General features: G+C 35.7%; 2 protein-coding genes across 3 annotated transcripts in view; one reads left to right on the top strand and one right to left on the bottom strand.

The window, feature by feature from the left end:
• Nucleotides 1-19,327, top strand: part of LOC145664426 (metabotropic glutamate receptor 1-like) — a 469,806-nt gene extending 450,479 nt beyond the window's left edge. The window contains exons 8-10 of the mRNA XM_081731111.1: nucleotides 5,159-6,074; nucleotides 15,668-15,795; nucleotides 18,809-19,327. Of these exons, the coding sequence (XP_081587237.1) occupies nucleotides 5,159-6,074; nucleotides 15,668-15,795; nucleotides 18,809-19,263 (1,499 nt within the window). The 3' untranslated portion in view covers nucleotides 19,264-19,327. The remainder of the gene's footprint in view (nucleotides 1-5,158; nucleotides 6,075-15,667; nucleotides 15,796-18,808) is intronic.
• A 16,109-nt stretch (nucleotides 19,328-35,436) lies between these two features.
• On the bottom strand, nucleotides 35,437-71,635 carry LOC145664413 (malonyl-CoA decarboxylase, mitochondrial-like; the record flags this gene model as incomplete). Of its 2 annotated transcripts, XR_014127434.1 has the most annotated exon segments (8): nucleotides 35,437-38,536; nucleotides 47,521-47,742; nucleotides 51,274-51,379; nucleotides 57,337-57,555; nucleotides 61,508-61,640; nucleotides 63,876-63,973; nucleotides 69,351-69,543; nucleotides 71,480-71,635. XR_014127434.1 is itself a non-coding variant. In XM_081731097.1 (7 exon segments), coding segments are annotated over 7 exon segments (1,038 nt in total), but the record flags the coding sequence as incomplete, so codon positions are not given.
• Nucleotides 71,636-72,089: the final 454 nt, after the last annotated feature.

Raw genomic sequence — 72,089 nt, 5'->3', positions numbered from 1 at the left:
CAGAAAGTCTCAGCATATTCTGCCGGTACTTAATGAAAACAATATCGTAACCATGTCCGCAGACGATACCTCCGATACTGCTGTTTACTATACAAAATAAATTCACATAAAGCACCACCTTACTTGCATCATAAATTAACATGTAGACCAGAAATTCACCGTTACAATACCCGAGGAAGTAATAAACTGAATATGCCCCGGCATTCTTTAAAAATAACAGAGAAGGCATTTTCAATTTCGGCAGTAAGAATCTGGAACTCCCTACCAAAGTCAATCACTGACAAACCGTATAATTCATTTAAATTATTTAAATTATTATTTAGAGATCAGAGACAAAGCATTGGCACACATGAAAGGTTTACTACAGTTTGAAATTGGACTGAAATTGGTATGAAATTGGACTAGCAGTATGAGTATATTTTTTTTTATTTACATTTACTGAGTATTTTGTTTATCTTTAGTATTATTGAATGTATCATGTTATGTTGTTATTTATATCTTGTATCTTATTTGTGTCTTTATTTTTTTCCTTTCTTTTCTTTGTAATGATGACAAGGGTTAGGTGGAAGAGCAGCCTCCGGCTGAACCTCGCCTGCTGTAATAAAGAGAAATTCAATTCAATTCAATTCAGTTGGGCTACGTTGACATCCATACATTCCTGGAACCTCCAGCGAAATCCGTGAATGCTATTCAGTTTGCCATCGTCAGAAATGTCATGGATCACTTCACTAATCTCAGCTTTCAGGTTCTGCAAGTCCTTTGGTTTTTCCGCATAAAACCTGTGTCTTAACATGACCCCATAACCAAAAATCACAATATGTAAAATCGTGGGACCTGGGAACCAATGGTATGGCCTCTGCGCCCAATCCACCTGCCAGGTAGCTCACGGTCAAGGTAGTTCCTGACGACTTGTGCAAAATGTAGGGGGGATGGGGGCTCCGTGTTGCTGGTAGTGGATGCGATCCTTGATTCCCAACCTAACCAATTTGGGCATCAGGAAATTTATAAACATTAAAGATCCCCTGTTACAATGATTTAGTCGAAGAAAAAGGATCCTATGAGATGGTTCACTTTCGGGTTGTCTCTTTCGTGCGTTTCACATTCACGAGGGTTTTCAGTTTCCAAACAAGGCGGTTGTGTTTGTTTACCCTCCCTGAAACATGGAACGTTGGCTCATCTGAGAACATGAGTAACTTCAGAAGTTCCCTACCATCATCATTTCAGCATGAGTTCACACAACTCCAATCTCGTGTCTTAACGTTGTTGTGTCAGTTCATACACTAATTTAATCTTGTACGGTTTGGCTTTGAAATGTTTACGCATTATCTTGTGTTGTCTGAGGGATTCCCAACTCTAGCGACCACCACAGAATCGATTTTCTTGGACTTCTCTCCAGGCTGTTGGTAACCCTTCGTACCGTGTTTGGGCTCACTGTCGCCGAACCACTTCTTTGCATATCACAAAAACTCCCAGCAGCTAGAAACGTGCTATGCCAACTCCTTATACTGCTGACATTAGGACCATGGGCGCCCGAAGGGTAGGGCAGGTGGGGCCCGGGCCCCCCTCGCTCACGAAAATATATACGTAATATAGCAAACCATGTACATTAAATACCATAAATGCCAGACATAGTATAGCAACCATGAAGATGGGCCCCTCCCTAGAAACTTTTCTTCCGGCGCCCCTGATTAGAAGGTACGTTTTGTACACTTGTCAGAGGTTTTGCTGCACCAACACGCCTGATTTCAGTTCTGCATCTCCAACACACACAGCACTGTGCTTTCTCTTGTACCGTCGTCATTTTCATGACTTTTGTTGTCATCAGTGTTGTCAATCTCATTATTGTGATAGTGTTGTCAACTAAAAATTTACAGATCATCTCACAATATAAAATGTATTTCACTGCAATATCATTAATTTTAAAAGAAAAGCAGTAAGCATTTGTTTTATAGCAAGGGCTTCATAACAGCCCTGTATAACAAACAACAATAATAGCGAGCAGTCATAGTTTGTTTTGGTAACAACCATATTCATTGTGTTACAGCATATCACTGTAATTTATCAATGTTAGGTTGGCAATATGTTCGTTAGTATTTCGTTCTAGTTTAACTGTAGAATGTTATAGTGAAGTCAAATGAAACTTACCCTTACATAGATTCAGTTCAAATGTAGAACAACTTATGTTCTCAATCTTTACTTAATTTAAGCGTAACTTCAATTTACAGTGTAGTCCAAAATAGTGGAATCACCAGAAAAAAGTTGAATGATGAACAAAGCTAATACTGATGGAAGAAAATGTTATAGGACATATGATGATGAAGGTCACCATCTTGAAAACTTTTAAATGAGAACCATAGTTTAAGTCAGCGTTTCCCAACCTTTTTCAACTTGCGGCATACTACAGGTGTAACTTGAATTCTTGTGGCACACTCATATAGATATTATTATTATTATTATTATTATTTGTAAATATAAAATACAGTGTTATTTTTTCTCTGTGATTACTGATCTCACAGAGAAGCAAGCTCGATCACTGGTTTTCCCCAGTGGTAAATCATTATGCTTATTTTCCATTCTAATTTAAAAGTTGACAACAATTGCAATGAAATGTATGACTCAGGTTTCTAAAAATACAATTCCTTTTTCGAAAACTGTATCCAACCTTTCACAAAAAAGGAAGATCACTAAATAATGAACGAACAAACAAATCTCTTTTACTTTTAAAACACAAATGTAGGTGATTTGTATGTATGTTTGCTTTGTCGAAAGGATTGAGTGATATTTTAAAACGTTAAGTTACGAAATTGTCTGCAACAATAAAGAAGCAATAATGGTCATAACAATGATAACAAATACTTTTTTTCAACATTAAAAGTGTACAGAAAAGTAACTCAGTATGAAACTTAAAATTGTAGATTAATAGTAGAGGTTCATAGTAATGTGAATTACAAATATACATTTTTCCGTATGTCTTGCAATTTGATTGCTATAGAATTAATAATTTTGTTTCAATTTCCTCGCGGCACACCAGCGGCCCACTCGCGGCACACCAGTTGGGAAACGCTGGTTTAAGTCATCTCATCCTCATAAACACAGCATTCAGCTCGGGAAAAAAATTCTGTTAGAATCAGTAGCGCCAATTCAGATTTTGCTTGGGGGCGGAGGGAGGAAGATTGCCCGCCGACATAGGAGTTTCGCTTTTTTTTTTTCATTAGTAGGGCTATGTATGTACACAATCTATTAACCAATATGTGTTTCTCAAATTCAGGGGCCAATTAACCCACTCTGCCCTTCCCAAATGACAGCACCGATTAGAATGTGATCTCACAAGCTATAATTTCCCTATAAATTTTTGAATATGGATTCAAGATCATTTGCATATATTCGATAGCTATTTTCCCCAATTCTATTATAAACCTACGGTGTTCGTTTGGCTACATTTTACATCATTCTGATATTTCAACACTGTTGGACAATCTTGTAATCTGTTAAGGATTATTATTTTCGTGGAATGAGACTATGAAAGTCAATTTTGCCTGGTAATATTAAAAAGTTGATAGTAGGGAACAATGCTCTGTATTAATATTTAAGATGACTACTCTAAGATTGTCAATGCAATATTATTTCATTATTTTATTATATCTTTATTTTATAATAATTTCACGATTACATTTTTCTATTACTTCCATTTTGCTATTTCTATCTTGCTGAATCGATGATTAAATATATATATAGGATTTTTTTAAAGTTTAACGTCCCACGGTTATGCATTGAGGTTAAGGGAGCCAGGAATGATGAGATGGGTGATAGTACTTGGGAGAAAACGGGATAACCCTGAGGAAACCCATGCAGACGGTATTTGTCCACCACAAAGTCCACGGGAGCTGGGATGAAACCAGAGACCGGTGAGCGCTCTACCACCGAATTATCGCGGCCTCATAGGAGAAAAAGAAAAAAAAACATGTGATGTGACAAATATTCAGCTCCGTATAGATTCTCTTCAGATATAAAAAGAATCATCAGATTAGAGTTCTGTACGTGCGAGTAGCAATAAGGTGAAATGGCTACTGTAATACAAAATCCCGCCAAATGTGAAGTGAAATCTGTCATATAATTTCTGAACGCCAAAGAACAGAATGCAGCTGGCATCCATCGGGAATTGTGTGTCATTTACGAACTGGCAGTAATGAGTGAGGGGAAGGGCAAGCAATGGTGTAGAGAGTTTTGGGAATGGTGTTCAAATGTTCATGACGATCAGTGTAGTGGAAGGTCTAGTGTTCATACAGACGATCTGGTGGGTGAAGCGCGTTAAAAAGACAGTGCTATCCAGTTGTCAGTTCACAACAACTGAACTCGCAAAAACAGTGCATGGAATTGTGACTGACAAGCTTGGTTATCAGAAACTGAGTGCGGGGTGGGTGCCAGAAATGCACACAGACGCTTACAAAAAGGAAAGAATGACAGCTGCACGGTATTTACTTAGCCCATTGGAGGGAGGATGAGGATAACCTCTTTTCTCATATAGTGGCGGTGAATGAAATCTGGATATCGAATGCCAATGGGGAGTCGAAGCAGCAGTCAATGCAATGGCAGCAGTCTGGTTCTCCTAAAGCCAAGAATTTCAAACAAATACCAGTTCACAAAATCATAGTAACCGTGTTTCAGGAGTAAAAAGGTATGATTCTTGTGGAATTCTTGGAACCAAGACGAACAATTACAGCAAATAACACGGAATAATCTGTGATGTCCCACCCAAAATCGGCAGAGTAATGCTACGCTCGGAATTCTTCTGATCCATGACAACGCCCACAGCTGCTTCTACTGTTGAGATAATTCAAAGATGTCGATGGGAATGTATGGAGTTTGATGGTAACTACATCGAAAAACAGCTAAGGTATATACTGGTATATCAATCATAAATTCTTCTCCTATCATTCTTTTTCTTTTTTTTTCAAGTATCGGTCTTTTTTTTTTTTTTTTTTTTTTTTTTTTTACATGTTCCACGTATTATTCCATATTATCTCAAGGTTATGTACCTTTATAACGCTTGTATAATTGATAAGATGCATGTGTTCGTTTTGGTCCTCTTACAGATATACTGTATTTGTTATGCTTAGGTGTACTGGATATAACTAAAATATGTGTTTATCTCTTACAGCATGCTATCCCATACCAGTGGAATACGTTCAATGGAGTGATACACAAGCCATCGTTGCTATGTTCTTTGCGTGTTTAGGCCTTGCTGCAACCGTAGCAACAGCAGCGGTGTTCATAAAGTACAATGATACGCCAGTCGTGAAGTCTTCCACACGAGAACTGAGCTACCTAATCCTTGCTGGAATGTGCATGAGCCACACATCAACGCTTCCGATACTAGCTCGACCTTCCAAAGTGACGTGCATGTTAACGCGTGTGCTTCCAGGACTAAGTTTCGCCATGATCTACGCAGCACTCGTTACCAAGACTAATCGTATTGCGAGAATTTTGGCGGGTTCCAAAAAACGATTTCCAACTCGCAAACCACTTTTCATGTCTGCAACTGCCCAGGTTCTCATAACGTGTTCATTGATTACAGTTGAAGTTGGTGTTATTACAGGAATGCTTATCGCTGAGCCCCCGGACTCTAAATTCGAATACCCGACGTTGAGAAGAGTTATGCTCATATGCAACACAACACCACAAGGAGTAGTGGCGCCACTGGCGTTTGACTTTCTTCTTATAGCTTTATGCACCCTCTATGCTTTAAAGACTCGGAACGTTCCAGAGAATTTTAACGAGGCAAAATTCATTGGATTTGCAATGTACACAACCTGTGTTATATGGATTGCATTTGTGCCGATCTATTTCGGTAGTGATTCCAAAATCATCACAATGTGTATGTGTGTGACGTTAAGTGCCATGGTGACTCTAGTCTTCCTCTTTTTTCCTAAACTTTACATCATTCTCCTTCGACCGGAGAGGAACAATCGATCATTTTTTACCACTTCGAAAACAATACGATGCCACATCGGAAGGAGAGTGGCCAGTAAGAGCTCAAATTCAACCAGTGACTACAGTGCTGCCGAATCGCCATGGTAAGTTTTACTTTTAGTTTACAAAATTCATTCAACGGTTATACAGGGTGCCCGATAATGAACGTAACTTTTGGAATGCCTGCCATTTTTGTTTTAGTAAGTTGGCAGCACTGAACGATACACGATTTTCATCTGTTGTCTTTGTGGTTAGTAGTGACGGAGTGTCGAATGGCGCATGCTCGTCATCTGTTTTCTGTACAGGTAGAAATGGAGCGCTTTATGACGTAACAGCATGTTGTCATAGTGAAAACTTATTACAAATGTTCAGTGCTACCAACTTACTAGAAGAGAAATGACGAGCATTCCAAAAGTTCCATTCTTTATGCGATACCTTATATTATACCTAATCAATTATGATATAATGAAACAAATACAAATGAAAATTATAAACTATTAGGTGAAAAGCAGCCAGACGTAACGTATCATGTGTCTTCTCAGCTACTTTCATGTTGTATTAAGAACGTTTGAATGAAATCTCTAAAACTGTCTGAAAATAAAACTTAAGATTATTCACATATATTATCAAAAACACAGGACCCCAATGAGATCCTTGTGGAACTCCTGAACTGACTGAATGAATTTTGCAACATTGAAAGCTACCCTTTCCCGTATGCAATCTAAAATATTTTTATCAGGTATTCTATTTTTTGGGAAGAGTTCCTTATGTCATTTTAAACATCCATACTGTGGTATGCATAATACTGGAAGTATAATAGAATCTGTCAGTCTGTTCTTCTGCTTGTCGACAGATATTAGACTAAGAAATAGCCATAGGTTGTTTCTTGGAATCGATCGAGATCCCTAAGAATAGGTTCCCACTCTCCATTAACCTTCTATTTATACCGGAAGTGTTAGAAATCCACCATTTCGGATTTTAACGTTGATTATCATAGAGCAAAGACTGTAACAAATGGCGAGAAACTTTCTTGGAATCTATCCAGCGTGCCAAGAATATATTCCTTATATACCCTTATCTCATTACTAAAAGCGGAAGTAGTATATAGCCACTTACATTTCCAGTTTCAATAATGATCTCTTTAAAGCAAGAACAGTAAGAGATAATAAGAATTGTTTTTTGTTGTGGATGAAGCATCACAAAAATAAGCTTCATCTCGATTTTTGCTTTATTCAAACCGGAAGTAGTAGAAATCTAAAATTTCGAGTGTCAACATTGATTATCATAGTGAAAAACTGCAAGGAATCAGTGCCGAAAGAATTCGTTCCATTTAAGACTTTGTTTTTCTATTGCAACAAGAACTAGTATAAACCTACTACCACTTCTTTTGTTCGAATAATGATTCCCATAGAGCGAAGGAGATCCTTCGTGGCTGAGCGATTAGCGTACGCGTCTTTGGCGTGGGAGTCCCGGGTTCAATTCCCGGCGGAAGCTCATGATTCGGATTCCACGTTAATCAGTAGGTCCCGTCTCATATAGCCTCGCTACTGAAACGGACGTTAAACTCAAAATCAACTCAACCCATAGAGCGAAAGTGGCAATTGGAGATGGCAAAATATTTTTAAGATGATGGATTCAGTATTATAAGATTTTATTTCAGTTCTTATTCTTCTTCTGAAACCGGAAGTAGTAGAAACTAGTACAACTTCCGGTTTCATTGATTTCTATTTTGTAATAATTGTAATAAGAGATAGAGGAAAAATTGATTTTGGTACGAATTCAGGATTCGAAGAACATACTTAATTTCATATCATTCTCTATGTTGCAACCAGAAGTAATAGATATGCTACTTCCTGCTTCGCTATTGAATTTATATAGATTGGAAGTTTACAGTAATTTGAGACTTTGAAACGCAACTTCTTAGGATCACACAGTGCCACTTAGAAGATTGTACTGTTAATTCGTTCGTCCGTACGTTAGTCCAAACGAAAGCGAATTTTTGTCTCATGTTTTTTGGCTCATGCTCGAGCAATTATTCCGTTCAAGTTCGTTAATAGAGTCAATCCGTTAACATCTTCATAGGTAACGGTCACTATCCAAATTCCGTTAAAAAATCCATAACGTCCCCTGGCTAGTAGGCATCCTGCACAGTACTTAAGAAATGTTGGTTGCTTGTAATATAAGAATAAGAATAGTTTCTTATTGTATTTATCTCGGACGAGTTCGTTAATAGAGTCAATCCGTTAACATCTTCATAGGTAACGGGAACTATCCACATCCCGTTGAAAATCCATAACGTCCCTGGCTACTAGGCAACCTGCACAGTACTTAAGAAATGTTTGCTGCTTGTAATATAAGAATAAGAATAGTTTCTTATTGTATTTATCTCGGACGAGTTCGTTAATAGAGTTAATCCGTTAACATCTACATAGGTAACGGGAACTATCCACATTCCGTTAAAAATCCATAACCTTCCCTGGCTACTAGGCAACCTGCACAGTACTTAAGAAATGTTTGCTGCTTGTAATATAAGAATAAGAATAGTTTCTTATTGTATTTATCTCAGACGAATTCGTTAATGGAGTCAATTCGTTCACATCTTCACGGGTAACGGTTGTCATCTATATACAGGGTGTTTCAAAACAACACCGACAATTTTGGGAGGTGATTCCTGACACCAAGATAAGACAAAAATTATAAACTAATCTGGGTGCACAAATGCTTCCTTCCAGAGTTATAGACTACCGAAAATATGAAAAAATGAACTTTAAATATCCATAGCTGCAAAACTACGGGACCTACCGTAGTCGGGTCAAGATTTCACTTAGAAACTAATATATGTCCTATCCAAAAATACATGTTTAAATAACCTGTGGTATTCACGCAACCATTTTTATAAAGAGAGTTTGGCTACGGGTATATAATTTGAAGTACTCACTTAGTACCTCTATAAAAATTGTTGCAGAAGTACCACAGGATTCTAAAACATGAATATTTGGATAGAGCACATACTAGTTCCTAAGTAAAGTCTTGACCCGACTACGGTAGGTCCCATAGCTTTCGAGCTATGAACCTTTAAAGTTAATTTTTTCATACTTTCGGCGGCCTATAACTCCGAAAAGAAGCATTTGTGCACTCAGATTGGGCTATACTTTTTGTCTTATCTTGGTGTCAGGAATCACTTCCCAAACGTTGTCGGTGTTGTTTTGAAACACCCTGTATATTCCGTTAAAAATCTATAACGTTTCCTAGCTGCTATGCAACCTGTAGAGTAGCAAAGAAATGTTTGTTGCGTATAATACCACGATTAGTATATTTTCTTATTGCATTTATCTTGTCCGAATTCGTTAACCCGCTGTAGCACGCTCCACGGAGTCATACTCCGCAGATAGAGAAATTTTAGTTTTCTTAGACCTGTTAATTTAGTTTGTGCTGTAAAATATACGTGGTCAATTGTCAAAAACATTGCAAAGAAAATATGAAACAAATTTAGATAATATCGCTTCAAAAAGAAATACACATTAAAATAAGATAAATAAATATTGTGAAGTGAAACTCCGCGCGCGTGCCTTGATGTTACAATTGACCACGCGGGCTATGGAGGGTTAATCTAGTCAATCCGTTAGCATCTTCACGGTTAACGGTGGTTATTCATATTCCATTTAAAATCTACATTTCCCCTAGATTCTATGCAACCTACACAGCAGCAAATAAATATTGGTTGCCTATAATAACAGGATATGTAGGAAGTGGCTATTCATATAACATGTCTCATATATAGGATTGCGTGATCCTCTGTACTGTCTTTGATGGAGTTTATTTTACCTTGATCTCTGATTTTATTTGGAATCCTTTTTATGGACATATAAATTAAATTACATCACAGAATGCATACAGGTGTCCGAAAATGTTGTGATCAATATATTATTATTATTATTATTATTATTATTATTAATAATAATAATAATAATAATAATAATAATAATAATAATAATAATAATAATAATAATAATCACTGTTTGTAATTATATCTTTCTTCGTTTTTGATGAGGATGAGTGTCAGCAGGTCTTTTTCAACGCAATATCTTCGCACACACTTTGAATATGAGATGGTCAATTGTGGGAGTAATTCCTAAAATAAATAGTCTTATCATTCGAGGTATTAATTTACTCAATTTATTGTGTAAACCGTCAAAAACAAATAATAATAATAATAATAATAATAATAATAATAATAATAATAATAATAATAAAATGCCTTATAGGAAATAAGACAAAGCTTGATTCCATATTTACTTTACATGGTATTTGTTCAAACAGAGTAGATAATGGTACGGAAATTGAACAGAGGGCAAACACAGGCTTCAATGAGAATTTTCTCTAAGGCTACCTGCGAAGACATGAAGTAGAAGCTCATTTTCTAATAGCCAAAAGGTCTAGCAAATAACCAATTTTCTTGCGAGTAAGACAGACTTTATCCTTCTCCTAAAGCCATTCACAGGAATAATGACCACTGCAGCCCTTGGGGGACTTCTTTCGCGAAGGTCACATTATCTCCTAAAGACAAGAATTCGGAAACTGCCAAGACTTCTTGTCTTGTCTCTGCTTCCTCACAGAAGATGGACTCTTCCCTAATTAGTTCCGAGGTCTTCGATTGAGTTTTCGCCCTCAGCTGTAGCCAAGTTTTCCCCTTTTGTTGGCAGAAACTATCTCTCTCTCGCTCTCTGGCATTCTCTGTTTCTGCTCTTTGCAGTGATGTTCTTCATCTAATAGGCCTATTCAGAAACATTAAATTTAGTTTCAGAAGTCTCTACTTAATATATTGTATATCTGATCGCTACTGAATGATATCTATAACTGCTAATTTACTTCGTTTAACCCAATGGTTCTAAACCTAATTCCTGTCACGACTACCATTTTATCACATCCACTTGCCAGCGACCTCCTTATAATTTCTGGTTTGTAATAAGCTTGTGTGGTAATTTTTAATATACCTATTGCGGATCCATCTATTTGTATAATAGTAGAATCCATTTCTTGTATTTAGTGGATAGAGTAACTTTCCTAAAAGAGAATGGATTAAAGCCAAAGTTGGTCTGTTCATTCATATTACAAATATCGAATCCGATCCGTAATACTGTTTCAAAATTGAGGCCGTTTAAAAATTTTAAAACTTCATAACTCTCTTAATTTTTGGTCATATGATAAAAAAATAACGTGATTTCTAATCTTGATTTTAAAAACTTGGACAGTTGTTAAAAGAAGTTATTGAGTATTTTAAATGACTTGATAATGTGCGTCACGAAGATTGAACCGGGCATTGCCGCACCAGTGAAATCACACAATGCTTAGGTATCTCATTACCCCATGCCTTAAACGTCGCCAACGCCTAGTGGCCCACTTGCCGGTAAATGTCGATCGTTGCTATAGTGACGCACTGAAGGACTGCCGCTAGTTCCCACTGGCGGCAGGGTTTCGTCGAGTCGAAAGAGATATCTCGAGTCGGGGTATTGAAGTTACCACCGTGTAGCAGCGAAGACTTCATTTTGGTCCGCGCTCCTTCGATTCGTCGCAGAGAATCGCGAAGGGACCAACACGAACTATCGCCAGTCATGTGCAGGCGGTTATTATTATATATTATTTTTCCTGACAAATTGTTCCTAAAGTGAGCTACGGGGGTCAAGAGTAACCCCTGCCTCTACATCATGAAGTGAAAAAAAATGTGATGAGTGCGTATAATTGTAGGAATTTAGATGACAACCGTAGCCGATCATTTGAAAATGAATATGGGAGAAACATGAAATAAAGTAAAGAAACGCGCGTCAATTTGTTATAAAATTATATGGCGAACGGATTTTATCTAATCACAAACGGTTATCGTCAAATATACACGGTTATAGGAGCACTCTGATTAGCTCAATTAAAATTACCTCAATGATGTATGCCTGTACAAGCGACCTTCTCTTCATTGCCTTCGTGGCCAAGTCGGAAGAGCACGCGCTTAGTAATCCAAAGGTTGGTGGGTCGCGCCCACCCCGGAGCACGTTTTTTTTTATTACTTCTTTAAGTGTTTTTTTTAGACTCTCCTTAATGTCACAAATTACGCAAGAAGAAGATTTAACATATTTTAGAAGAGTAATTTTGTTGTTCATTGGCGTTTTGTCGTGTCTCTACTGTTGGTGGGCCGTTGGTGGTATAATTTTCGTGGATCCACCGCGGATTGTCGCTGCGGGGCCGCCAATTTTTGGCGAGATATCTCTAGTTGCCCATCGGTGGACCACCGACGCTTTCGGCATGGGGTAGCTTTCAATTTTAATTGTATTTCAATATGCAGGTTTTGTTGCATTTGTATTTTTCTGGTATTTCAATATGCAGTTCTCATTAGTTTCATATCGTACCTCTTTCATTTACATTGATTTTTAAACAACTCTGCACCTGTTGAAAACGTTTAGTAGACCTATTTTTTGTTGTTCTTAACAGTATGTATAAAAATAAAAGTATATCTATCAGAACAAAATTCAAAATAATATTTAAAAATATTTTCCGGTATTAGATTCTAATTGTCTCTTACGCTTATCTTCGCGACCCCCAGGTTGAGAAACCTTGGTTTACCCTAAGAATATTTTAAATTCTTTCCAGACTCCTATCTGCTCTTCACCAAAAACAGTACTTCTTCTTCTATTACTACTAGTAGAAGTAGTAATAATAATAGTAGTAGTAGTAGTAGTAATTCCGGGTCACGAGGACTCAACGGTAGAGCGCTCACCTCTTATGGGAGAGGTGCATGATTGGATTCCCTGCTACACGAGTTTGTGGTAGACAGCATCGTGTCATGGGTTTTTCGAAATTCTCCTATTTTCTCCCACATTTTCTACCACCAATTATTTCCTACTCATTCACTTTCGTAAGTCCATCCGTCTCCTTTAGCCTAATGAGCATAGAAGTGGGACGTAAAACTACTAATTTCATTTCATTTCAATAATATGAGCTCCCTCGTGGCTAAGCGGTTAGCATGTGTGTCTTTGGCGTGCGAGACCCGGGTTCAATTCCCTTCCGCAGCTCACGTGCTTTGGGTCCTACGTTATTTTAAAACATCCATACTGGGTACCATTTACAATTTGGAGAACATATTTTAAAACGTCCATACTAGGTACAGAATTCAAAATTTTAATGTATTTGTTTATCATTTGTGTCACTATATACAGTGGCGTGTGAAAGGGAGGGTTTCCCGGGCTTTGAATAAGATGTTAAAAAGAAAAAAGAAATTCACCATATGAACATGGGTATACAAGAATTGCACATGCCCTAAAACAATAAGAACTTAGATGCTTGAACCTCCTTCTACCCTTGCCAAATTTGGAATACGCTACTGGCTCTACCAGTAGGGTTATATGACATTCGTGACTACATCTATGCTGTTCAATGCGCATTAAATTGAACTTGCAGGGACACTTAAATAAAGACATGTAAGTACAAGAATTTTAAATGTTGTCTATAGTGACGACACCTGAGCGGGGCTAGGGAGACGTGTGTCCTGATGGCTACGTCTGTACTTTCTCCCCCAGTTTGTTATCTTCTAGTGTAGATCAAGCAACATAAAACAAGTTTTTTCGGTATTAAAAAAACCCTAGCCCTCAAATATTTAGTTGCCCCTCCCTCCCCAAGAAATTAAAGCTGGAATTGTTACTGGTACTCTTAGTAAACCGACACTTTCGTTATCCGGTACCCCTCTGTGCAAGAAATGGCCGTATTAATGAACAAGAGTGTAATGTGGTACTCGCTGAAAAAAGTGGCTAACCATCTTTACAATGGAGGAGCTTATTTTCAAAAAGGATTATTTCAACAACTACTAATTTTACAGTAGAATTAGAAAACGAGGTGGATACGTTCCCTTTTGGTTAAAACAACTAACTTTACATTGGGATTTCTACTAAGGATGGCCAAGGTATCCGGATAACGGATATATCCAGGTAACTAATTATCCGTTTTGAACAAACGGATAATCCGGATAATATCCGGGTAACGGATAACATACCCATGACGGATCAAAGATAATGTCCGGATGACAGATAATATTAGAACGACGGATATGTGAATAACGGATAATTTCCGAATGATAGATAACAGATAGTATCCAGACAGATAATATTCGGATGACGGATAACATCCGGATAATGGGTAATATCCGATAACGGAAAACATCTAGATAACGGATAATATCCGGACAAAGGATAATGATCCGGTGATGGATATACAGATAACGGATTACATTGGGATGACGGGTCTATTCGCATACGGATAATATACGGGTGACAGATAACGAATTATATCCGGATGACGAATGGTATAGATAACGTATAACATGCGCGTGACGAACAAGAAACAAGATGTAGAAGATCCGTTCCCGTTTGCATATTCCGACAGAGCTCATCCGAAAGATTCAGAAACCATTGAAAAGTTCATATAAAAAAGAGATAGTTACGACGTCTTTTAGAAACAAACTCCTCAATCGCTTTTCTTAATAGTTTTGAAGTAAAGGGGTCATTTCGAGTACCGGTACATTATTCTGTATTGTCGGGCTGTAATTATAAAATCTCCAGATCTCTTTGAAGTTACAGAAATAAGTGCTGAAAGAATTGGTCTCAGTTGTTGACATAACAAACTCTATAGATGATTATCCATCTTACAGCGCTAAGAGCTATGATTGATCCTGACTTTTGGGTAAAGCTATCCTTTACTAAAATTATTATCAACTAGAAAGTTAACTATGATTAAAACTCAATATTATATTCAGGGTGGCCAGAAAATCCCTTTATACTAGAACTAAATGCGTGTAACAATGTAAGATGTTAAGAAGATTTGAACCTCCCGCTCTGATCATGGATATGGGTACAGTGCACCTAATGTGAATTTGCACGTGATTGCCGTGTAACTGTCCGCGGAGTGAGGAGAATAAAGTCTATGCGTTGATTAGTTCATTGTCTCGCCCATCCTTGTGTGGTGAACAACAATGGCAGACACCATGACTCTACTTTGAAGGAGCGCTTAGTGGCAAGTGTGTGGGTCCATGAACGAAAGCACAACGAAAGTAAGCCGTAAGTGATGGATAGATTTCGTGAACGGTTCGAAATCTAAGGAACCAGCAAAGTCATCAGACTTTGATCACGTGAGAGAAGAAAGCTTTTCGCCTGGGAAGTATTTTGGATGACTCTCGTTCTGATCGTTCATCACCCAGAAAGAAAATTGTGTGCAGAAGGTAATTCGTCCGTGATACGTTCACCCCACAAGTCGACCAGAAAGCGTTCTGCAAAACTTGAAATTGCAAGGAACACAATGCAGCATGAAAAGGGATTTAGGCTAGTGTACATTCCGGCCAATGGCCATCAATAAACTAACGAACGATTAGCACGAGGACATGGAGGCATATCAAGCTGTGCATGGATAATGGAGATGCACATACGAACATTTTGGACACATAATTGTAAGTATTATTAATGCAGAGACGAAATAAGTGCAGGTATAAAGGGACTTTCTGACCACCCTGTACAAATTCATAACCTTCATAAACTACTGATAATTAACGTAGTATATTTATATTTCTAGTTATATAGATAGTTTTACTACTTGTTTGTGTAATATTACTAATATTTTGATTACAATTCTTGATACAGCATATTTTCTTTACAACTTCTTACAGCGGAATGGCTTTCCGAAATTCTACTCCAATGGGACCTCGAAAAATACTGGAGAAAAATTACTCGGAAGACAAAAGTAGATATATACAGCATAGTGGCAACTGGAAAATCAATGATACAGATCTCACAGGTAATATTGTAATATTACCTCATTATGTAATTGTAATTGCTATTTTCTTATTATGTAAGAACTCAGAGTTAAATGGTACCCAATTCGCAAATGGTACCCCGAACTGCTTTTCAGCACAAAAGTTATTTGTTTCTTCTAGATCTTTTTAATGATGTGTCAGATTATAAAATGTTTGCCTACCACTTAAAATATTCGAACAAGTCCCCAGAGCATTATAAAAGCCCTGTAGACAGGCAGAATGCTTCATTCGATGCATCTCTGACATTTCCTTATCTCATTTTGACTTTCATACTTTTCTCTTTAGCCGTTTTTAATGTCCGTGGTTTTCGCTCTTCCGTATTCCTCCATCTTAAGTATCGCTTCAGTTGCTAACGGTTTCCTTGGTACTCTTTCCACCATAGTGAAAACAAATATTTGCCGAATTTTGCGCCCCCAACCCGGCGCCCCTTTTTCCCCGCTTTAGTTACGTCACTGCTTCCACCTTGCCAATGTTGTTATTTAGTGTATCCAGCAGAATCCGCTTAACTTTTTACCACTTTTCTTCTACGCTATCTACTATATCATCTATTGCACAAAAGTTTTCTATCTTTTCTGTCAGTGCTATGCTAAATTTTACTACATTCTATTGATGTAGCTATGGTTAGGACGTTCGACAATAGAAACGCTTTTCAAAATTAATTGAGACTTTTTAAATAAAAAGTACTTAAGAACCTCCTGCTTGTACGGTTATTAGCGTAGATTTCTGGTTCGTACATTATTGTTTTCAAAATTACGCAGGTTTTGAATGATGCCACGCACATGTATAACAATCTATAAATTCGGTTTTTTCCCGAAATTTGCCTTTTAAAAGTTTTTCTTTTATTTGGGCACTCCTATTGATCACTTGCACGAAAAATTCTAGACATCATAGGTTATATATTTGTTAAGTTTAGAATCGAATTATGATTACTTGTTATGAAGATATAGGTGTTCGAACCGTGGACAATAATTTTAAAAGCAAATATGGCTTTTGAGAGAGAGGGAAAAACGATAGGAACAGAGAAAGAAAGAGTATGCTTCCATATCTAGGTATATAAATTGTAGCTCGTTCACTGTAAACAATTACGGTCACATTTACTGACCGATTACCCTTAATTCAAGCTGTCAACCGATTACCCTAAAATTTACAGTATTACTGGTAAAGTAATGGTAATAGAGCATAAATACGGCCTTTTTATGGCCTATAACCATACATTTTATACTAATACCGTAAATTTTAGAGTAATCAGTTGGCAGCCAGAATCGAGGGTAATCGGTCAGTAAATGTAATCGTAATTGTTTACAATGTAGAATCATGTGTGTGATTGATTCCACAATACTTACAATGTAATTAAGGGCACCCAAACACCAGGGTGACGACACTTTATTGCAACCACATGTTGGTCAGATGATTTTAAAAGGATTAAACCACGGGAACAAGAAATTGTTGCCCCACTCCTGTTCTAACTCCTGGCTCCATCTAGCTAAGTTATAGGATTCATACACGATCCACGGTTTGTGCAAACAAGGCTGTTTGTGCAAACAGTTTGACCGTGTACGGTGCTGTATGAACCGTTTGCGCAAACGTTTGTGCAAACATTTTTTTTACATCAAACTCATTCGAAAATTATTTACACGAACATGATGTTTGTTCAATCACGTGGACCGTGTATGGGCAAGTGGTGGGCACAAAAACCGTTTTTTTTCGGTTTACGGTTTTTCACCGAAACCGGTTTCGGTTTTCTTCAAAACCGGTTCGGTTTTCTCCGAAACCGGTTATTTGTTTTCTCCAAAACCGGTTCGGTTTTTCACCTGATCCGGTTTCGGTTTTCTTCAAAACCGATTCCGTTTTTTTTCAAAATTTGTTCTATTTCTGACCAGAATGGTGTTTCGTTGTTCTCCGGAAACCGAATCCATTTCCACAAAGATAGTCTTATGTGTTTTCGAAAAGTTTTCACGGAAACCAGTTTCGGTGAAAACCGAACCGGTTTCGGTGAAAAACCTAACCGGTTTTGGAGAAAACCGAAATGTCGGTTTTTCGGGTTTCGGTTTTTATAGAAACCGGTTTTCGGTTTTTATAAAAACCGGTTTTGCCCATCCCGAGTATGGGCATGTTTGTGGAAACACGAGGTTTATTTCCGAGTAGAAGACCTATCGTACAAACGCTTGCTTCTTGTGCTGTGACGTCAATGAATAGGATTCAAGAATTCTGGCGAGAATTTATTGAACTTTATCGAAATTAACCTGAACTGTGGAAGGTAAAGAGTGAAGATTATAGAAACAGGAATCTGAAGAAATCGGCCTCATATGTTTTTATAATATTTTGTCCAAACATCTGGGGCGCAATGGCTGTTTCATATTTTAAGTCCTCGTACGTGTTTCCGCACACAAAATAACGCAAAGTAGCAACAACCTCTGATCGGGAGATATCGCATACCTCATATTTGTGCCCTGTTTTCGAATAAGACATGTAACCATTTCCAGTATTTCACCAAATGTAGTTGAATCCATTCGTAAATAAGTCCACAGTCGAAGTTATCTCAAGCTTGGCTCTTAAATTTTGATGACTAAACTAGACCGTTTCTTGAACCACTCTTTCATCCACACCTTCTTTTTCCTTTTTGGTTTCGTGGGTCTTTCCGCTTCCAAAGCACAAGCAATTACTATCGCTAAACTATCTGCTTCAGTGGACATGTTTACGCAATCAAACTCAAATTTGAACTGAAGTTTGTGCAAACAGTTGAACCGTGTATGGCCGAATGTTTGCACAAACAAATGTGTTTGCACAAACATGATGTTTGCCCAAACCGTGGATCGTCTATGGGTCCCTTTAGGGTAAATGGGATAGCACTTGCCTTTCGGTAGAACACTGAGACAAAGGCAGTGTTTTTAATGGCAAATATTGACTCTTGGTTTTTAAATTGTACTGTCTTTCCTAACTTTAGTTACAATTGCTTCTTTCAATCTGAGTTACTGTTTCTTTGTATTCTTTCAGGACCTCGGAGTCAAAAGCATGTGGAACAAAGGACATTGTCATGCCAAACAGGCGATGAACTCTTACAATATTTGCTTCCGAAACTCGAAAGACTTACGCAGAACAATCCAACTCGATGGCTGGAGCTTAGTCCTCGAGCGCTATTGCAACAAGCTGCACATATCATAGAGGAGAGTGCGAGTGACCAAAGCGATGAAGATAGTTGTCAATTTAAACAAATCACGATTAGCCTCGGTAGTTTAGACCCATTACACATAACGCAGAATCATAACATTTTGCCTCTTGCGGCGAATAATAATACGTCATTTGTGTCTCCCGCACAACAACCTTCAAGGGGACAGGACACTGGAGGAGGTTCATCGACATGTGAATCGCCTTGGTCCGACTTGAACACGAAAACACCACCACCAGATGATAGCGACATCAGCTGTTCATTGTCTGCTAGCCCCATTTGACCAAAAGTTTTTAACTTGTTCTTCATTCTTTTGTAAAAAATATTTTATGTGCTTTAACTTTTTTAAAAATATAGTAAGATATTTATTATAGTATTTACTCTGATTTCAAAGCTCGTTAAATTTAGGATGTCATTCAACAATATTTAAATTGTCGTTAAAAGAATTGACTGTTTCAGCAATGTATGTTACTGCCCACCTTGTGAACATTTATACAAAGTGAAATTAGTGTTGTTTCACATTTTGTCAAAACACATTGAAATTTAAAAAAAAAATGTTAAGAGTACAAAAAACACTATGAAACACAATTGGGGGGAGGAATCTACGTATTTTTCAGCTGCAAAATATGTAGTCATCATGATATGGTGCCATATTTAATTGCTGAAAGTAATCCGATCAAAATTTGTACCAATCTATTTCAGGGTACCTCCTATTTTTTATGCTGTTTTGTTCTCCTGGTCTTAATATTGCTGATACACTGCGCGGCAGCCAAGTTGACGTGTGACATAAACCAATGAACGCGCGGCGCGGTATTGCTAAACAGCCTGTGAAACGCACCTCAGAAGTTCATCTGGTATGTTCTTCCCGAAAAGCACTTACCCAATGATTCTGACCTTCAGTAGTTCATCACGGTAAAAAAAAAAAAAAAAAAAAAAAAAAAAAGTTGTTAATTCAACATGACGGCTCTGTGCTACCCTAGTTGTGTTAAATTTTAACACATGCCTGGTGCTACTTCAACTCCATCAGATTTTGGAGTCAATTGTTAAAATGGTAGATTCTTTCTATTTCAACTGTGCCTCCGCTGGCGCTGCTGTCAATGTATGTTTTCCCCGTACCTCTCTCGAAAGAGGAAGAACAAGTTTCTCTGGCCGAGAGCCTTCAATAATAGGATGCAGACATGGTTGCCACATTAAATTATTCCATAAGCTTCGCTGTGCACTCTCTTGTTAGGCATTCTAAATAGCCTACGATCTTCACTCACCAAGACCAAACGACTGAATGACAAATTGGCAACACAGCCGACGTCATTCACTTCTTTCCCCAAAGCACAGGAAAGGTTTCCTCCGTAAGAAGGCGGCGGGGATGGGGCCAAAGTATGTTTCACATATTTTCCGAGGGCACACTTGAAATAGAAAGGCTCTAGCGGTTAAATCAAAATTCATGTACCCACATTCTATTTATGAAAGATTACAGAAAATATAATACGTTGTTCATTACTTGGTATAAATGTCAACTATACCCAGAATCGGATTTAGGTTTAGTGGGGCCCTAAGCTGTTGGAGGTAATGGAGTCCTTTATGTGTCCAGATAAACATAGGTACCCTATATACAGAAATGAAGAAACTGGTGATAATTTAAGGGCCAGAGTAGCAGAAGGGCCTCATTACTTACATCAAAGAAGCCTACACAACAGGAAGCACTGTTACTACGTATATGTAAATTTTATTTTATTTATTGATTTTCTTATACTTTGGAAATTGATATATCCAGCTTTTTCTTTAGATTTTGGGGCCCCCAAGAGAGTGGGGCCCTAAGCTATAGCTTGTTTAGCTTATACGTAAATCTGGTATTGACTATACCACGTAAAGTTTTCCTCACACCTAAAAATAAAAAGTAATATAACTTTTTAGTGTCAGTTACTTAAATATTTGTGATATCCTTATAAGACAACGTGTACTCTAAAAATTACAGCATAGCTATCTGGAACAAAGGATTTTGAGACGGCTGTAGTATCTATGTTAAATCATTGTTCTTAGGAAATGAAAAGTTTTGTTGATCGTTAATGAATAATACCTTTAATACCTTAGTAGTTTGCGTTCAGAATGCGAACTGGGGTGTTACTAACTACAAAGGTAGTACAAGAAGAGCGTGATACTGCTCCTATTTCCGCGTTCTTCCGTTCAATCACCTAATTCTTTAACACTGTCGCAGTTATTTTCACATAGGCAACCATACATTCTTTAGCGTGATGGTGGTTGCATGACAGCATAGGCGTTGTATTACAAAGTTTCGGAATACTTTCATAGTACACTGTATTGTTCTTGTTGTTTGTAACATTTTAAACACGTGAGTTACGTGTATGACGCTGGTAAAGATTTTTAAAAAGTTTTAAAAGATTTAGAAAAGTTTTATATTTATACTAATTAACTTTCATAACGAAACAACAGTTATATAATAACAAATCTCGTCACAGCTGTAAACGTCGATCAAGTAAATTTAAAATTATAGTTTTTTCCACCAATACATCCACTAAAGAAATATTTTCTACAATACTCAGTCATTGTATCAGACAAGAAGTTTGTCATGTGTACAAAATTTTCGATCGAAGCTAACTTTTACATTGTTGTTGCAAAAGGTTAGATATTAGAGTAGCGCTCAGTCATACGTCAATTTGGATCCCACGCATTATAGTTATTTTGGAGAATATAAAATAACGGAAACTTTATTTCGAGTAAACTTTAAACAGGCTTTAAAAATGTAATGTTGTTAACTAAACAATTCATAAAAAATACTTTTGATATTCCATCTCTGCTTATTTTGTTTCACTGATGCTTCAAACGTACTGGCTGCGTTTATCTTCAGAATTGTACTAATTCGTGAACTTGTACAATTATTGTGATCAATATAATTTTAATTTTTATATTGTTAATTGTTCTTTTATTGTTATTGTTTAGATTTTTTGTAATTCTATTTTTATTATTTGATTAGAATTCAAGAGATTACAGAATTGTTTATACTAGGAAAAGGAACTCAACACAAGTATTTAGACAAATTTAACAATGCAAGACAATTTAACAATATATGTGTAGAAACATAGACTATGAGAACAATATTATTGGAAACATTTTACAATTTTTTTTCAAAATTTACAATTTTACTAACATCAAGAACGCTTAAACTCTTCTTATATTATTGTAATTTTATATTTCAATATTTAACAATGAAATAGTGTTACAAGATACAGTTTGATTAAAATTTATATTAATCGTTTTCTTAATATTATTACTTCCGTTTTTCATGGTTATTAAGTTATTCCAAATTTCACTTAATTTCAAACCTTTTTGTATTTAATATGCTATCATGTAATTTTATTTCTATTGATTCTCTTAATAACCTTTTTATATTCATAAGTCCAATGCATTTTCATACAAAATTTTATGATTTTCATCTATTGCATGTTGTGTTAATGCTGACTTCTTTAATTAATTTAATCGTATATATATATATCTTATATGCTCCTTACAACTGGTCTTAATTGTACATCCCTTTCGTCCAATGTACGTTAGTCCATACTCATATGAAATTGAGTAAATACCTGGGGGGGTATCTAATCTTCCTTGATCTTTTACGGAGCACAGCATTTGACTGATCTTTAAAAATGGTATGTTAATTGTTTTTATTACATTTTTAAAAGTAAAAGACTTACTTCATTCGAGGTATTGTCAGCAAAGAGTATGATTGCGAACTTTTGCTTCTCTTCTGAAATTCTGTATCATTTCTGCTCCTTGTGACAGTTTAGACGTTTTGTTATTGAGAGTCTCCGTGAAAATTATGTGGAGTATATAATAGTTAAATATATTGTTATTTTTAAAAAATATCGGTAAAAAAGGTAATCAATTATGTATGATGCCAATTGAGTATTGACAACTTTCCATGAGCCAATGAGTAAAAACATTTAGATATTTACTGAAACACTATTCCGCGTTTATTTATTTCTATATAAATACTTTTTAATGATTTATTCCCTACGTATTTACTACTTAGAAGTAGTATATGCTTATAGCATTTGTTATCATTGTGTAGAAATATCTCGTTGAGCAGCAATGTTATGGACAGATTTGGGACCTGTAGCCCTTGCACTCTATAGGTTAAAATCATGCTTAATTTTGCATTCTATGTTAAAATCATGCTTTATTTTGCACTCTATAGGTTAAAATCATGTTTAAATTCTATAGGTTAAGATTATGCTTAATTTTGCACTCTACAAGTTAAAATTATGCTTAATTTTGCACTCTATAGGTTAAAATCATGTTTAAATTCTATAGATTAAAATTATGCTTAATTTTGCACTCTACAAGTTAAAATTATGCTTAATTTTGCACTCTATAGGTTACAATCATGTTTAAATTCTATAGGTTAAAATTATGCTTAATTTTGCACTCTACAAGTTAAAATTATGCTTAATTTTGCACTCTATAGGTTAAAATCATGCTTAATTAAAAGCTCCAATTGTTTGTATTTTACTTTTTTTAGTTTGATCACCAACCAATATGTGGTTACACAAATATTAATGTTCAAATCTAAATATGGTTACGGTCTTTGTCTTAATAATAAACAGGGGGCGCGGTGGCTCAGTGGTAGAGCGTTCACCTCTGGTGCTTGGGGTCCCGGGTTCGATCCCAGCCCCCGCCAAGTGAACTTTGTGGTGGACAAACACCGTGCTCGTGGGTTTTCTCGGGGTTGTCCCGTTTCCTCCCACTTTCTTCATTCCACCATTTCACTCATCTCTCATCATCACCGTCTCCTTTAGCCTAACCGGCATAACCGTGGGACGTAAAACTTAAAGATTTCATTTTTTAATAATAAACAGCAGAGCACGTTCATCTTCAACATCATCACTACCCATGTAAATTAAAACAACATACAGGGTGTTTCAATATCAGGGCTGTAAGGCTTTGTTGTATTTATTACATTTAATACAATGATAAATAATACATCAAACGAAAGACCAACTCAAACAGTTTTTGCTACATGTGTTCAATGTGAGCATCATTTGTCACGTGACATAAATCGAGTCGGTGGGCGAGAAAGACCCATACACTTTCCGCCAGGATATGACACAAAATAAACTCGATTTAGGGGAGTCTCGTTGCAATTGTACCATCTCATGGGGATTTCCTGACCTCCAGATGCGAACGTTATGAGTGTTCACATCGTCACTTAGGTGAAATGTCGATTCATCACTGAAGACGACATCCCGAAAAATCTTCATCGTCATGCAGCAGCATTTCATTTGCAAAGTTGGCATGTAAATCGGCTTTAGAGCTTGTAGCAATTGCAAACGATAAGGACGTAGTTGTAGGCGTCGCCTTAAAATTATCCATACAGACGGTTGCATTGTAATTACAGATTCAGCCTTTGCAAAATGTAAAACACAAAAGGCTTTCTGCTTACTAGTCACCATCTTTGCTACTAGCGGTTTTTAACGGCAGACAGAGGAAACAGCGCATGCGTGTGTACAAAACTGTTTGAGTTGCTCTTTCTTTTGATGTATTATTTATAATTGTAAGTTAATTATAATAAATGTTACAAAGCCTTAAATTCTCGATATTCATTTTGAAACACCCTGTAGTGTAAGATTCAATTAAATCGTTAACGACCGGAGTTCGATTCTCGGTGGCTCATGTCGTTCGGATTCTACGATAAGCTGTAGGTCCACATTTCAAATAGAATGAAGTTCTCATGGTTTTCAGAATAAAGTTAGTTCCTTAAGGCAAATACGTCTTATCTTAATTTCTTCGTAAGTTTTATAATTCTCGGGAATGACATGTGTAATTCGTGAACATTTTAAAACCTAATGACAATCTTAAGAGTCACTAATATCTTCTGGAATAAATTAAAACAGACAAAGGAAATTTTAAGACAGAGATGAATAATTTTATTTTTATTTATAGCTTTGAGAATTTTGTTCAAAATGTAACATTACAAAAAGTTCATATTCAACATATTTTAAGATGACCAAATTAGTTCATCATTTTGCATTGTTCAAACTTTACAAGATTTTTTCCCCAAATATTGAAGTAAACAACCCACATTTATAATAGAGTGATTTTGTCATAATCTGATGGATATCTCTTTGCTTTATTTATTATTTTGTTTTGTTTTTAGTTATAAAGGTTAGTGTCGCAGTAGTTGAAGCCAAGTCAACTACATCACTGAGATTGTTATAATAAAATTGTTTGAAATAGAAAGTAGTTTTAATAGTTATAGCATACACTGTAACGAAAATGTATATGGACATGTGTCTGGGGCTGAGAAGTAAAGTAGTATAAGTCATAAAATATTAATTTCAGTGTTTGCAAGACAATATTTTATTGAATTGCGTCGATTGTTTATTGACGGAAAAAATGTTCACTTCCTGCATTCCAGTTGTCCACATCTCAAAACGTTCCTAGTGTCTCTCATACTAATGTAAGAAGAATATGATAACTCAATTTCGGTCAAAAAGTGACTTGGCATAGTTTACATCTCAACCCCAGATATGTTTTTTTTTTTTAGTTGAAATGTTTAAATTATTGAATTGTTACAGATAAGCGTTGTTAATTGCGCTGCATATGTTTAAGTTGAACTATGTAATATAAAAAACACAACAAAATACCAATTGTTCAAAGTAAAAATTGTTTTAAAGTACAGGAAGATTATGAGTGATTTATCGAGTTTGAAAGGGCTGTATTAAACAATGTATCACACACACAATAATACATCGCCTTCGGTGCGAGCGGTCCCGGGTTCGACTCCCGGTGGGGGCACTCAGTCGAAAAAGTGTACAAAGCTTTTTCTGGCCAGCCATCCCGAATGAGGTTTCCCTCATTCACACCAGGCAAATGCCGGGGCGGTACCTAACTTATAGGTCTCGGGCCGCTTCCTTCTTTCCCCAATCCTTTCTTAATTCCCTTTCCCCGGATAGTGTACTCGCTGAGGGACGTCATCTCTTAAACATGACGGGCTAACATAGCCATAAATGCCGAAAGCCGAGAGATCTAAATCCTAATCCTAAGAATGATACATGAAAATATACATAAACTGTCCACGTTTCATACATACTGTTACTAATGTTCGATGCGGCCTCCTTTCGTTACAAGACAAATATCTATGCGGTAGTCTAGTTCCCACACACGTGCTCTAGCATATCCTTACTAATAGTCGTAAATGCAGCTGTAATGCGATCCTAGAGCTCTAGAAGTCCATAGGAAAACTGATAAGTCATCTTGAGCACATCACCCAATCAAAAGGCAGGAAGCTCTTTGTCTCGTGTCTTTACCTTTTCAAAAATAGTCAGTACCGGTACCATTTCAGAATATTTTGATGACCTGATGGTGCAGTCGTAAACTGTCTACGGAATGTATACTGTACGGTAACAACGAGAAAACACTTCTCATATTCCTAAACACAGAACGCTGTCTGCTGCATATACGTCATTTTGAAAACTAGGCTTGTGCTGCCATCTACCGCATGAGCCAAGTTTACAAATATGTCAAACTTTCAAATGTATTCTTTCGTTTTGCTATTAGTTGAAACGTATTGCATTAATAGTTCTCGACATACTTCACTTTAAAACCCGGTGAATAATTCATAATCACCCTGTATAAAATCGAATTAAATGCAAATTTAAAATTGTGCTACTTATCCGACAGCCATCTTGTGAAGAACCCATATCTGATAGGAATATTAAGCATGTATTACTTTATTGTAACCAAGTGTAGATAATATTCTTTATATTATTGTTACCAACAAAAAATAATTCAGCTTCATATTTGAAAACGAACCTTTTCTGCAATTTTTCTATAAAGCACTGCGGGATCTTAATACCAAGAACGAAAATCTAAATCACACCTACGAGGGTAATTTTTAAGTGAGGTCAGTTTGTTTGTATTTTCGAGTGCCCTTGAGAATGAGTGCACCAGCAGGCTCCCAGCATCCCTTGCATACAATAGTGACACCATTTGCATTCACGGCGTCGATCTGCACGCTTCGTAATGTAGGGTTAACATGTTTAAGAAAAATGAGTGGCCCGCCGACTGTGAAATATGGTCGGTCATCCAGCTCCTAACAGCAAGAAAACATAACAAATGCAGTTATTGGTTACTAGATATGTTAGGTGTACGGTCACAGCAAAATGTGAAAATTGGTCAAATTATTCAAGGAAGGTCGGGAAAACATCCATGATGTGAAACTCAAGATCTTTTAGCAGGAAGAATTTCATCATTTGCCATACAGTCCAGATCTTGTGCCCAGCAATTACCCCCTGTTTTGTCATCTGAAGACCATCCTAGGTGGCAAGCGAGCTTTAGACACTGATAAAGAATGAAAAAGATCGTGAATAATTGGCTACCATTACAGGCGACAAAGTTCTGCAAAGAGACTATCCAAAAACTCGTTGTTCATTGCAATAATTGATTAAACTGGCAAGGAAATTCCGGGAAAAAAGTAGAGAATTTCAGTAAATTCAAAACTGTTTTTTAATGTTTTACTTGTTTCCTTTTTATTGCAAAACGATCTTAACTTTAAAAATAACCCTCGTATATTGTTTTGTATATTATAGTCAAACATTACTACGAGCTCCCTCGTGGCTAAGCGGTTAGCGTACGCGCCTTTGGCGTGGGAGACCCGGGTTCGATTCCCGGCGGGAGCTCATGTGGTTCGGATTCCACGTTAATCAGTAGGTCCACGTCTCATATAGCCTCGCTGCTGAACGGGACGTTAAACTCAAAATCAACTCAACTCAAACATTACTACGAATAAGCATAGGAATTTATGGTGGGCGTAATATTTTTTTTCTGAAATTCGTTGTATTTTCTGATAAGAAGAAGTTTACATTACCAATGCACAAATATCTAATGGAAGCAAGTTAATATTGAAAACAGACTGAATATTCTTTTAACTCGAAAAATGTATTACCTTCTGTGTGTGCTTTTTCCTGGCCTTTTGGCATTCTGTTAAAGAGCTTCATATATATTTACTGTATATTTATAATTAAAAAGAAATCGATAATATTCTATATACATATGTAGATCTCAGGTTATTAGCCTGAGATTTTCTGGAGTTTATATATAATGTATATAGTTGAAATAGAAACTATAAAAAATATTTCATAAGATCACCAAACGAACAAACATCAAATTTAATTTATAAAATGTTTCATCATGTTCTTCCTGATCCCCTTTTAAATGTAGATATACTCGACTGCCGTAAACCCAAATAGATATATAAAAAACTAGTCATGTATTTTTCTTAAGAAAAAAAGATTTAATTGTATTATATGCTATTAAAGACTGTAAAATATTATTAAATAAACTTATATTATGATTTATTCAAATGTACATCCTATAAATAAATACAATAAAAATAAGTTACACAGACTTCCTATTTACAAGGGTACATCATAAATCTTGCAAAATTTCCGCAACCCAAATAGCAGACGCCTGTGATCGACCGTAGGTACAGTCATAGTGGACCAAGGAGTAGTGGCAAGCGGACTGTTTAAGACGGAGACCGCCAATCCGTAAATTTCTTCAGTCAGTTTTTAGTGGCAGTAACAATGAGTGCTCAACAACGTTATATGTAAACTTTTAACTGTATATGTTCGAACTCAGGCATAATGCTGCGGCAGAAACCAAAAACATTTATCATGCGAAAGTGGAAGATACAGTGAACCACAACACATTAACTCGTTGGTTCCAGAAACTTCGTGCAGGTTGTAATAATGTCGATCAGCCAATGTCCGCTCGTCCGAGGATAACAGGTTCTGCGATCATACGACACACCATTAAGGTCACCAGCAAACCAACTTGGCATGCCCCATTCTAGTGCGTCACCTTCACGAGCTCAGAAAAACCATCAGAACTTGCTTCATTGTGCCACATGAGTTGACCCAGGTCAGGTCCAGAGGAGATTGGATGTGTGCCGACAACCGCTGCAAAATCCGCATGATGTGCGTTTCTTGGGACAGATTGTTACATGCGACGAAAAGTGAGTGTTTTCCGAAATTCCGATATGCACAAACTGGTTGAGCGAGAATCAACTTCCAGAACCGGTCGTCAAACAAGGCCGTTTTAAGCATAAATTCATGCTCTGTGTGTGGTGGAACTACGAGTGGCAATTTCCTTCGAGTTCGTTCCTAACCTTCGTACCATCAATACTCACCTGTATTCCGAACAGTTGGAGCGGCTATATGTTGCACTATGCCAAAAATATCCTGCATTGGTGAATCGAAAGCGCGTTCTCCTGCAACAGGATAACGGAAAACCACACCCGGCTTGAAGAACGCAATAAAAATTTCATGAACTGGCATAGGACTGATGTCACACGTGGAATATAGTCCTGATTTTGCCCCTTCAGGTTATCCCCTGTTTCGTTCCATGGCGCTCTTTTTGACATCACGATTCTTCACCAACCACCAAAAGGTGAAAACAGCAGTGACTGACATCTTTGCCTGTTAGGACAAGTCATGGTGTGTCGTTTCCTTACCTTTCTTACCCTCGATTCATTTGCTCCTTAAATCACTTTATTTCCTTGTAAATACGTTTCCTTACCTTTCTTACCCTTGATTCATTTGCCCCCTAACTCACTTTATTTCCTTGAAAAATAAGTTTCCCTACCTTTCTTACCTTTGATTCATTTGCCCCTTAACTCACTTTATTTCCTTGAAAAATAAGTTTCCTTACCTTTCTTACCTTTGAGTCATTTGTTCCTTGAATCACTTTATTTCCTTGTAAATACGTTTCCTTACCTTTCTTACCCTTGATTCATTTGCCCCCTAACTCACTTTATTTCCTTGAAAAATAAGTTTCCCTACCTTTCTTACCTTTGATTCATTTGCCCCTTAACTCACTTTATTTCCTTGAAAAATAAGTTTCCTTACCTTTCTTACCTTTGAGTCATTTGTTCCTTGAATCACTTTATTTCCTTGTAAATACGTTTCCTTACCTTTCTTACCCTTGATTCATTTGCCTTTTAAATGACTATTTCCTTGAAAAATAAGTTTCTTTACCTTTCTTATCTTTGAGTCATTTGTTCCTTGAATCACTTTATTTCCTTGTAAATACGTTTCCTTACCTTTCTTACCCTTAATTCATTTGCCTTTAAAATCACTTTATTTCCTTGTAAAAATATTTCCTTACCTTTCTTACCCTTAATTCATTTGCCTCTTAACTCACTTTATTTCCTTGAATCACTTTCTTTCCTTGTAAAGACGTTTCCTTACCTTTCTTACCCTTGATTCATTTGCCTTTTAAATCACTTTATTTCCTTAAAAAGTAATTTTCCTTACATTCCTTACCTTTGAGTCATTTGTTCCTTAAATCACTTTATTTCCTTGTAAATACGTTTCCTTACCTTTCTTACCCTTAATTCATTTGCCTTTTAAATCAATTTATTTCCTTGAAAAATAATTTTCCTTACCTTTCTTACCTTTGAGTCATTTGTTCCTTAAATCACTTTATTTTCTGTAAATACGTTTCCTTACCTTTCTTTTCCTTGACCCATTTGCTCCTTAAACCACCCTGTTTCAGTATTTAAACAAAAAGTGCAATTCTCTCTTTCCTAGGCTTCCACTTATCATATTTGACTTCTCCAAGTCTTCCAGATTGATATTTACAAATTTCCAAGTCTATATACAAGGAATATATAATATGAAAAAGCAACTACAATTTTTCTAATCAGGAAGTTCCTCATCTACTATGCGTGTACATATGTATATAGCTTTATATAATGTGTAGGTAGAGAAGTTTTGCGAAACAAACTAATTTATTTTATAAAATATCCCCTATCAAATAGTTGTGTAAGAAAAAAGATAAATGGGTTCTGAGATAAAAATCTGTACTTTTTCCCTGACTTTTACAGGACTTTTCACGAGTAAGCTCGATTCCCTGAGTTTTCCACGTTTCCCTGATTTTCCAAATCGGTGCAAACCCTGTTATCATATTAATCAGTCAACACATAACATATTCATTGTAAATTTCATACATAACTCATGGCTTTGGAATCCACTGGAAATAAGTGATGCCGGAAGGACGAGCGGACATACGTCATGCCTAGAGGTACGAGTTTTTCGCAATGCGCGATAAAACGAAACTCGTCAGAATTAAGTAATTTTCATTTTCTTGACGTTATTCTATGTGTATTTTTATTGATTTCCGTTGCGCGATAAAACGCGAAATTGGCAGTTTTGCGCGAAATTTCTAACAATACGCGATATAACGCGAAATTTTAAAAATACGTTTTCATTACTTTAAAAATGCCAGTTTTCCGCTGACGGAACGGTAGAACGTGGCATGAACTGTGCATTTTGGGTGATTAGGACACGACTATGGGGAACATGTTGCCCGTTAGCTACCACCATCGAAGCTGGATGGGTAGTTCCGAAGTGATGATGGTTTGAAGTTTGTTGTAAATACAATTACATATGTGTGGCTTCTAACAAGCAATGCCAATTATGAGAGATTTTTTCCAAGTATGAACTAATGATAAGTGACAAATGTACAACAATGAAGAAGGAAAATGCGAAAACATGTAACATGCTTATGTTTAATGCTTAAATGTAACTTGTGCCTATGTGTTTTCAGAAGACAGCAAAACTTCCCTACTCATAGTAAGTTTAGTTACTGATTTTCCTCAGTTTGGTTTGAAAAAATATAATTTTCTATAAATGAAATTGACATTGTCAAGTGAAATATTGTGTATTTTGTTTTTAAGTAATTAATGGTTTATTTTTATAGTGATCTATGAATAAAAGAAACAATTGTAAAAATGTCAGGGAATACTTTTCTACAAGAGCTACAAAATGCGAAACTTTATTTGGAAAATGTGACAAAACGCGAAATATGAAAAACGAAACGCGAAATTTTCAAATTCTTAGTGCGAAAAACTCGTGCCCCTAGTCATGCCTAACTAATCCCTTAACAGGTCCTGCTGTGTGCCATCTAAAATTGTGTGGCGCCAGATATTATAGCCTATTATAGCCTCAGCCAAGAAAAATTAATCATTGGGCCGCACTAAAGGTTCATACTAATCAATGCTACAGTAATAATTCCTTCTACAACACAGAATTAAACTGTATAGTTGCATATAAAATTCTTTCCATTATTTATTTTTTTTTTCTTATTGTGCGAATTATAACCCATTCATTGTCACAATTAATTCGCAATAACTAACTTAAATAAGTGAATGTGAATAGGACACGTAATACATTTATAAACATAAAAGCTGTCGTACATAATTAAGCACCAATCGTAAACAAACATCGTAACAATAATACAAATTTTCAAACAATAACAATTTTATTAATTACTCTCGTATTGGTAGAACAAGCCTTTGAAATAGAAAATGACTTACAGACATTGTACAGTTTTCATTTTAAAGAGAAAATTGTAAAACAATGCTTAAAGTGGAGCAAGGTAAAATTGCAAAAAATTCAACATTTTAAGGTATCTTAAAGCTAGGAGTTATAAGAATAAAGTAGTTTTGTATGGTTACATACGACGACAGTTCTTTATTCGAAAATGGTTCCACTATATTTTTTTTTATCACTGTTTAATAGTTTTAAAAACTAGTTTTCTCTTAGATAACTATGGTTACATTAAAGTGAAAAATCAATTTTAAGCCTTGTTATTTTAACTTTTAACGTGTAAATTATGCGGGAATATAAATCTCTCCAAACCAAAGTGATTTAAAAAATAGACAATAATTTCACTCAGTAGCAGGCAGCGCAGTAAACACGTCTGATTCTCGTCCCAGAATTACAGCTGATTTTCATAAATAAAATAAAATAAAAAAAATAAATAAAATAAAATAAAATAAAGCAATTTACAAGGAAAATCAACTGCTCGTGGCCCCACATATAATTAAAATATAGCATGTTTCGTCTGCATAAGGCAGAAATTTCAATTTTGCGATTACAATAATAAACTTCACATTGGGCATGAAGTAAGTAGAAACAGTAATAATTACTGGTACGACCTTATTAACCATAAAACACCTCAAAAACATTCTTTTTACACCTCCTGTGGTTAACCAAATTATGCTGTGCTGACTGTGATTTAATACACATTACCATTTGTGTTTTAATGTTTGATCTACTGGATAAAGTCAGTTCATACAGCATAATTTTATTGTTGGAACCACAAGAGATTAGAAACAAACACATTATTTTGCAGCATTTGTGACAAACAGATAAAAACCATGTTATCAATAATGAATTTTCTTCACAAGTAGTTCTTTAACGGTAGCACTTTACGCGTTACGACTTTAAACTTGGAGTAACGAGCAACGCTCAGTTGGCTCAAAAAGAAGTACCTCTTTGGTTCAGGACAACACTCACTAGAAAGCAGCACGAGCCACTCGAGATCCTGCCCCCTCAAGGTGAAGAGTTGAAACATTGTATGTTGAACTCTTTAATTCTTTTCTATATACACGAGAGTGTCAACAGGAGATAAAGTTGCTTCAGAAATTGAATCCTGCCGCGGGTCTCGATCGAAAATGATACAGTCCACGAATTTTCTGTCGTTTCAAAGTAGTTTAAAAATGTAATGAAATCTTTGAGTTTTACGTCCCACGGTTATGCCGGTTAGGCTAAAGGAGACGGTGACTATGAGAAATGAATGAAATGGTGGAATGAAGAAAGTGGGAGGAAACGGGAGAACCCCGAGAAAACCCACGCACACGGTGTTTGTCCACCACAAAGTTCACATGGCGGGAGCAGTGTTTGAACCCAGAACCCCAAGCACCAGAGGTGAACGCTCTACCACTGAGTCACCGCGGCCCCCCACAAAGTGGTTTAATAGTGGACTGTAAGCACAGGGAAAGCACAGGGAAAGTGGTTTAATAGTGGACTGTAAGCACAGGGAAAGCAAACGCAACTATCTTGTAAAGAAGAAATGTAGGTAACAGACCGTAGTCGTCGAACATTGACAACCGTTTGGTCGACTTGTGCAATAATAAGATTTCTATCTCAATTTGAATTTGAATTTAGTCAACCAAACAATTGGGAAACAAAACGTCCATTGTTTTAAACTGTTGTCACTCGTCAGATTTCCAAAATTATCTTGTTAGCTTATACAGTATTGAGCTGTGATATATATATTTTAAGCAAAGTTAAACTAAAACATGAGAAATTTCAGCAGTTTATTATTACTATTATTTACGTGTTGTGGGACCATTTGAGTAATGTAGCAAACTTAACAGAAGAGAGAAGTTGGTTGGTCTGCAGTGTCCAGATTTCTAGACAATCAAAGCAAGCTCTAAGTTATACACTGTATTCATAGAATAACATCACAGCTGAATAATTTCTTTTTTGTATCGATACTGTTTTCCGGGTACGCCAAATGATTATGGTACGATCATTTCACTAAATGATTTTACTCAAGCTCTTTCCTAGCTTCCATCCTACACACACACACACACACACAAAAAAAAAAAAAAAAAAAAAAAAAAAAAAGGATGCAGGTGTTAGTGTAGCAGTAACGAAGCATTTAAATGATACTGACAGAAAATATACGATTTCAGAACTGCATTGTACTCATTCAACTATATTTTTCTATTGGTAAGTACAAATACTCGCGAAACGCTACGTATCTTTTTTACTCACGAGTTCGTAGCTGACGTCAATCTCTTGCTCTAAGAGCATTAGTTACCTTACAACAGAACAATATTTACTTGGCCAAGCTTCTTCTAGAAACTAAAATCATTCCCACTCCAAATTTTCTTATGGTACGGACCAGACTTATACCGAATGTATTTGTTCATTTCAAACAATCAAAACAGCTTTCTTGCAAAACAACATGTAGTTAATTTGTTCACAAAATTTGTCCTTGATCGGTAACTAGAGTGGTATGTTCCTTAGCTAGTTTCGTCACTGACGGCCTATCTTTGAAGTTGCATTATTTTTGGTTGTTAGGATCCCAACCGATATCAAAATGCAAAGAAAATGTTGTCTCTAATTTAAAATCTCCGAACAAAATAACATTATATGTAAAATTATGTAGATTATTTATATGGATAATGCTAGTCTGAACTTGATACAGACTCCACTCTGCTCTACCAGAAACTTAGTGGTTACCTTAAGATTATCATTAAACGCAAGTATTGGATAATATCTACATAATCTATTACCAGCTTTAGCATTACTATTTCATCATCATTTCTTAACGCTTTCAACTCTACGTGAAAAAAAAAAAAAAAAAAAAAAAACTTTCACGGATTGTATAAGCACATACATACGATATAGTTTGAAATCATTTAAGAAGTATGCGTAATAAGTACACCTCCTCAATATAATTTCACGTTTAGTATTCATCAAAAATATAAGATTGCATATTCAAAACTCAATAATGGTGTAACTATGTTGTTTATTTAAAAAAAAAAAAAAAAAAAAAAAAAAAAAAAAAAAAAAAAAAAAAACCTGGATGAGAAGGAGGCAAATTTAGTTTTGTTCCGCTCACACTATTCAAATGATTCTTGGATTGGTAATCACGTGACTTAAGATGGAATCCATACAGGAAAAGGTACAGTTAAAATCTTATGTTTCGGTGACGAGAAAGTTCCAAACAACATATGGGACACCTCCAGCAGAGACAAGTTACCAAGAGATGATACGAAAAGCTCAATGCTACAGGAAGTATGTTAAATTTACGACGCTCTGGAAGACCAGGAACGAGTGACGATGTGATCCAGACAGTGCAGGAGAGCATAGAATGGAGTCCAATGAAATCACTTAAACACTCATCCTTAGAGCTCGGAATACCGAAGTCAACGTTACACAAGATCGTACAGAAGAAGGTGAACGCTCGGCCCTACAAGTTAAAATTTGTACACAATCTGAATGATGAAGACTGTGACACCAAAATAGAGTTTTCTGAATCAGTGCTTACCCGTTTACAAGATGACGGAGACTTCTATCTCAGATTCTGTTTTCAGATTAGGTCACATTTCATTAGGGAAAAGCAAATGAGAGAACTGCCAAATTTGGGAGGTTGAAAATCCACGAATTCGAGGTGCACAGAAAGGGTAGTCCCAAAATCAATGCGTGATGTGCGGTTTCAATGGACCCATTATTGGTCCATTTCTCTTCAAAAAAAAACACTGTAAATTGTAATAGCTATCTGAACACCACAGACAGTTCTTGTGCCAGGACTTGATAGGTTGAGCATTATCAATAAGGTTCATGAGCAACAAGATGGGGCACCGCTACATTTTGCTCTTGAAGTTGGCAATTTCGAAAGAGATGAATTGGCTGGAGAGAACCGAAAACTTGGATTGCAAGATCACCAGACGTATCTCTCTGTGATTACTGGTTGTGTGGTAGGCGTGCCCCCAGAAATTTGTGTTGGGGGATGCCCAAAGTTTGGGAGTTCACCACTAATAGTCAATATGTTTAGGTAGTATTGAACTGATACTATTTATTGTACACTCAATAAAATGATAAGTAATTTTAAAGTATTTCCACCTATATTCTCAGCAAAAATAATAAAACTAAATTGTTTTTATAAGGAAAGAATGAGTATAGATGTACTGTAAGGTAAATTTTTTTTTAAGATACATTAACCATTTCTCTTCTAGAGCAACCAGTAATCTTAAGAAAGTGTAGAACCGTCTGTCGAATTACGAAGTTTGCGAGAGGGGGAGGATCCGAACCCGGGACCACTCCAGATACGATCCTGCTGTATGGACATTTAAGACCGAGGCGTACGCACATAAACTACTAATTTTGACGACCTGAAGGACAAGATAAATGATCTAATTCTAAATATTCAGGACAAGTACCGTCAGTACGTGATTTTCGGTTAGACTGCAATAGTGTTTGGACGTGAATAGTGCACAATTGGAGGTATGCCGATGAATCTTAACAGCAGAAAAAAAAATTTGAACTTCACTGTATGTACCCGCAAAATTTTGTGTGAATAAACTTAATAGTTTTCAAGTTAATTACCGAGTTTTAGATCCCTGCAGAACTTAATGGGTTCGCTGAAATATTAAAGTGGCAAATAAGAAACAAAAAGCTTGAAATATATTTAATATTTATCCATAAAAAATTAAATTTAAAAAGAGTGATTGTACATGTTGAGATAAATTTAATAATCTATCACTTTTTTTTTTTTTTTTTTTTTTTTTTTTTTTTTTTTTTTTTGCCAGTATGTGCTTTTATTTAACTATACTTTTACCTTAAGTTGGATGTAGATTAGGTACTACAGAGGCCTCATATAGCGACGAAAAATGATTTAATAGTCAAAAGGTTGGGTTTGAACTTCGGACCTATCTATGCAGAATTAATACACTGCTATTTTACCATATCCGCAACGGACACAAATAGCCAGATTTGCTTTTTTGATTCACTAGTCTTAAGATTACATTAAGTAAATGCATACCAATACAGCTGTACGAAAAAATTCTATTTTGATATATAAAATGTATCACATCACTGGTGTCAGAATTTTTATCTTTCATATACATGACTCTAGTTCTATTCCCAATGATAATCGACTCTTCGTTACAATAATGACTATATACGCGTAGAAAATATGGTGTAATAATACAACATTCACTCTAACTGGTACACAATAAGAGATCACAACAATATATTTTATTCATAAAAACAACATACATATAGCAATGATTATGAACAGTGCACTTTGCCACTGTTGATTTTACAGAAAATATCCAACACACATTAGCGGCCAACAATTGAAGTTATAATAAAACACGTAGCCATATGTACATGAGTTCACGTATACGTGGCCAAATTAAACAGTTTTGTTGTAAATTTGAATTAATACTTATACGATGTGTTAACGTTCGAAAGCCAGTTTCATAAAATTGAGGTGTGTGAAGGCACAACAGAACAAACACCACCACGCAAATTATGAGGTGAAGGAATTTAAAAGGTTTCAGCTAATTTTGCACCACCTAGGATGACAGGAGAATCAATTTAAAAAGGCTTCAGCTTATTTTGCACTACCTAGGATGACAGGAGAGGCAATTTAAAAGAATTCACCTAATTTTGCACCCACCTAGGATGACAGGAGAGGCAATCTAAAAGCCTATTCAGTGTCCATCTCGGATGACAGATGGGACAATTTAAAAAGGCTTCAGCTCATTTTACACCCACCTAGGATGACAGGAGAACCAATTTAAAAAGGCTTCAGCTTATTTTGCACCACTAGGATGGCAAGAGAACCAATTTAAAAAGGCTTCAGCTTATTTTGCACCACTAGGATGGCAGAAGAACCAATTTAAAAAGGCTTCAGTTATTTTGCACCACTAGGATGGCAGGAGAACCAATTTAAAAAGGCTTCAGCTTATTTTGCACCACCTAGGATGACAGAAGAGGCAATTTAAAAGAATTCACCTAATTTTGTACCCACCTAAGATGACAGGAGAGGCAATCTAGAAGTCTATTCAGTATCCACCTGGGACGACAGATGGGTCAATTTTAAAAGCTTCAGCTCATTTTGCACACACCAGGATGACAGGAGAGGCAATCTGGAAGCCTATTTTGCATCACCTAGGACGACAGAAGGGACAGTTTGAAAAGCTTCAGCTCATTTTGCATCCACCTAGGACGACAGGAGAACCAATTTAAAAGGCTTAAACTCATTTTGCACCCATCTGGTACGACAAGAAAGGAAATTTAAATGGCTTCAGCTAATTTTACATTTACCTACGACGGTCTTTGCATATGCCCCGTTGTTCCACGTAACTCCGAACAAACAGAAAAGCTACATCAATTACTGAGATTTTTTTTTTTTTTTTTTTTTTTTTTTTTTTTTTTTTTTTTTTTTAACATCAACATATTGATGTTTCACTGACAATTCCAGCTTTACTTTAGTTGGTGGTTGTCCTGTTGTTCAGCCGAATGCTTCAGTCTAAGTTTCCATCTTACGATTTCAACAAACAAGCAGTACATAAGAATTTATTAAAGAGTACAGTTTTATCTGCGAAAATATTTATCTTATTTCATGCTTTAAGAAACGTACCATTCAACTGAATACAAATGAATTATAACATCTCAAAACATTCAGAAATTCATAATTTCAATATATAATTGTATTTCATTCCCAGAAAATCAGCAAAAAACTAGCAATAACTTTACAGTAACACAATACGTACAAGTTTTATAAAACATTAACAACATAAAGGATCTTGCTATTGACTACTATACAAAAATAGGTCTCTTCATTATTGCTAATGATTAACATAGTTCTAACGTCAAAAACTGTTACACGAAATATTTTAAGAATCATATCCTTCGTATTTCAAGTATAATAAACACATAGTACTTCATACAGGAATAACAATATTGTAGGAAGTCCACACGTCATGGAAAACACGATTTACGCACAAAGAAAAATAAAAGTTATGATAATCATTATTGCTGTTATACTATTTATCACAAAATTTCTATGTTACTCTTTTTAAATCACTGCAATATTTTATTTAAAGCCGATTTGGTGATGTAAGTTCTACGCCACCTTGTGAACGTACAAGTGATTGGTCCTTAAATTGGGAGCAACTACAGTTACAATAGTGGAATTCCACTAAAAATTCAATGTAGTTGGTACTACATATAAAGTGTTCCGAGTAATAAGAGCAAACTCAACGAAGGGTTATTTCCTGAAAATCTCTCTTACTAATGCATTCTGAAGATCAAAATAATCTTCCACTTAACTGCATTTTCTAAGGGCAAGACAAATGACTATCAGACACTATACCTCGTATAGGCACGAGAACTGGGTGTCACATATCACATTGGTATTAGTATTAGACGAGACACCGTAGCCTAGTGGTTATAGCGTTGGACTCACGTCCACGTGGTACCGGGTTTGATTCCTGGCCGGTGCATCCCAATTTTCGGCATCCACCCAGCGTCGTGATGCAAACTGGGGAGTCACGTGAATGAAAGACCATTAGGTCTAGAAAGCTCGTGATACGCCGGTTAGTGACGCACCGCTCTGACCACGTGCTCGTAGCTAGGGTGGACGTAGTTCAGCCGGTTGCTGACAGATGGCGTTGAAGTGGCTCAGGCCCTCAAATGTGCTGTTACACCAGGTATTTTTTTTTTTTTAATAGTATTAGACACAGTTCAAATAGATGATTATTTTTCTGACGTTCAGAATGCAAGTAGAAAGGACAAAAAGCCTTTTGTTGAGTTCATCCATACTGCCCGGAACATCTTATATACACTGTACCATCTGCTATTATGTATAATGCATACATTATAGCATTATTTTTTATTTTACTACAAGAAAAGGAATGCTACGTATATTCTATTCATATACTCATATCGAATTCCAGTAGCGTACACAGAACTTAATAAAAAGGAGAGAGAGTACGCTTTGAGGCTCAGATCATTTCAGGATTTTTCTGTGTATAGCGTGTTTACTCAACAGAAGTGCAGTTCGCTAAATTTCCCATAAGTCCCTATGCTGATTGATACAACAGCACCCCTTGCTCCTTCCATCCCTCTTTTGACCGCATTTGCGAGGTTGCAACGTCTTAACACCCAATGCTGTGGCTAATGTGAAACAGATATCAGACAATGTAAGAAGAAGGAAGCTAGTCTTGGGAACAAGGAATCGACCACTAACTTAAGGCATAACATTTGGAAATGTGGCAACTAACACTCCACGTGAAGCTGAAAAACGACTGTCAATTGTTTGAAATGAGGGTTCTGGTTAGTCATTTAGATATCAAGGAGTGTTTTCCTCAAGATCCCTCGGATGATGACTTGTTTATGGCACGAGCCACCACAAGTAGAAGGCGGGAAACTGCACTCCGGTTGAAGAAACGAACTATATATCTTAATATAATAAATTTTCATTTTTCATAATATCTTGTTTAAAAAAATGGAGACATTAGAACCGCTTCTGCATACACTACTGTCGAATATAATAATATATGAAATCATTGTAGGTACACTACGGCTCAGAAAATGCCGAACAGCTAAGGCAAGTGATAATGCGTCACATCTCAAATCAAGCATAATATCTAATTGCAGCTATATTCAATATATAAAATTAAGAAGAATCGGGACAGTTTTAAGCCAGCAACTTTATACAGTTTAGGACAGGACTGAAAGCACATATAATCTAAGTTTTAACAATGCAGAGCGAGTTGAGACTTCACATAAAGGGAGCCGGATCGAAAAATAGCTACCAGAAAATTAGCTGAGCTTAGTTACGGAGTTAAGATTAGAATTCTCCAATAAATCGGTAAGAGAAAAACTACACGAATAGCTCTTGTAGTTAAGAAGTGAAATAGATAATATTGAATTAAAACACAAAAATACAAAGTACATTAACGTTTAGAGTGTTAGCAATGTCCCATAGGTTAGCTAGTCGCTTCCACTATGCGTGGCTCAGGTTTGAATTACCGGAAGTTAAAATTCAGTACATGATTATCTATGCTCCGACATTAAGATGGTTTGACCGTCACGCTGGTAAACCGCGGGAAGTCAGAACTATACTGGACGGAGACAATCGGCTTAGCCACGAGAAAAACTGGAACCTCACAACTAATGAGCCATAAAGTGTAGTAGTTACGACTAAACCACAGAATAGTTCAGACCCAGAAAATTTATAAGAGTAATATTTTATACATTTAGATACTATAAACCACGATCTCTACCAGTTTTCTGAATTCTACAGATTTTCTGAATTATCTTAAACATTTCAGGAAAAAAATCAATTTACGCATGCTTAAGCAGTATTTTTGACATCAAGTTTTTAGGACGTACAGTGTTTTTTTCAATTATATACATTTTTATCATTTCTTCCTACTTCTCAGTACAGTATTTTCAAAATTAAAAAAAAAAAACTATTAATGTCAAAGATACTTATTTATACATTAAGAAAATGTCTTACTAGACTAGCATTGTAACAATACTTGCTATTAAGATACATCATAGGCAATCAATACAACTAAGTTTAACAGTATTTTGGTATCAAACATTCTTGGATGTTGCAAGAAAATTGGGCACCTGATTACTCTTTACATACTCAAGAAACTGGATCATTTTTTTTTTTTTTTTTTTTTTAATAGACATGTGCGTACATTTTGTGCTTATATGAAATATTCATCATTTTATTTCATATCATAAATAAAGGCACACACGTACACCTTGTTACTCTTCATTACGATAGTAATTGTATTGATTGTACTGTAAAAATTGCATGTTGATTCTCATTTGCTTCAATCGTTTCTCAAAATACAAGAAACCCATGTTCTTTGAATTTAATATATATATATATATATATATATATATAGGGTGGTAGGTAACTCCACCGACAAACTTTGGGAGGCGATTCCTTATACAAATTGAAAGAAAAAATTTCTAATAAACATGGGCCGAAAAATGCCTCCTTTCAGAGTTATGATCCAATGAAAATTCGAAAAATCATTTTTCAAAACTCCCTAACTTAGAAACTATAGGACCTATCCCAAGCGGTTTAAAAGGAATTACACAGGAACTAATATGTTCTCTATCTAAATATCCATGTTTTACCATCTTCCGTTATCGGTGAAAGGAGCTGTGAAAAGGAAGTTGAAGTATAGGGATACTCCTTTAAGTACTAATGGTGCGTTCGTTTCGCTGGTACCGGTCAATTCTGAAACATGGATATTTAGATAGAGCGTATACCAGTTCCTGTGTAATTCCTTAAACCGCTTGGGATATGCCCTATAGTTTCTAAGCCAGGGTGTTTTGAAACGTGATATTTCGAATTTTCGGTAGTTCATAACTCTGAAAGGAGACGTTTTTCGACCCATGTTTATTAGAACTTTTTTCTTTCGTTTCGTATAAGGAACTGCCTCCTAAAGTTTGTCAGTGGAGTTACCTACCACCCTGTATATACAGCCGAGAATCCAGGATATGATCGACGGAGGGGCAAAACGATAGTTTGCTGCTTTATCCAGTGTAAAGGAAGTAGAATTGAAGCCTATTTTATCCTGTGTATACCTGAGCGTCAAGGGGAGGGGGCTATAGCCCTTATAGCCCTCATCTTGGATCTACGCCTATATATATATATATTCTTAACTGCAAATGGATGTCAAACGCGAGGTTACAATAAAAGACAAAAAGAAACATTCCCTTTTCTGGCTAGAATTCTTTCTATTTTGTGTAGGGTGAAATTCTTTTCCTATAGTTGTACACAAAAATGACTTACAAGATAAGGCTATCAGCTCTCTCTTGTTAATCTAGAATAGTCCTTGTACAGGGTGTCACAAAAATTTGTCACCATATTTTGGCAATAGATTCCTCGCATCGAAGTAAGAGAAAAAGTTGATATGGACCTGTGGTCAAAGTGCATAGTTTCGTAATTATAAGGTGCCGAAAACGTGAACAAGTGAACCTTAAAGGTCCATAGTTCTACCGATCATAGTCGGGTCAAGACATCACTGAGGAACTAGTATGTGAACTATCCAAATATCCATCTTTCTGAACCTCCAGTACTTGCACAATCATTTTGAGAGAGGCTGTTTGGGAGTACTTGATCACTCTCCACCTACCTCTCTAAAAATTAGTGTGCAAGTACTGGAGCATTCTTAAACATAGATATTTGTATAGTTTACATACAAGTTTCTCAGTGATGTCTTGACCCGACTACGATAAATCCCATAGTAGTAGAGCTATAAACTGTTAAAGTTCACTTGTTTCACGTTTTCGGCACCATAAAACTCCGAAACCATCCACTTTTGAGCCCAAAATATGGTGACACATTTTTGTAACACCACGTATTTTGTCCTTACGGAAATTCCATTTTCGAATCTTCTTATTATGTTGTTTGACCGAGTATCTTGACGCAACCGGAGAGCTACTTCAATAATGAATAATTAACTCCTGTCTAGGTAGTCTGAAATAACGGTTATGAGAACAGATATGCCGTTTATCCATCCATAGCTCTTTCAGAACTATATAAAGTCTTTCCAGCCTTAGAACAAAGTAGATGTAAACAAAGCGAAATCTATTACTCCGCGGCTCACACGTGCTTCGGCAGCGAGAGACATGAACAGCAAGATCTTCTGCTAGCTTATTGTCATCGCATAATTTCCAAAGTGTAAGGCTCTGTTGGTTCGTATATAATTAACGCACTGACACTGACTACTGTTATGTTGGAAATACATATTTTCTTAAATCGTTATATAAACGAGATTGCCTCTGTTCCTGTTGTTCTCTTTTGTGTTTTATAACACGAGAGGATGGTGGATTATTGTAACACTTTTTCGCCATGGAACACTCTGCATTCCACAATATCAAATGAGTGGGGTCGGCGCGCGAACGCATAAGCATGCGCAGTACATACTATATGTCCAAGGACGGGTGAGGTTGAAATAAAGCTACATCTGTTGTTAAATATTATATATATTGCGTTTATTATCACAAAATACAGGATAAATTCTGGTATTTTCATTTGAAATTATTATTTTAGTAGGGATTATATTGCGGTAGGATATTAGTGCAGTGAGACCAACAACCAATCACTGGTCATCCATCCACTGGTAGTCAGGTGGGTTTGTTTACATCCACTTTTTTCTAAGGCTCGAAAGAGATTAGGCAGAGGTTTGTTTTAATTCACCAAGGATCTTCTACATCAACACTCTTTTGGGGGAAAGGGGCGAGTGATTGCTACATATGTAGTCTTCATTACCGAAGTTTTGTTACTTGCGCAGAATGGAAGTTACTTCTGAATATAGTACAGAAAAAAGGTAACCTTACTATAAAGTATAACAAGGTTTTTCCTTCTTTTTATTAAAAAAATCATAATCTTTTGATACCAACACAAGTAAGCACTGTAGTTTTTTATGTATTGAAAGTCTTTTAATTCGGAACAAAGAGAACTTAAAGAGGCCCATCATTTCAAGTATCTGGGAAGTATTTTGACCAGACACGCTTACTGCACCAAAGAGATCAAGTCAAGAATTGCCATAGTTAAAGAAGCATTCGACAAGAAAAGATCACTCTTAACTAGCAATCTCAATACTGGACTTAAGAAGAAGTTGGTCAAGTGCTATATATGAGCATTTGGATTGTATGGTTCAGAGACTTGGACATTACGGATATTAGAGAAGAAATATTTGGATAGCTTCGAAATGTGGTGTTGGAGGAAAATGGAGAAGATAAAATGAACAGAAAGAGCAACAAACGAAGATGTTTTAAAATGGATAGGATAGAAGAGGACATTTCTATTAACCATCCTTCGTAGAAAGGCCAATTGGATTGGACACATCTTGCGAAGAAATTGTCTTCTTCATACCGCCATAGAAGGAAAGATGGAAGGAAAAGGAGGAATAGGAAGAACACAAGTGATCGGTGATTTGAAAAACAGAAGAAAATATTGGGAGTTAAAAGAGGAAGCTGAAGATCGAGAAACGTGGAAGAAACACTTCCAGGGCTAAATCTAAAATTGAAAAAAAAAATCCTCATTAGTCCCAGGACCTGCTGAAAGGCAGAATACTTAAAATAATAATAATAATAATAATAATAATAATAATAATAATAATAATAATAATAATAATAATAATAATAATAATAATAATAATAATAAAAATCTTACAAGAGTAAAATTGTCGTAAAAGTGATAACCATTTTGTTTACGTGCCTGTGATTATATAATTTTAAAATTTATTTTCAAAATTATAATATTTTGTTATTATATGTAAAAGCACATTATTCATTATATGTACATTATTTAAAAAAAATAAATAAAAATGTTAATACCACTATCACTGATAAAATTCTACATTAAAAACTATTTAAAAAAATATCAAAACTTTCTTGGATGCAATTCTGAATGTGAATTATTAAAATTGAACCAATGGAAATCAAATTTATCCATGGATATTATTTTGTTTATACGAGTGATTTCACTAAAAACTGCCGCTGCTATCATTATTTTAACAAAGTGACAACATGTAATCTCTTAAAGGAACTACTACTTGATCCTAAAATATCAAGAAGTTCCGCAATCAGTTATGTTGTAGTCGCTTCTAAGTTGCCAAAATCCCTGACTTTCGTTACAAAAATTAAGCGATCAGATTTTGTGTTCAGTTAATGAATGAAAAAAAAAAAAAAAAAGTTTACGAAGAAATTCAAGTAGCTGGGATCAATTCTGCAGGAAAATGTACGAGAAAATGTAAACAGCAGAGTTAACAGCGGTTGGACGAAATGGAGAGAAGTGGCAGGAGTGTTGTGTGGCCGTAGGGTACCAATACACCTTAAAGGAAAAGTTTATAAAACAGTAGTGAGACCTGCCTTATTATATGAAGCGGAATGTTGGACGACGAAGACAAGAGAGGAAAATAAGTTGCATGTTGCGGAGATGAAAATGCTGCGGTGAATGTGTGGAGTGACGCGGAAGGACAAAATTAAGAACGAAATGATCCGAAGAACAGTAAAGGTGAAACCAGCAATAGAAAAACTGCAAGAAAGTAGACTGAGATGGTTTGGGTATGTAAGAAGAATACCTTTGAAATGCGTAGCTCACCGAGTAGATGCTATACAAGTGAATAGGAAACGAACCCGAGGCCAGCCAAAGAAGAAGTGGGAAGAGTGTGTTAAGAACGAAATGGTGCAATGTCGTGTCACAGCGGATATGACACAAGATAGAAACAGGTGAGGACAGCGATCCAAACAACCAACCCCAGTTAACTGGGAAAAAGTCTTAGAAGAAGAAGACTATGACAATGACAGGCTTCCTTATACATTTCATAGAGTAGCTGATGATCTGAGAGAAAAGAAGAAAAAACACATCTTCTTCTTATCGTATATACCTTACAGTCCGACCTGATTCCATGAGATTTCTTTCTTTACTCGACGACTAAGCGGGACTCAGGTTTACAATTTTTACGGGGTTAATAAATTTCAGAGCCAATATTCTGAAAGTTCTGGTTTTCTGTATGTCTTGTAGGACTGGAAAAGGAGGCGAGACTATAGAGTATTTGGAAACGGTACTTTGGTGAATAATTAAGAACAGGAGTGAACGCCCCTCATAAGTGCATACACATGAATAATCTACAAAAAACGAAGGGAAAATTCGCGTCTTGTCTTAATCATAAGCTCAATAATATTGTTCAATATTGTTGAACATTTTTAGTCTTATTATGTATTATAGATACGGATTATTTAGTTTTAGTTCAAGAAGGTATCTCAATATTTGACATGAATGAATCACCGGCAATCAATCCTCAGTCAAAATGGTCGGCTACCGAGTTAGAAACTTACTATTTCTCAACTTACATTGAAGCATACTATTTCTAAGGAACTCCACTCGGTAAAAATTCATCCATTTTTAAAATCATCAACACCATTTTCCTTGTGTTCCAGATTGGGAAACTTTATAGCAAGACTCAACGATTTTATTTAGTGTAACAAGTTGTACGTGCACACTTGCTTAAGATCCATTTTTAAACCTCTTAACCACCACAACTGAGATATTATTAAGCAATAAAAGTTAATTATATACCCTTGAATTATTTGCATTATTATATCACCTTGGGTTATATCCAAGTATCCATACGTCCATCAACAGTCTTCACCCACTTAGTGAGTCCCCACTCTGATCTTCTGGATTAGCCAACTGTCACATTTTTGATGAGCATTGCTTCGTTACACCCAAAGCCTGCTTGGATAAGTGCAATATTTGATCAGATGCTTCAATGTGTTGGTTTTCTAAGTAATGCTTACTGTTGGCTTCACAATTATCCAAAAAGTACCTGGAAGTAACGGAAGTAACTTGTTTAAGTATCTTGTAAGGACATTTTTATAACAAAAAAATAGCTGAAAATGCTCCAAGAGCATTGTCAGAACGAACTTACAAAGAATTAACTTTTCTTATTAACTTCTATATGCTTTATACAAATTGTTCTATATACTTTATTATTATATTCATTAAAAAATTCTTGTAATATATCTATCCATTTATAATATCCTTGAGTACTAAATTTTTTCCACATGTTTTGTTGAAAGGTTCTGTTAAAACGTTCTACCATATGTTGTTTTTATGAAGACACATGTTCAAAATAGAAGCTCAAAATTGAAAAGTTCGCAAAATGTAATCTCTCTACGACTTACGGTTCCCGAGATATAGCTCCTTAAATTTCGCGAAATCCGAACTTTTTTGGCCAATATCTGGGGAGCGGTGGCTAGTTGGCCAGTCCCCATAGGTTACTATTTGGTACCAAAATGTTCACCATCCTCTTAGGTGTTGATCAACACCAATATGAGCTCTCTATAACTTACGCTTCCCGAGCTCCTCTAGTTTCGATGGATCCTTAAATCCGAACTTTTTATTGGCCAATAGGGTCTATCTCGGGAACGGTAAGTTATATAGAGACCGAAACCGAACTTTTTTTTTTTTTTTTTTGGCCAATAGGGTCTATCTCGGGAACGGTAAGTTATAGAGACCGAAACCGAACATTTTTTTTTTTTTTTTTTTTTTTGCCAATAGGGTCTATCTCGGGAACGGTAAGTTATAGAGAGATCCGAAATCCGAACTTTTTATTGGCCAATAGGGCCTATCTCGGGAACGGTAAGTTATAGAGAGACCGAAATCCGAACTTTTTTGGCCAATAGGGTCTATCTCGGGAACGGTAAGTTATAGAGAGACCAAAACCGAACTTTTTTTTTTTTTGGCCAATAGGGTCTATCTCGGGAACGGTAAGTTATAGAGAGATCCGAAATCCGAACTTTTTATTGGCCAATAGGGTCTATCTCGGGAACGGTAAGTTATAGAGAGACCAAAACCGAACTTTTTTTTTTTTGGCCAATAGGGTCTATCTCGGGAACGGTAAGTTATAGAGAGATCCGAAATCCGAACTTTTTATTGGCCAATAGGGTCTATCTCGGGAACGGTAAGTTATAGAGAGACCAAAACCGAACTTTTTTTTTTTTTTGGCCAATAGGGTCTATCTCGGGAACGGTAAGTTATAGAGAGATCCGAAATCCGAACTTTTTATTGGCCAATAGGGTCTATCTCGGGAACGGTAAGTTATAGAGAGACCAAAACCGAACTTTTTTTTTTTTTTGGCCAATAGGGTCTATCTCGGGAACGGTAAGTTATAGAGAGATCCGAAATCCGAACTTTTTATTGGCCAATAGGGTCTATCTCGGGAACGGTAAGTTATAGAGAGACCAAAACCGAACTTTTTTTTTTTTTTGGCCAATAGGGTCTATCTCGGGAACGGTAAGTTATAGAGAGATCCGAAATCCGAACTTTTTATTGGCCAATAGGGTCTATCTCGGGAACGGTAAGTTATAGAGAGACCAAAACCGAACTTTTTTTTTTTTTTGGCCAATAGGGTCTATCTCGGGAACGGTAAGTTATAGAGAGACCAAAACCGAACTTTTTTTTTTTTTTTTTTTTTGGCCAATAGGGTCTATCTCGGGAACGGTAAGTTATAGAGAGACCAAAACCGAACTTTTTTTTTTTTTTTTTTGGCCAATAGGGTCTATCTCGGGAACGGTAAGAGCCACGCGAAAACTTCCATCACTTTCTCAGATAGTTTTTGATGCTGTATCGAATGGAGGGCTCAAAATTGAAAAATTCGCAAAAAATGTCGGCCATACGAGTTTTTTCTCTACTTTCTTCAGTAATTGTTTATAAAAGGATAAATGTGTCTGATGAAGGAACACAGGTTATTAAAATATAGTAAATAATTTCTAGTTCCAAATCTAGAATGAGGAGCATTCAAAGAAGTTCTTCTGTGAATTTGTAATTCTCCAAATACAATTTTCAAAACAACGGAAAAAGAAAGAGAAAAATTAAAAATTAGGGCCCCATAGTAGAGTAATACTTAGGAAGTACTATGAAAGAAAAAGAGTAGTATATCTGAAATATTGTTTATTGCTGTCAATTATGACGTCACACAACGGACAGTGTTTAAATTCTGCGCTGATAAAACAATACAAAGGCAGTGACTTTGTAAGTATTACTCCAGCATAGAGAAGTTTGATTCTTCCATTTGTTTTTGTTATCTTGAAAATTGTAATTTAAAAAACGGCATAAACAGATAAGCTTCTTCTTAAGAACTTTTCATATATATCAAAACGACGGACGATGAAACATGACCTCTCTCTCCCCCCTCTAGTACCTCTTGTCATTTCTACTTCCCTCTCTACAACTCATCGACTAAGACTTTTGAGGATAAAAGTAAAGAGTCTCTATGTACGAGGAAGGATCAAAAACTAAGGTTATAAGTTCGATATTTCTGGGGTTTTGTCTGTTATAGAGGAATGTGGAGTGTGCGGTAATTTTAATACATGAAGTTGGCAACTGTGCAGTGTTTCAACACCCCACCTATGGTGCTAGTTGTATATAAACACAAATGGCGACTCGTTTGGAAAACTGGTCTCGCGAAGAAGCCCGCTCAGTTATTCGAAACACGTAAAAGCGTCTGAAAATCACCGGCTACAGAGACTGTAATGTTTGTCAACATGTCGCAGAATAGTGTCAAAAGTCTGCGCCTGGTAGCAAGGGCGCCGATTTCTTTGTGAATTTTTTTTTGGGGGGGGCATTCAGATGCAGAAAACATATATGAGGATTTTAAGACAAATCGCATTCAAATTATGCCAAATATTGTACATTTACAAATATAATGAGGGGCCCGGGCCCCCTCAGCCCCCCAGGATCGGCGCCCTTGGCTGGTAGAGAAAATGTCATCGACAAGGAGTCCAGTGACCAAGTCAGCACACTGGGACATCATTGACCACCTTCCCAACAGCCTGGATCTCGCTCCAAGCAACTTTCATCTGTTCCCGCACTTGAAGAAGCTGCTAGGAGGTCGTCGCTTCGCTTCAGACGAGGAGGTGAAATACTTCGTGACAACATGGCTGAACACGCAAGGACAAGATTTTTTACCATGAGGGAATCTTCAAACTCATTCTACGATGTGTCACGTGCCTCAACCGATATGCAGACTATGTCGAAAAATAATCTATTATATCTACTATCTGTTGATTGTATTGGTTGTATGAAATAATATAAACACGTTTCACTACAGGCTTTGCAACTTTACTTTCTAATCACCCCTCGTATTATTTCTGTTCTAAAAGACATATTAAGCTTAAAAGATCATGCTAAGCCTCAAAAATTAATAATTTGTGTAAGTATGCAAAACAGAATCAAAACCCGGGCAAAATTTAATGGCGACTGCAAAGACAACACTGAAAAAAGGATCCACAAATGGGCCTTTAGTACTCGTAATGTGAAAAATAAATTTAACAAACGATAAAAAGAATGTCATTACCTATAATTAACCATCATCCCACATGAATTAGTAAGACCTCGAGGAGTAGTATCTGCCATCCAATTCAGCCGCCACATCATGGCTCCATTTCTCAAGTGAAAATTTGCTGCGAAAGAAATGAACATATGTATATGAATTACATTACGGTTTTTTATTATCTTTCTCTTATGGGAATATCATAATAATGTGTCAAACAGAGAGATCCTCAGTTCTGAAGTAATTTGAAACCGCACGATAATCAGCATAAAAATAGATTTATTTATTTATTTATTTAATAATCACTAGATACAGCTCAGGGGCCATTTTATACTGGATATCTAACAACAACAATAACAATGGAGAGAATTTGGGAAGGTATCGGCCAGGGCCGGTTTAGTAGGTACAATTTCGGCATTTACCTGGCAGGACTGAGGAAAACCCTGGAAAACCCCAGTCAGGATGATCGGCAACGGGAATCGAACCCACGACCTCCCGAATGCGAAGCCAACACTCTTCCACTTGAGCTGCTTCGCCCTTAGCCTATCGCAGGATACAAATGAGATATAGCTTCAACTAGAATCGAATAATGCAGCTCGCCCCTAACAAAGGTCAAGTCAACAAACAACTCTTTAATGTTCTTTGTTTTCTTAATTTTAGATAATTTGATAATATGACGACGGAGTTTATATATTTCGTTTCTGCCCTACAGATTTCTACACAGCCTAGTCCTACCAAATTCCTCCCAAGTTCATATACGTATTTTGTTTTTTCCTACAGATTTCCACACACCCTAGAACTACCAAATTCCTCTCAAGTTCATATGTATGTATGTATATGTATATTCTTACAGATTTAATTACACTCTAGCCCTAGCCCTACCGAAGTTCTGATAATGCTGACGGTTGTCAGCGAAAATTCGACGCTTAATATAATTTTCGAAACAATCTATAGAAGTTTGGAGGAAAGAAAAGTGAGTATCTTTCAAGTTTGGAAAGAAATATCGCAATACACAATGATATCTTTTGAGTTTATTGATGAGATAGCTGTTCATGAGCTTTACATTATAATATATACTAAATGTTTATTTAAAAATTCCAGACTTTTCATAGATTTTTTATTTATTTAATTGCTTATTATTATTATTATTATTATTATTATTATTATTATTATTATTATTATTATTATTATTATTGCGTCTGTAATTAAATGTACTAAACGATTTTGGTAATCACCATTACCTTTATCGATAGATTTGGGTAGCTCCCACGCCAACTCTTCTCACTTCTCACAATGCTATCTTAACTCTCTCTCTCTTAATTACGTATGTGAAGTGTATTCAGCTTTGAACTAGCGTGTAGGAAGAGGAAATTTCGGGACATAAGTAAAATCTGTCATAATTTGGTAGCTACCCAGAAATTCAACAGTTCATGACGAGACCTGGCAACACAGATAAAAGAACTTCTATTTGGCATCAATAGATACATCCAAATTTTGACAGTGTTTTGGTGCAGTGATATGATAGGTTGTAAAAGTATTTATCACATACTTGTACGTATCCACTTATCAAATGACCCTTGTTTAGTCAAAGCAGTAATTAATCATACAAATCTATGTTAACGAAACTAACAAGAATCTTAGAAAGTGCTCTTTCGGAAGATATAACTTCAATAAATTTGTGCTACTTCGTATTAAGTCACATTTAAAGATGATTTCGTGTCAAGTTTTTCACAGCATTCAGATTTTTGGAAGAAGCAATTAAGTGCAAGACTTTACATTATTAAGTTTGCTGACCTGACCATTTTTCATTTGTGCGCTCGCATTGTGAGCATTGAGAAAACTTACGTATGAGTGAACCACATCAAAAGATGAAGGTAACAGTGATCACTGAAGCCGTTACTACATTTAATTTTATATGCAGTAAGAACAGAGTAAGTCAATAATTTATTTGCTTTATTATTTATTATAAACATACGCCAGTTTACTACCTTAAATAAGTAATCACACAAATTAACAAAGCTTACCTCTGAACTAGTGATCTTTTAGTTTATGTTGGTATTTCGACTCACTTTGGAGTCTTGTTTGCAACTATTTGTTATTTGTTTTCTTGTTGTTGCAGGCTGCAACTCCTATACTACTATTGTTGTCTGCTTATGTAAATCCTGTAAAGAAAGTGAACTCCAAATTCCCGGATTTCACTAGATTTTTTTTCACTTTATTCACTTTACACTCAATTTGCAATTATTATCAATCCACTAACACATGAATAAGGATTGCTTTTTCTAGTAATGATTTCGATGTCAAATGTTATTTCTTGATGTTTATTTCTACTTGTCACTATATACATTAATTTCCATTTATATTTACCCATTACAATAAATGAAATGTAAATATTTACAACTTTTTTTGAACAAATTCCCTTTTGCATTAACTGTTATTTTCTATTAGTACCAAAAACTTGGCCACAAAATATTCAAACGACATTCAACATTGTGCATACCACTGTAGCCAGATCAAGATTTTTGTCAACTCCAAACTGTACATAGTTGTAAATATTTACATTTCATTTATTACAGTAGGTAGGTATACAGAGAAACCAGTGAGCATAGTGAGAAGTAAAAATGGAACCAAGAAATAACTAAAATTATGTAGGCGCATGAGAGAATAATTCCAAATAGTAAAAAAATAACATTTGATTTACTAGAAATAGCAGTTCTTATTTGTGTTAGCGGATCGATAATAATTGCAAATGAAGTGTATAGGCAATAAGGGAAAAGAAATCTCGTGACATGGAGTCCGCTAATTCGGGAGTTATTTTCTTCACAGGACTTACTAAGCAAAAAAATTAGCCCAAGCTATGCACACTCATGTCCAAAATGATTGTCGCATATCTACAACTGTCTTCTTGTAAGAATATAATTTGATAATGATGTTGCAGTGCACTTTTAATACTGATATTATGTGTATAATCGGGAAATGTATATTTGTGGTAAATTTCATAGGAAAAGAATTATAAATACGAAAATTAGAATAAGTAAAACAAAATGTTGCTAAACGGAGAAGGAAGTTTTATTTTCGTTTTGTTGTTTTTATTTACTGCTCTTTTGACATGAAATTTGCCATATACATGTCTTTGGCGATTATACACATACTATAAGAAATACCGAGCGAATTCATTATCAAATTATATTCCTAAAACAACATATTTATAGACATGCGACAATAATTTTGGACATTAGTGTACATAATACGAACTCTAATCTCAATATTGAATCAATTCTGTCCTTATACTATGTTGTATTCCATTCTCATATTAAATACGGAATTGCCTTCTGGGGGTCTTCGCCGAAGCTTCAGAATATATTCAAACAACAAAAATGTGTCTTAAGAATCATTACTAAATCACCGAAACGCATCAGCTGTAGGAAACTATTTGAATCATTGAATAAGATTACAGTTCCTTCTTTGAACTTCTCAAAATTACTTGGGATCATTTAGATAATAGTAAAAGAGATGGTGATACTCAGAACTACCTTACGCGTGGAAAAGATAACTTATCTACTGTGTATCATAGAACATCTGCATACGGAAAATTACATATGTATATGGGAGTAAAATTGTATCATAAACTACCTGGGTACATAAAAAATAGTCATGGAAAGAGTTTCTTCGCGAACTCAGTGCGCAAACTGCTATCAGAAAACACATTTTATACTGTAAATATATATATATATATATATATATATATATATAATTGTTATATAGATTGTAGAATTGGTTTTGCCTATATCTACTTTTACAAGTTGTTGAAAATATGAGCATTTTATTTCTTCTCCAGAGAATGATAAATCTAATCTAATCTAAAGTAGTTAACGATGGTATTATAGCAGTTAGTCTTAAAAAAAAAAAAGAAAGAAAAAGAAGCGAACATGACCCCAGTCAGTCAAAATATCGATATAAACTAAAAGAAGATGCTCATGGGTGCAAAGGTAAGCTTAGGCAATTTATTAATTTAAGATGTACCGCACAGCAACTATCAGCAAATCACACATGATACTGATAAAAAGGTACATTAGCTACCAAAAGAAAGCAAGGCCAATAACTAGGATTTCTTTTTTAAAAAAGAAAAAAAAAGAAAGAAAGAAAGAAAGAAATGCCATCAGTATAGCAGAATCCGAACTTGGAGGTGAAACAATAATTTTAGATCATCTTAATACAAATTCAAAACTAAAAATTATTATTATTATTATTATTATTATTATTATTATTATTATTATTATTATTATTATTATTATTATTATTATTATTATTATTATTATTATTATTAATTTTTTATTATTGTAGTAGCAGTATTATGCAAAGGGCAAAGAACATTCATGTCGCTATATATCTTAACTCTTTTATAAATAACGGCGAATTTTCGGGTGTCAAATACAATTTCCTACAGGGCCTGCTTTCTGAGATAGTGTGTTATTTTTTTCCTATTAATTGTCAATGTTTTCATTATTTTTCATCGTCTATTGCATTATATAACGTTCTAAAAATTAATATACTACTATAAATGTCTTTAAATATTATATTGGTATTTTATTGTTTCTAGGCCATGTTGACTAATTCAGCATTCATTTAACGTAAACCGTTGAAAGAGATGAAATAAGCACTGGATAAAATGAATTATTAATTTCTGTTAAATAAAGCAATGAATTTACTGATACAACCTTGAAATTTGTTCCATGTGTTCTTTATTTTACCACTGCATTATGTTATATTATGCAAGTATAATAACAGTTGTTACCTAAAACAAAAACCAAATACAGATTCTTCTTAACTGAATAAAAGAAATTTAACTATTTTTAAATAAGTCTTATTGTTTATTCGATAGGTTAATTACTCGTATAGATAATTTAGATAATCGTAACCCAATAGAATCAGAAATATAAACAAGCTCTTAAACTAAATGTTTAACTTATTCACATTTTCATCCATTAAAATACTTCTACTTTATCTGAACCTGGAAATATTTTCTCTAACAAATGATTCAGGACTACTGATATATTGATGTAGAACGGCCCATTTTGTTGGCATCTCAGCTAGATTTGAGAATATCGAGAAGAAACGATGCTACCTACGCTCGATTACTAACTATCCAATTGCCAGATTTCAGTTTACAAAATTACGTCTTAAAAGTTAAAACAGCTGCTATCTCCAACTTAATAATCATGTTACTCAACAGTCATTTCCTGTTATAGAAAAAATGAGAGGACGTTTCAAATTTCCTGTCAATTCTACACATTTAGCATTATTTATCGTGTTTAACACACTTATCACGAAACGTTCACGTTTAACTTCTTTTTCCCCTTATCACGAAAATACGCTTAGTAAAACCTCATAAATTTCGAGATAGGTAAATTTATTATTTCTAAGGCAAGACAAAGTAGAAGTGATGGCCAAATCCAGAGGAACAGAACATACTTACCATGCAATATATGCAAGTTTCAATTTGTCAGCTTAACTATGATACAAATATCCGTACTTAAATCATAATTTACTGACAACGTACGTATTTAAACTTGGAAGTACGGTCTGTAGTACTTACCTGGCCATTCTGTCAGCAATTTTTAGCTCTGATAATAAGTCTACAAGGTATCCCTTCTTCGTCTAGCTAGAAGTACCATTAATTAGGGATCAGGGCGTTGCATCTACTAGATCTTCTGACGTATTGTCATCAATCATACAAGATTCACAAATTCCTGTGTTGATCTTTCCTACTGTTTCCCGTAATGCGTCCTGACGCATTATTATGTAATTTGAACTTTTAGATATTTTTTGTTGATGCTCATTCCTGCCAATAATAGTGAAGAAGTTTTCCTTACCCTTTTTATTGCATCAAAATATATTAATATCGAGCCAATTTTGAATTCTTCGAAGTACAGCTGAAGGATTAATTTACTTTTTTTTTTTTGGATAAAACAGGTAAGCTTTAAGCTTATTTATTATATGTACCCTGTGGTCAGTAGCTAACTACGTACATTAGACTCCTTAGGTAATAAAGAAACTACACTACACTACCACTAAAAAGCTACTAACCTACACTATCTAACGCATATCCTCTTCTTTTCTCCAGATATAAGTACCTAGAACACAAACGCATCAAAGGAACTTCTAGGATTTGTGCTAACTCTCTGCTTTTCACCCATACATTCGTTTGGATTGCCGACTTCAGCTCCCTCAACACACTTTGTATGGATTCCGTTCCAAAATACGATCGAAAGCGATCAACTTCTTGCGCAGTAAAGCAATCTATTTCTGAAAATTAAATTATTTCGTAACTCTCATGTATTTTTTTTTTTTTTTTTTTTTTTTTGTACAATTTGAAAATGCTATTAAAATCTAATTATACAAGTACTTATTCATTCATTAATAAGGACAGTTTAAGGAATTTACGAGTTACAAATAGCCTAATATACAAATAAAAAAAAACTTCTATTTCTACTTTTATTAAAAAATCTCTTCTACAATGTCAACATTAACAACGATAAACTATGTCCCTTGACATAGTTACAATGATATGAAAAACATAAATACCGTACTGGCATGGATAGTACGACCTCGAATATAGCGGGTGACAAATAGTGTTATGTCATCCTCTATGAGGCGTGGGTCTATTTGACCACGTCAAAGCAAGTGCGTCCGATTTACTACCGTCCTATCACACGCCTGACGATGGAAAGGAGCACGCACAGTGGAATTGCACGTGTATGGAAAGCTTTCCCAAAAGGTTTATGGTAGTGACGGGTTTCTGTACTAAGGGCAAACTTCCTACACATAGAGTGGCATCTAATGTGAAAGTAAGTGCTGCTCATTATATATGGCCTGTCTTAGATCCCATATACCGTCGATTTCCTTCAGCTTTGTATGGCAATGAGACTGTTAAAGTCCACATCCACCAAGAGGTAAACCATCCACCACAGTGGTAAAGGTCACCATTCACATAGCTAAAACACCGGTGGCCTACATGGGTCGTATAGAAAAGGAGAAGGTATCAAGGCTATCCCATTTAGAGACATCTTGAATCGCCAGATGTTCAGATATCTATGGATTTTGTCTTTGGCCTATTAAAACGGAACAACACAGAATGTCCAGTCTCAACACTGAAGGGATTCTATAAAGTATGCAAGGGCAAGTGGGATAAACTGGATCAGACTGCGCTAGATAGAAACCTTCTTGAATAAAAGCTCCAATGTCGTGCAATTGTTCATCGCCACTGCCATCATATGGAACATGATCTGTAGTAGAAACAGAGTTTTGCAGTCTTGGGCAAGCAAGAGCAATTCACTACCATAAGGATGAAACAAACTTCTGTAATCTTTCTGTACATAATAGAAATTTTATTAATAGAATCTTCTAGAAAAGTCTTTCATGGATTCTTCATTCAAATCCTTTTTTTTTAAATATTGGTAAACGTCATTAATTATCGTTATATTTAATTTTTGTTTTAATAACACACTGAAATAGTATAATTGCTGAAAATTACGCTTATAACAAATAAAAAAAAAATCGCAAAGACTCATAAACTCTTTCCTAAATGTCCACCATCTTGATCCAACATACTTTGGTTAGGAAGTGGTGTTTCTTAAAGTTACTTAAATCTAGATATTAATTGTTTCAATAATTACACTTGTCGAATTAGGCCTATGCTGAAACTATGTTCTAATTGTTATCAACTTATTATAATCTATTTACAATTGTGTTATAACAATTGCCCAAGAATACAGCATATCCATGAAAATACTATAGTGAAACCTCCCTTAACGGACACCTCTATAATACGGACAGATTTTTTTGTCCCGGCAAAAATATATGTTCTCTTACGGAACAAAACCCTCTCTTTTACGGACACTCTCAGATACGGACGCAGACAGTCCTTTTTTCCCCAAAACGTTTCAGTAACCTCTTCATAACGGACAGGAATTATTCTCGGTTCTGCGATATATTACAGTAGATAGAAATGTCTTCCCCACAAGTGTATCCATCATGAGTCTTAAGCAACTGTATTAAGGATTCTCAGAGGACACTTACTAATGAATTTTACTGAGGAAAAATCAGTTTAGCATGTTAGTTGGTTTTTAACGCATCTTTTGAGAAGGTTCTGAGAATTTGAAATAAATGAAAAACGCTTTCCATGCTGCTTTCCCTTTCCATATAGGAAAATATTCAAACATCTTTGGCATATTATTCTTCATCACTTGATGCAGTGCTAAAGAGAGTGGATTTTTTTTTTTTTTTTTTAACAGGGTGATGACATGTACTTAAGAAAATTATTGTCACACATTATCTTTTGCAGTATACGGATATATTAACACATCCCCAGCAATAATATTATTTAACATAAATGAATTTCTCCTTCATCCCTCCCAGTAATACAATATATTTTCATATTGATTTTTACGTATTTACGCTCACACACAATGCATTTACTGTATATTACTGCATACAATTACCGTTGAGAGAAATTAAGTTTCTGCAACCTCTCTGTAACGGACACCTCTCAGTAACGGACAAAAATTCATGTCCCATTGGTGTCCGTTATTCAGAGGTTTCACTGTATCATACTTTAAAGTGGTATTATCTCGCTTTGGGTAATCGTATTTGCATGAAATTGGTCACATTTGAAGGAAAATCTCAAATATTTTTGTACATGTCAACAATAGACAACAATGGCAATAATAAATGGGATCAAATACAGAAAAAGTAAATTCACTCATGCTTACTTTGTGATTAGTCGATGTGGGTTCATTGTTGGATATTTAGCAGGCAATTGCTGTTTCTGCTGGAGGTCACTTGAGAAGTTTTTATGTTTCTGTGCTTTTATGGCGTAATGAGTTAACGTAAATTCATTTCGTTTCGTTGTGGTTTGTTGCTATTAAGGGTCTTCACTACAGCGAAATTCAACTACCGCTAATTTTAAGAGTTTTTCTGTAATATCTTCAAAGCAAATAAAAATATTCGAAAAGTAGAGACGTAGCGAATTAGACAATACGATTTTGCATGTGATACCTTTACCACAATTCACCTATTTGCTTTCGGTATATCGCTATTTACAGAACCCGCATAAAATGCTTAATTTATTTACAGTTGCAAATCGAAAGCAGATAGATGAGTTGTGATGACGGTATCACATGCAAAATCGTATTGTCTAGTTCACTACATTTCTGCTTTTCGAATATTTAATTTGTTTTAAAGATATTATAGGAAAACTCCAAAATTAGCGGTAGTTTAATTTTGCTGTAGTGAAGGCCCTTAAAGAATAAGTTTTAAGGAGTTATGGTGACCTCACAAGAACCAAGTTGCTGAGTTTTGGAATATCACAGCACACCGAGTCTGGTGCAGGTTCAGCATGCTTTTAGGTGAAAGTTTCAACATCAGGCTCCTACGCACCAGCAGAAACTACAACTCCCTGCTAAATATCCAACAATGAACCCATATCGACTAATCACAAAATAAGCATGAGTGAATTTACTTTTTCTGTGTTTGATCGAGTTCATTGTTATTGACATTGTTGTCTATTGTTGACATACACAAAAATATTTGAGTTTTTCCTTCAACTGTGACCAATTTCATGCAAATATGATTATACAAAGCGAGCAGTAGCGTAGCCAGGATGTGTTTGGGGGGGGGGGGCAAGTGCTGTTGAAGGAAACATTATATACATGAACTTCGCCGAGGGCTGACACGGCGAATATTTACCTCAATTCAGCCAGGTAAATATTCGCCTGAAGATGAGGACGATGTCAGCCCTCGAAACGTCGCAAGATCTAATAGTATTTACCTGGCTGCTAGCCCGAGAAGACCTGTTCTCAAAGAACCGTGTTTAATTATCCGATGAAAAAATGAAAAATTAACAAATAGAATAACAGCAACAAATATTACAAATTATTAAAATAATATACTGTAAAAACAATGTTCAAGAATAACCACCAAAAAATCTTCAGATCGTTAAAAAAATAAAAGAAACGTTAAATTTTACATTTAACTAAATCACGATGTAGGTGACAACGATCAACATTGTGCCTGATAAAGCTGACTTCCGAAAGAAGTAAAAATGAAAGTGAAAACTGTAAATCACTTTTCGAACTTAACATTTAAATAAAAACCAATCAGACGTGGGAAGCGAAAGTTTTACCATTTCACTAACTGGTACCATATTTGTCAATAAACATGATTAAAACTATATAAACAAATATAGAGATTTTAGTACCTTTAATCCTGGGAAGCAGCCATTCAGTAAATTTTGGAATGGGAGAAAGACTGGAAAACTTTTCCATTTTAGGAAATTCCGCCTGGAGTTCCTTTACCACTCTCTTGATTAGATAGTTGCCTAATTCAATACCCTACATCATAAATTAAATAATAATAATAATAATAATAATCTGCATCTACTGACAAACACACTTCATTGCTCATTAGACAATGTACAGGATGTATTATAAAGGTCTTTAGAACTTTGAAAACTCACACTGATTTATTCATTTATCTTACAGGTATGGTTTTGGTGTCATTTTGTACATCAAGTTTTGACTCACGTAGTACACTAGTTCAGAAACACGCCACCGCAAGCGCTAGCGGCAGTTGCAGTAAAGATGGCTGCCTTTACTGTTCTCGAGTGTGCTAGCTGTGTGTTTTGGTTTGAAGAATCCAAGTCTGTGACAACTGTGCAACGTAATTTTTCGTACAAAGTATGGTAAAGATTCTCCCAGTAGGCCTACTATTTATCAGTGGCATAAGCGTTTTATTGAAACTGGATGTTCGGTAAGACACAACAAATCTTCAGATCGTCCCCGTACGTTGGAGAGCAAGTGAGACAAAGTTTTGTGAACAGTCCGCATCACCAATGGAATCACCACATTGAACCTTTTTAGGTATAAGGTAAATAAAAATAAATAAATAAATAAATAAAACACTTGTATTTTGCTACAAAATAATACCAAAACAATGTCTGTAAACTAAATAAATAAATCAGTATGAATTTCCCTTCTCAATGAGAAAAGTTGTAAAGCCCTTTTTGATACACCCTGTATATTCAAACATAAGATGATCTCAACACAGAAATTTGTGAAAAATTTTGTACATATTGAACAATTAATATTTGTTTCTTAAACATGTTCTACAGAAAAAAAATAACTAAATATATTACAGAATATTAAAGATAAAAATTTACAGATTAAAAGAAGTTCAAGTTTCTAATTGACAATTCAGTGTCAGGCGTAGTTTAATCTTTCGCAGTGAAGTCAGAAATTCTCAATCACCATCATTGAAGGCAGAAACAGGATTAGCTAAAAACATGTATTTTAAAAATAAACCAAGAAAAACTTTTTTTTTGGGGGGGGGGAGGGGGAATGATGGAGGTTAAATCCGGTTTCTTCTTTTAAATAAATTTGCTTCTCTTATTTAGAATTTATATGAATAGAAATAAGTTTGTTTGGCTTTAGCAATAGCATCCTTATGCAACAGCAGAATTATGAACGACAGGACCTGCAGCTTAAAGTGGGATCCGAACCACTGTCAAGGGAATATAAAGAAAACTCAATAGTATCTATTTGTCATAACAAATGTTGTGCACCCTCCATTTTGTTTCATTCTCTTGGTAGCCACATAGTAAGTAGCTTTACGAATCGTGCGACTATTAATATCTTTAGAGATAAATCAACACTACATATTTCTGCAATAATTCAATTTAGTATGCAAAAATATGTTTTCTCTCACTGTATTATTTTTTACTGATATGGATACATTTTGAATACAGAACAGAGTCCAGTACAAAAAATTTGTAGAATATCGAATCAATAGACTAATTTTTCGAACGTTCCTTCTTAATTCTATGCTATATAAAGCCCAAAAAGAAATTAGAATCACAACGTTCAGCAACAAAATATAAATATTAACTCTTGAATGATATTTAATCTAATCCAAAACTGACCTAAATACTCAAATCATCCTATCATTGGTTCAGATGAAGAACGCAGCATGGAGCATTAAAAAATTGAGTCATATGATTCTGTACTTTGAACATAAGAATCTCGATGAAAAGTAATCAAGAGCATTATGTCTAGAAGATAATACCATTCTCTAAAGTCTTCTTCTGTTTCGATGAGTGCAATGGATTCTAAAGATCCAATTTTGCATTACTTTTGCATTCACATTAAGCTGTCCATTCGCAATGGCGCATTCAATATTCTGTTTCCGTTACGGATTGTTCGTGGCTAATTCTCATAGACCTAGAACTTGAGATAACCACACAAAAAATAATCACGGAAGGAGAGATTATGTGATCTTGGCGAACAGTTCACAATTTCTCGACACAATGCGTCCGGAGAACTTTTTGTGTAATAAGTTCAGAGTAATTCAGTCCACCCACCCAAACAACGAAGGACATTTCAAGAATATTATCTCCTAAACGTAATACCATTGATAGCTTTTCACAATAAATACATAAAACATATTAATGAAATCTTATCACTTGTAGGTTTTATTCTATCTCATTCTAAAGTTCTGACTTTTTATTGATAAACCCTTACATGACCTTTATTTGTATGTATTTATAAAGAAAATGTGTAAATTATATATACCTGAAGTCCCTTCTGGGTTGATGAAATCGAATAAAACACCGCTGCATGTATTTCATCTGAATCTTCCTCAGAAGAATTAAAACTACTTGCTTCATCCACTAGGAAGAAGAAAAATACGTGACAAATTAATCTTTATATTAACAAGCTAACTTAGTCGAAGTGTCTTATATTAGGGAAATATTAATTGGTGTGTATAAGACGATACCTGTGTAATGAAACCAAAACTACTCAGTTCTTGTATCTTTGCGATTCCTATCCCTATCTCTCAATCTATCCCTTCGCCTAGGCTCCTTTAATCCTATACTTATCTACAAAAATTAATTGATTTATTTTGTATACTATTAAAAGAGTTGAGTTTTAACATCTTTTAAGAGTTTTCCTGTACAGAAAGAATCGAGTTAAGTTTAACGTCCCGTTCACCATCGAAGCTATATGAGACGTGGACCTACTGATTAACGTGGAATCCAAACCACATGAGCTCCCACCGGGAATCGAATCCGGGTCCTTCCCCCAAAGGCGCGTGCGTTAACCGCTTAGCCACGAAGGAGCTCCCCTGTACAGAAAGAAATGTAAGCGAATGGCTAGTACTCACCGCAAATATCAAAGTATTCTTCTAAGCAGTGCCTTCGGAAAACCCTGATTCCACCTTCAGCTTAGAAACAACTCGAAGAGGATGTGGGAGAATTGTGGATAGATAAAAAAAAATGGTTAAAAGGTTTTAAAATATGTGAAGCACAAGTCTTTTTGTCAAAAATGAACACGTGCTAATGGTCATTCACTCGTCACCGTTCACTGTTGTTCACTGCTTTTTCTTTACCTTCTAGATGGTGCAAATATGTAGTAAAAAGACTGCTCCAAATCACATTTATGTCTCCTTTATCTAAATTGAGTGTAGGTTTCTCTTTATGAATGTAATCGTTTTTTTTTTTTTTTTTTTTTTTTTTTTTAATCTTTCGTTCAGTTATTGTTTTTGCTTTTTCTATCAAATATGAATTAGCAACCTACGATTATTGTCTTTAAGATGTGCTGCCAATCCGGATAACTGTTGAAAGCTACGAGATTTCGATGTGCGAATGTGCTCAGCTATTCTGTATACATATTCCTTTTAGTTTGACCTATGTGTATTTTTGTCACATTGACATTTAACCCCCATGTTTTAAATTCTCTTCGAATTGTTTCTAGGCTGAAGACGGAAACAGGGTTTTCCTAAAGCGCTACTTAGAAGAATACTTTGTTTTTGCAGTGAGTACAAGCCATTTGCTTACATTTCTTTCTAAACATTACCATCGCTTCCAGTACTGTGATATTTTCCGGTATAGTTTCAGGTACTTGTTTTGAGGCTTTTTATAACACGTTTAGATCTAAAGGTTGAATCATGTTCTTTATTTCCTTCTTCATTCAATCCCATTATTATTGGCTCGGGTAGTTTTATCTTCATGTGAGTACCTTAAACTGCTGAAAAACCGTTCAGGAAAACCCTTTAAAGACGCAATAAACCAGGTAGGACAACATTGTACTTCCACTTTTTCATATACCATAGAGGAAAGGAATTGATCACTCTATCTCCGCGCCATTAGAATAGTGGCTCCACTAATAAATTCATGGGCTAGGACTCGCATCGTGCTTAACACTCAGATAAGACAATGTACAGAAGTTAATCGTAAAGTGCTGGCCTTCACTAAAAATCGTCTCAGTATACAGGAGTACTGTGTATCATTATAAAGATATAATGTTACTTAAAATTTCCATTGTGTAGATGGCATGCGTGGTGTGCCGTGTGAATGAGAAATTGGCGAGGAAATGGCACAGTTGTGTTTGGAATGGCATCGTTATTGATAAAACGGGGATTCGTTGCATAATCAAATTTCTGCATATACAATCCAAATAAACCAATATAAACCCTGGACAACAGCAGAAATATTGGAAATGATGGAGCAAAGAAGACAGTACAAGATAACAAACACAGAAGAGGAAAACAGAAGGTGCAGAAATCACATAAACAGAGAAGTAAAGAAGGCCAGAGAAAACTGGATAAACAACTTGTGCAAAGAAATTGAGGAAAATATAGTCAAAGGCAATATAGAAAGGTCAGGAAGCATATGGAAAGGTCAGGAAACAGTTCGGTGGGAAAAAGAAACGCACAGTCATTATCATAGACAAGGACGGGACACCGCTAATAGAAGAGGAGCAGATAACAAGAAGATGGAAGGAATACATTGAAGAATTCTACAAAGGAGATAGAGTGAACGAAGAAGAGATAGATAAGGAAGAAGACGTCGATGAAAATGAATTAGGACTATCAATTTTACAGTGCGAATTTGACAATACTTTGGAGAAAATGCAGCATGATAAAGTCCCAGGAATAGATCAAATACCAACGGAAGTAATTAAGAATCTCGGAATAGCAACAAAGAAGAAACTATTTAATCTTATTAATGAAATGTACATCTCGGGAAAAATACCAAGAGACTTCGAGAAAAGCATACTGGTACCTATCCCGAAGAGAAAAGGCGCACGGAAATGCGAAGAATACAGACCGTTAAGTTTAATTTTCCATGCATCAAAAATATTGTGCAAAATTATCGCGCAACGAATGGAAGGGAAAATCGAAGAACGGCTATCGGAGGACCAGTTTGGATTCAGGAGGAAAAGGGGAACAAGGGAAGCAATACTGAGTTTACGGTTGATCATGGAACAACACATCAGAATAAACAAACCAATTGTGATAGCATTTGTAGATATAGAGAAAGCTTTTGACAACGTAAATTGCACTATCATGTTCAGAGAGTTGAAGAATCTGAAAGTCGATTACAGAGGCAGAATTATATACCAACTTTATAGGAACCAGATAGCTGTTATAGGAAGAGATCAAAAGGAAGCAAGAATAAGTAAAGGAGTGAGGCAAGGATATGGACTTTCACCTCTCCTGTTCAACGTCTATATAGAAGAAGCTATGAAAGAATTCTTTGATAAAAACGACGAAGGCGTAAAAGTAAATGGTCAGGTTTTGAGCACAAGAAGGTTTGCTGATGACATAGCATTGATAGCGGAGAACGAAGAGGACTTGCACGAAACACTTTCAAACTTGAACGATGACCTGTTTAAAACATGGAAAATGAAGATAAATAAGAAGAAAACGAATGTGATACAGTGCACAAGAGCAGGACAGGAAGAGGCAAACCTATGGCTAGATGGAGAGAAAATCGAAGACGTTCTCCTATTTAGGAAGTCTAATATCCTCGGACGGAAGAAGTGAAAAAGACATAAGTTTCAGAAGAGCGCAGGCTAAACACGCATTCAATAGGAAAAGAGGACTACTAACATCAAGAAATGTGTCGCTGGACGTTCGTAAACGATTTATTAAGACACTGGTATAGAGCGTAGCGCTTTACGGATCAGAGACGTGGACATTGAGAAAAGCTGAAATATGCAAGCTGGAAGCATTTGAAATGTGGTGTTGGCAAAGAATGCTGCGCATATCATGGACCGAAAGGAAAAGGAATGTAGACGTACTAAAGGAAGCTAATGAAGGATGACAGATCATGAAGATAACAGGAAAAAGAAGAAACAGCATGCTTGGCCACCTTATTCGGCACTCCGATTGGATCACCGTACTGATAGAGCGAACGACAGAAGGAAAACCAGGAAGAGGAAGACCAAGGGTAGAATATCTGGATGCAGTTACGAAGAGGCCTTACCAAAGTATAAAACAGTTCTCCCAAGCGAGAGAAAATTTTTAAAATGTCCATGTTGCCCACCAAGCTATGGTTGAGGTAAACAAGAAGAGCATATACAAAGCAAATCTGAGTACATACAAGATGAGACCTCCGTCGTTCAAAAGATTTGCACGAGACTGTGAAGTATCAGAAAAAGACACGTCGCCTTTCGTTGTTTTTTGACCCATCAGGACGTGTCCAGCACTGCCTGGGAATAAAGAAGTGTTGTAAAAAGAAATTATCTCTGTGAAAAATTACAACCCCCTAGGATACGTATTTTATGTAATGATAAAAATCCAGGTCGGTCCAAGTACTAACTACTTCCAACAATTTATTTTAAATGGTGTAAGGACTCGTAAGGTATTCTATTTTTGAACTCCTTCGTCTATGGAAATTGTCCGCCTTTTCCATATTTGAAGCGGAATTTTCGGAAATTCTAAAACAAGTATCAACTTATTTTTAATGAGGAAATTACATTTCGAGTTTCATCTTCTAGCTTGAAAGACTCGTGAAATCCTCTATTATAAATTTTAACCTCATCTATGTTGAAAATTTGGTCGAGATTGGTCGTGTGATTCAAGAGTTATTAAGTCACAAAAGTAATCAATTTCATTGTTATGTATTTTTATACAGAGTGTAGCACAAATGCATAGCCAAAAGTGATGAGGTGATTGTGGACATCCAAGAAAGTAGTTAGTAGTTAGTAGTTTGCTGACATCAAAACGTTCATAAACATGGGGCACTGTCTTCCGAAGTTTGTGTGTGGTATAAACGAGCACTGTGGCTTCCATCAAATACCTTTCTCAATTACTTATCTTTGAAAACACGCAATAGTTGTGATCTATGTACCGTTGTTTACTATTGTGAGCCGTTAATTGACTTCACACTTGGACGCCTTGTCTTTCGAAAACGAAGCGGAATCTGCTCCATGTTTTGGTACGTTTTGATGCCAGCAATCATATGCTAACGTGTGGATGTCTAGTGCTATTGGAAAACATAACACTTTGTACCAAGTTGGTAACACTGACAACCCACTAACCTCAAATAATGATTACTTTCATTCTCTATGTAATTATTTGCAGAGGCACAATTCCACTTGATTGTATTATTCCTGTAATTTTGAACATTTCCATTCATTTTCCGATAGTTTTGAGGGACTCGATATTTGAACACCCTGTATCTAAGAAACGAAGCGGCATTGGACCTACGTTTATAGGAACATTTTTACTTATTTGGATGTCCACAATCAGCTCGTGGCTTTTGGTCATGCATTTATGTTACACCCTGTATATCTCCCCCTCCCCTAAGTTGTACCGTTCAACGTGAAATGATAAAAATCACCCCAGGCCTGAAGATCATCTATGTTGAAAATTGATCTAAATCGGTCGGTTGGTTCCAGACGTACGAAGTTACAAATAATATATCCAATATTAAAAACAGAAATAAAAATCACAGAACAATTGCACTTTTACATTATATATTTCAGAAATCAGAAAAAGACTATTAGGAAAACCTAGGCGCAGATGGTAGCACAATATTAAGATCCTGACGGCTAAAGATAGAAGACAATGGAGAACTTATAAGTAAATGCGGCATTGAGCCTTCGCGTACCATAGGCCATAGAGTTAATTAATATATAAAAACTTATGATTAGCATAACTACGACAAATATTAGTAATCAATTCATATAACTAATTATATACATATATATGTGTGTAAACTGGCATGACAGAAATATGCAAAACATGAACTTACAAACCTGAGAGTTGAGAAACACGTACAATGGTCTTCATGCTGCTAGAAATATCAGATGTAAGTGCTGTGTGAAGAACCATGATTGGTTCTTTCGGCATACTGCTATGGGTATATACAAAACATCTTCTATACGGTCCTACACGTATCTTTAAATCTTTCCAACTTCTTACAGGATGCACAGCCTCGTATTCTGCAATCTAAAAGAAAGCATTCAAATTCCATCTATTCATCTATTAGTTAAGTCAGTTTAAGCTTATATTTCGACAAAGTTACCCTTTAATTATAATTCAAGCTTTTAAATATATTCGCAAGAGTACACAGGAAGTAGAATATAAATCTTACTGTGTATATATATATATATATATATATATATATATACAGTACTGTATATATAATTTGTATCACCAATATTATAATCAGTCAGGCACATAGAATACTATTTGCACCCCGATGGCTCAGTGCTAGAGCGTTCATCTCTGGATCCGTGGGTTACGTGGTTCGATCCCCAGGTCGCGCCAAGTGGGCTTTATGTCGGACAAAGACCTATGCGTGGGTTTCTCGGTATTCTCCCGGTTCCTCTCATTTCCTTCATTCTTATCATCGCTGTCTCCTTCAGCCTACATGTCATAGCAGTGGAATATAAAACTGAACTATTTAGAACTCATGAGAAGTATACATACATTGATTTAGTTTTACGAAAGACTTTTGAATTACAAAAAATAATTATATTCGGACGAATATAAGCAACGGAATGTAGTTTCACAGATAACAGAAGTTTTCTGAAGCGATTTGAGCTGAGGAAGGCAATAAAGCCAAAATGTACACAATTATACAATTCTGTGTACTTTTGAGGTAAATAATTTCCCAGAAATGTTGAATATGCATTCCATTAAATCAAGTAACAACGACCTCCAATAATTATTTTAGAACAGTACCCAAATAATTCGTTTCAGCGTCATGAACACTGAATATTTAAGCATTTATGGTGTTTGATGAGGAAGTCAGCAGCAGCAAGACTATTTGTCCTCGTCACGTTACAAGTAACATATTTTGGAGGGCACGGTGGCTCAGTGGTAGAGCGCTAGCCCCTGATGCATGAGGTCCCTGGTTTGATCCGCAGTCAAGTAAGTTTGTGGCAGAGAACATCGTGCCCGTGAGTTTTCTCGGACTATTCTAGTTTCCGCCTACATTCTCATTCTACCGATTTTTCTACCATCATTCACTCGCTTTAATCAGCCGTCTCCCTTAGCCTAAAGGACATAATCGTGGGACGTTACGCTAAAAGATTTACAAATAACAGGTTTTAATGAAGAGTTGTGAACCTTGTATAGTGTGTACTACTGGTAATAACGACCGAGCGAAGTAACTCAAGTGGTAGAGCGTTGGCTTCGCATTCGGGAGGTCGTGGGTTCGAATCCCGCTGCCGACCATCCTGACTGAGGTTTTCCAGGGTTTCCCTCAGTCCTACCAGGCAAATGCCGGGATGGTACCTACTAAACAGACCCTGGCCGATACCTTCCCAAATCCTTTCCATTGTTATTGTTGTTGTTGGATATCCAGTGTAAAATAGCCTCTGAGCTGTATCTGGTGATTGTTAAATAAATAAATAAATAAAATAAACGTAATGGCACCATGCAGTAAGCTGTGTACCATTAGTCTCTCAGCTTACCATCTGCGGTACACATGGCAATTATCATCCTATTCCTGTTTGATCTTCGATGAGGCCAACCACATGTAATAACCTTTCAAATAACAGAATTTTATAAACAACTGAGGCCGTGTGTGCAATTTGGTAGTACATGTAGCGCCATCAAACAGTAGGATGTACTACCAGTGGTACACGCTACAATCAAAGTGCTGAGGAGTAGTTCTTGCTGACTTGGTTTTACTTATTACGAAGCGAATATAAACGGAAGTAAGCTTTCCTTTGAAGTGAAGAGGAGAGTGACAGACTCTTTTTAATTCATATATGCTCAGCGTGTCAATATGATACATAATAGTAACATACTATTTTTCCTTTCTGATATTTGAAAATCCTTTTTCTCCCTTGTTTTAAGCTTGACAATTCTCCAAACCAGTCTATTGTTCAAATACATGCAAGGCTGTTCGGGATAAAACAAATACAAAGATTACCTTTTGAACCATTTCGCATGGTGAGTCCCAGGTGACCCTCTCCAAGTGTAAGAAGCCAGTAGAAAACCACAAACACAGAAGGTCACGAAGAGTGGTGTTTAGTCTCTGGACGTGGAGAGCATCAACTTCTTGACTATCCATTTCACTAATCAGCTCCTAAAAGCAAACAATAATAAAAGCAATGGCTCAAGACTTTTCACAAATGACTATCCTTCTCTCTTACAATGTAGGCCTAGTTACATGATTTCAGTTGTTTTCTGAATTCTGTGCAATAACAAGTGTAAATAGTATCCTTTCCCGAAAGTTCTACATAGCAAAAACCAAATCTTGCTTTTGGATCGTATCTGACGTCAAATCATCCAATCAAAATTGTTGTTACTCGTACACAGCAGTAACCTGCGTTTCTCTAGTTACTCTAGTTTCCATTGTTCTATTGTTGTTACCACTACAGCATGGTCCGGAAGTGGGCGTACCCCTAATTGGTGTTTTCTGACAGTTTTAGGTTTTACCCACATTTGTTTGGTAACATTGCTTGGCAATGTCTGGCAACATTGCTTGGCATTGTCTGACAACATTGCTATCCATGTTCATTTGTTTCCTGCTGTTTTCT

Source organism: Thermobia domestica, chromosome 1, assembly GCF_964235325.1.
Source record: "Thermobia domestica chromosome 1, izTheDome1.hap1.1, whole genome shotgun sequence".
Taxonomy (NCBI): Eukaryota; Metazoa; Arthropoda; class Insecta; order Zygentoma; family Lepismatidae; genus Thermobia; species Thermobia domestica.
The sequence above is the reverse complement of the archived record's forward strand: the minus strand, read 5'-3'. Positions and strand labels throughout refer to the sequence as shown.